We start from the raw sequence: 72,089 nt of genomic DNA on the forward strand, positions 1-72,089 counted from the left end.
AGCTGCAAGTGCTGCTGTACGGTATTGAGCAGTGTGCGATAAGCATTAGCCAAGGCCCAGCACAGTGCAATAAGCTGTCCCTCTCTTGAACTACCACTGCAATTTTCTTTCAAATATTCCGCTACCTTAGTGGGGTTCTGTATTTTTTCAGGGGATAACTTACAAACTAATGGAGCAGAGTACTTCTTCATAATCTGGCCCATATCCTCCCACATTCCATGCCACTTAGGATTTCCTACCCCTTGGTTAGATCTCTGGGCGACCTCCCTGGAAATCTCAGCCCTGACTCTAAACATGTTGTAGACTATGTGGAGGAGACATAGCAGAACTAGCAATAAGAATATGGAGTCAACATCCAGAGGGAAGTTAAATTTCTCAAAATGTGATGTATCAGACCTAAAAGGGGAGAAGGAGGTGAAAGGCTGGGAAAAATCATCCTCTCCTGTTCCCCCAACAGGCTAGGTATGATTATTAATAAACCCCTAGAAGTAGCAGCCCAGCCCAGGACAGGCAAACAGCAGCAAATACATATACCAAACACACTTCATTGTCTCTGATGGTATCTTTACATAAACTGATATCACAGAGTGTATCAACAAAGCAATCTTGGTTCCTCTGTCTGATCTGAAAAAGAGAACCATCATGGGCAAATGGTTGCACATATTTAGACACATATACAAGTTTAGGTGCCACACCTCCATGAATAGCTCAAGTAGCATGGTGACCAGGGATTTCTGTACCCAATATATAAATGTTTCAGTCAAAATTGTTATTTTTTCATTTTCTGTCTCAAGCCACTTTAGTTGGGCACTAAATTTGTCTTAGTTTAAGACAATTATAAGGGGCAGAGACTCCAAAATTAACTATCTTCCCTTTAGCTTTAACCACTCCCCTTTTACCAATAAGGAAAGACAAATGTAAGAAGATATAAATGAAAAAATAACAGTTTACTAAAAAGCAAAACACCAACAACCAAGATAACAGCAATAACCACTAGATACAAAGGTGCTGAATCCTGTGGACTCCCCAGAAACAAAGAAAACAAGATGGTGGAGAAGCCCCTCCTCCCAAGATGGCAGCTGCCATAGCCAACCACATGGAACAGAAGACAAAGACAATATGGCAGACGTGAGAAACTTTAAAAAATTTTGAAGGTTTATTAAATCTTAACAAAAAATACAACAAAATACTAAATAAGGAAAAATTACAGCACTGGGAGGCCCCTGCCCCATGGCTGCCAGCCACATGGCTCATCTTCAAGATGGATGCTTCACCTTTTATATCTCTAGCCCCTCCTAGAGCCTTGTCAGTCAACTCCTTCCTTGTTGTCCAGTGGTAGAAGTCACTTCCTTACATTCTGATTGGAGGTCAGGTGTTACCATAGTAACAAGCCAACCTTCCCAAATGCCCAGATTACCAAGACCATCCCATGATAAAAATACTGGGGGGGAACACATTGTAGTAACATAACTATACATTTATAAAACTTCTCTTAACATAGATATAACGTTCACCCCTTAATTGTGAGAGCCAACCATCTCACTACTCATCTATAACAGCAGAGAAGCCCTGCTTGGCTCAACCATCTCCCTGGAACAACAACAACAACAAAGTGAAGGTAGGAGCTTACAAAGCAGTTCTGGCGGGAGATAGGGGGTGCTGGCGTCAGCCTTCCTGCTCTCTTTCAGCCTGGCTGGACCCTGTTGGTGTTGGTGCCGCAGTTCCAAGTTGCTGCTGCATTGCAGGGGGAATAAATGGTCCTGCTGAGCACCAAAATATAGGGCCCTGGGTCAGTCTGTCCCAAGAAGCAGTACATGTGTGTGAGGTCACTTCTGCCACTTGCTGCCTCCTCCTGCCACCTGCTGGACTCGGTGTCAGTGCTACTGTCTTGGGTCACTGCCCCAATGGAGAGGGAAGAAAATGGACTCGCTGGGCACCAAAACCTGTGTCCCCTGCCCTGTCCATCCCATCCTGGTGTTGTGGCTGTGGAAAGGCACAGTGAAATTCACTCTGAAACACACCGGGATGGCAAAATGCTGCTTCTCAGGTCACCACTAGGAGACCTGCCCCAGGTAAACCCTCTCAGCAGCCCAGAGAGAATGAAAAACGACTTGCACGTGTTCATTCCCACTTTTTAAAGGGACTCAGCGCCCCTCCCCTCTGTGAACCTGGGGCAAAATGCACAAGTTCTGTTTCCCAGGTTGTCAGGTCTTAAAAAGACAGCCAGTAAAAATCTTGGGCAAGTTGGTGTAGAGAAGATATGAAATACCTGATGATTTTTTTGGGTCATTCAGGACAATCATGCTGGTTGCTCAAAGCCCCATCCAACCTGGCCTTGAACACTTCCAAGGGTGGGGCAGCCACAGCTTCTCTGGGAAACCTGAGCCAGCACCACACCATCCTGTCCTAGGGTGACCTTTTGATGCTTGTATCCCCATTTCTTGTTCTGTTTATGTTGGATATTATGTTCTGTGCCTTCAAGACTGGCTCTGAAGAGTGAATGTTTTGCTTTGGTTTCTTATCAGCTTGACCTGGTTTAGGACAAATTAGGGGAAATCTCCGAAAAGGAGTCCCCTAAAAACAAACCTCCAACCACCCCTCCCCCAATACCGGGTTCGGGAAGGAATTCCTCAGAGGAGCAAAGTGGAAAATAAAACCTATTTAATAACAAGTAACAAAGGAACACTCCCCAACACAAGAAAAGAAAAAGAAACCAGGCAGTGTTGTGGAGGGTGCTGATCTTCTTCTCGCAGACTCCGGGGGGTCCTGGACGTCCCAGGTCAGGTCCAGAGCCGGTACGGTATCTTCAGGGGAGGGTAAGAAAGAGGGAAAGGGGAAAAAAAAAGAAGAGCGCAAAAAAAAAACCAAGCAAGCCAAGCTAAGCAGCAGCAGCAAGCAAAAGCAAAAGCAGCCAGCAAGCCAGCCAGCCAAAAGCAAAAGCCGAGGTGCCCGGTCACCCTCACCCCCCCCTCCCCGCCCCGCTGCGGCAAGACGGCCGGGGTGGGGGGGACGGGACGAAAGGCCAGACACAACACACGATATTGGGATAAAGGATAAAGGCTGTCACCCCACGACACAGCTGCTCCCCCACGACTGGCGGGACACAGAGATGGGGCAGTACATAGTGCTGCTTTTGCTTTTTGCTTGGCTTTTTGCTTTGCTTTTGCTCTTGCTTCTGCTTTGCCCCTGCTTTGCTCTTGCTTTCTGCTTCTGCTGATTAGTTAGTTTAGCTAAGCAGTCCAAATTTTTTCCTGGACTGTTTTCCCTTTCCCTTTTTTGGACCTACTTGAACCTGCTCTAGACTGGGACCTGGGAAACACTGAGAGTTTGCACCCTGTGGCCTGCAGCAGCTACCCCAGCACCAGAGGGACCGATAACAGAGTGACCACCCCCAAGAGAGACTTTCTGAATCTGTCATCTTTTTCAGAGTGGTGAAAGAGTGGTGTCATCTGGTATTGTTCATTTTGTGTGCTGCGGGGTGCTGTGCCTGTTAAATAAACAGGTTCTTTCCACTTCTCTCCCAGGAATCCTTCCCAAACTGGTTGGGGGGAGGGGCCATGTGGGTTTGCTTTCTGGAGGGGCCCCCTTATGGAGGTTTTCTCCCAAATTTGCCCTAAACTAGGACAGAGCCTTTTACTATGTTCAGGAGCTGGAGTGCTACTGCCCAATCCCCACCTTACCTCCACCATTGCTCCATATTTGTGCTACACTAGCTTTTCACCCTCTGCCTGCCAGGAGGTTCTGCCATTCCAGCTTGCTGGTTCCTACAGTCCTGCTGGGGCACTGGGATCGACTGCCCCTGGAGGGTTTGTAAAGCAAGCCCTTAATCCATCCCTTCCCATCTTGGTCAAGCCGCCATTACCACATGGTCCCTGACCTTGCACCAGAGCACCCCCTGCAGCCGCAGGGGAATAATCACACCTGCCCTGCCCACCAGGAGCCTGCCAGAGCCCCTGCCAGCGGTGAATATAACTACACCAAAGGGGAAAGTGCCTGCAGCTGAGAATGCTGTTACTGGGTTTGTGGTTCTGTTGTCACTGCCATAGTTGTTGTTTGTTTGCCTTGTTATACATACTAGTAAAGAACTGTTATTCCTTTTCCCATATCTTTGCCTAAAATCCCCTTAATTTCAAAATTACAATAATTTGGAGGGGAGGGGATCATATTTTCCATTCCAAGGGAGGCTTCTAAGCAGACATCTGTCTTTCAAACCAAGACAACAAGACTGCACTTTGCCTCCCAAAGAACAGAAGGGGTCAATATGACTTCCCAGGCAAAGCACACAACAAAGTGTACTCTCCAGAGCTCTTCCAGACCTTGTCTGGTCCAACTAGTTAAACCTGAGGGAGTCATCCTAAGAGCCACAGTTTGACCATGTTTGACTTTACTAAGCTGTAGAACGGTAATAAGGGTAAGTAACATCAGTTGTCTAAACCCAAATGCAAATTTCACACACAAAATGTATGTGATCACGCTCAAACTGCTTTATGAGGATTTTTTATAAACTTGATTAAGTTGTTTCTCATTTTTTAAATCCTCTCCATAGCTCAATCAAAAGATTGGACCATAAGTATTTCAGTATTTTTTATTTTCTCATTATTAATTATTGTATCAGGTTTGTGTGGCAGGGTTTTGGTAGTGGTGGGGCTACAGGGGTGGCTTCTGTGAGAAGATGCAAGAAGCTTCCCCTATGTCTGATAGATCCTGTGCCAGTTGACTAGAAGACAGACCCCCTACTGGCCAAGGCATAAGTGATGGTGGTAGTGCCTCTGGGATAACATTTTTAAGAAGGGGGAAAAATCCCGCACAACAGCAACTTCAGCCAGAGAGAGGAGTAAGAATATGAAACACAACCCTGAAGACACCAAAGGCAGTGAAGAAGGAGGGGGAGGAGGTTCTTCCGGCACTGGAACAGAGATTCTGCTACTGCTTACGGTGCAGACTATGGTGAAACAGCTGTCCCCCTGCAGCCCATGGAGGTCTATGGGGATGCAGAGATCCACCTGCAGCCTGTGGAGGTGCCTACACTGGAGCAAGTGGATGCTCAAAGGAGGCTATGGCCCTGTGGAAAAGCTGCACTGGAGCAGGCTCCTGGCAGGACCTGTGGTCCCCATGGAAGGGACCCATGCAGAAGCAGTTAATGAAGAGCTCCAGCCCATAAGAACTCAAACTGGAGAAGTTTGTGTGGAACTGTCTCCTGTTGGAGGGACCCCATACTGGATCAGGGGGAGCATGTGAGGAGTGCTCCCCCTGAGGAGGAAGGAGAGGCAGAAACGTGTGGTGAACTGACCACAACCTCCATTCCCCATCACCCTGGGCCACTGGGGGAAGGAGGTAGAGAATTTGGGAGTGAAGTTAAGCCTGTGAAGAAGGGAGGGGTGAAGGGAATGTGATTTTAAGATTTTTAAAAATTTCTCATTATCCTACTCTGATTTGATTGTAATAAATTCAGTTATTTTCCCTAAGTTGGGTCTGTTTTGCCCATGACAGTAATTGGTGAGTGATGTCTCCCTGTCCTTATCTCCACCCAGAAACCTTCTGTTCTATTTTCTCTCCTTTGTCTGGCTGTGGAGGGGAGGGAGAGAGTGTCTTTGGTGGGTGCCTGGCATCTGGCCAGTGTGAACCCACTACAGTTTCCTAAAAGACAAAAGAAAGTTCATGTCTATTTGAAAAAATAAAATAAAAATCATAAAATAAGAACTGAGGAAATGAAAAGTTTAAAGTTTGCGTAAACATGCTCCTCACTACTATCTATTATCATCCTAAGCTGTCCTGGTTTTGTTTGGGATAGAGTTCATTTTCTTCCTAGTAGCTGGTACAGTGCTGTGGTTTAGATTCACTATGAAAATAATGTTGATAACACAGTGATGTTTTAGCTGTTGCTGAGCAGTGCTTACCCTAAGTCAAGGGCTTTTCAGTGTCCTATGCTCTGCAAGTGAGGAGCTGCACAAGGAGCTGGGAGGGAACTGTCAGAGATTGAAATAGTTCATGCCTCAAACACTGATATAAAGTTTTGCTCATTATAGCAAAACTGTATAAAGAAGCCATCAAAGCCCACCCCTCCATAAAGAATGCCTGACTGGAACTTTGGACTGAAACTCAAACTGCTGAGATTAGATTAAAAGAAATCTATTCTTCAATCATCTTAGGCCCAGGAAGAAGTAACCAAACAAGGAAAAGAATGCAAGTCAAACCCAGCAATTATACTAGGAATCATGTCTTGCCGGGGTCTCTCTCTCTAGCCGGTAAGAGTGACCACGAGAAAAGTTCAAAAGTCTCTTTTCCCAGCCCGGTGCTTGAAGAAGGAGTCAGGGCTCTTCATTTTTCAGTCTCAAGGTTGTTTATTGCATCTTATCTATAAAATTCTTTCTCCCTGTCCAGCCGAGATCTGTTCAGAAGGACAGTCAGAGGCACTCCGCCCACCCCCAGGGCGGTGTTATCTTTATATACTACAAACTACGTGTACAATATTTACAATTATTTTCCAATACCTATCATCTATATTAGACAGTGAGTTTCTACTTTAGACCAATCTAAAAGTGCCAACATCACCAGACAAGATGGAGGTAGAGAAGAAGAAGAAAGGCTAGACACACCCAAATCCCTCCATCTTGTCACCAGAAACCCGTATACCAAAAATCCTAAAACCTACATTTACACCCTGTGAGTACTTTATTTTTTATATTATCTAAACTGCCGTGGCTTTTATCTCTTCATGTAAAGGTGATAAGTTGTTCCGTGGTTCGTACTTGAACCCGCTGGTGTTCTGGGCTGTGTGCCAGGGTCTCTGAGCCCCCCCGGCAAGGGTCCCAGGAAACTCCAGACTCCCAGAGGTATGTCCTGAGTTCTGACAATGTCTGACTTGCTTTGGGGTATGGGAGGCCCTAACCCACAGATGCATTTTGCTGGGAGCAGGTTTGCACAGATTTCACCCTCAACTGAGGTGGCGGGGAAAAGTTTCAGTGTGTGGTAACCTCTGCCCAGGGACAGTGAACCTATCCTCACTTACACAAACTGGCTATGGAACCCCCAACCTTGGGAAGGCTGTATCCATGGGACATTCACATGAGAAACAACTGAGGGGGTGCCTTAATCCATCACATGCCCTCCAAAGTGCCCTCCAGAGTCATTCCTGAAGCCTTGTACCCCAGGACTGCACATGGTGCAACAAATCCAGAGTCTGTTGTAAGAGACAATGGCAAACTCCCCCCCACCCTCCCCCAGGGAAGGGCCTGGGTTTTCCTACCTGGCCTAAGCATATATTAACCCATCAGATTCTATGTTTTTCAGGAGGACCTTCCCCACCAAGAAAACCATCTGGAAAAGATCAGTGGAACATCATTGGGATCCACGGTGTTATAGATAAGGAATGTAATAGTTGGCTCTCACAATTAAGAGATAGATATTATGTGGATGTTAAAATGTATAGTGATGTTATTGTAATATGTCCTCCCGTAGTCCTCTTTCCCCTCCCCCTTGTAATAGCCTTAGTAGTCAGGACATTTGGAGAGGGCCAGCTGATTATCAAGAGGTGCAGTGTAACAACACCTGACCTCCAATCAAGATGTAAGAAAGTAATGTCCACCAATGGATGGCAGAGAAGAAGTTGACTGACAAAACTTTATGAGGAGCTAAGGGTATAAAAGGCAGAGCATCCATTTTGTAAATTGACCATGTGGCTGATAGTCACAGGGACTCCCAGCGCTGCAATTTTTCCTTATTCAGTCCTTTTGTTGTATTTTTGTTAAGTATGATAGATGAGTAATGCAATGATTGACTCTCACAATTAAAAGGCAAATATCATGTGTATATGTTAAGAGAAGTTTTATAGATTTATAGTTATGTTTTATCCCCCTTGCATTGTTATCAGGGGACAGCCTGGGTTTGGGACATTTGGGAGGGTTGACTTGTTACTATGGCAACATCTGACTGCCAATCAAGATTTAAGGAAGTAAACTCCACCACTGGACAGCGAAGAAGGAGTCGATGGACAGAACTTTGAAAGGGGCTAAAGAGTTAAAAGGCAAAACCTCCATTGTGTGGGTGAGCACAAGGTGTGAAAAATCCTTTGCTCCCCATGCCATAATATTTTCTCCATTCAGTCTTCTGTTGTATTTTTGATAAGGTTTTAATAAACCTTTCTAAATTTTTGGAAGTGGGTATCATTTCTTACAATATGGGGTCTCATCCAGTAGTAAACACTTCGCCCCAGTGGTGCTAGGAGTTCTCGAAAAGAGGCACGCCCCACCACATGTTTGGTGGATAGTCTCGGACTCTCCCAGGGCCACCAGTGGTGGCAGGCTGGAAGCCTGGAGACAACAGGAGGCTGGATAAAGAAAAGAAAAGAAAGGGGGGTGAGTAACATCCTCATAACTATTTTTTGACCAGATAATGACTCCATAATTCCTGTATAGGAAAGCGAACTTCATGCCATTACTGTATTAGAACCGTCCTGGTCCGTTGAATTTTAGGATATTGGATGGTAGTAGGGAATGGCGGGACATGTGATAAAAAGGAAAGCAGGGATTTCCCCCGTGGCTAGTGGGATGTATGAGATTGAAGGGCTTGTGAGGGGTTTTGCAGCACCAAGCCAGCACACACAAAAGGGGTCAGGGGGCCCATGTGGGGCACCACTGGACTCTGGTGCATGGCTGGTGCTGTGGTATCCCGGGCCAGCCGAGTAGCAGTAGCCAGTGGCAGTTTTGGGGGAAGCGCTGGCAAGCAAAGTAGTGGGCTTGTATCTGGATGGGAACCAGTGGTGGGCCCCCCTGTGGTGTGGGGGGTTCACGTTGAAGAGTCAGTCAGCTCCTGAGCCGCTCGGGTGGGAGCGGCTTCTGGGTGCAGCCAGCGCTCCAGAGCCCGCTGAGATCAGGCTGGGGTGTGGGGGCAAAGTCCCCAAGCCAAAGGAAATCAGGGGCAGGCTGGCCGCAGGACCAAATCTTGGAGGACCGGTCATGGAGCAGGGAGTGAGGTGGAGCTGCCACCCGCTGAGCTGGGGGTGAGCCAGGCAGGCTGCAGACTGGCTCCTCTGTAATACCCACTGGCATAAGGCTGTGGGGTCACAGTAACGAGCCAAGAAGGAGAGGAACGGCAGGGACCAATCCAGTGATACAGAAGTCCCTGGATTGTAGCCAGTTTTTTTAACTTTTCGGAAGAAAGGTAAAGCTTTATTTCTTTTTTTTATTTTCTTCTCCTCTCTCTCTCCCCCCTTTCATTCTCTTGTCTCCTAACTGGTTTCTATTTTTTCCTCCTTTCCTTTTCCCTTCTTAGGAAGGTGGGCCTTGCTGGGAGGGCTTGTGGTTAGCTGATTGGGGAAGGCAGGCTCTGTTGGGGGAAGACCTGTGATCTGCTGGTCAGGATGGGATCATGGGTGAGTAGTGAATCCCCAAAGGAAAAAGCAGAGATTGAAGAGGAACCAATGGGCATACCCCCAGATAGTCCACTGGGAAAGAAACTAGCCCGGTGGAACTATGACCCAAACACCAGAGATAAGAATGAGAGCAAAATGGTTCAGTACTGTGTGGTAGAATGGACCAGAAGGAAAATTAGGAGTGATCATGTATACAGGTTGAGATATGGATCAGAGGAGGAATGGATATGCCGGGCATTAAACTTGCATGTAAGAGCTAAGAAACCATTCAAACAGGAAGAGAGTGACTACGCTGCTTGCTGGGAAGGGGAAACCACACCCTTAAAGGTGAGCGTATTTAAGGTAGCAGAACATAAAGAATGGGACCCACTGGACCACTTACCCCCCCTCCCACTCCACTAGCTTTAACATCACCTCCCCTACCCCTGGATGGGCCTAGCCAAAACACCAGAAACAGGGTAGCACCACGGGAGGAAAGCAGATCAGAGGATGGGAGCCAAGCATCAGGATTATAATTATACCCCCTGAGGGAAGTACCACTGGCTGGGGTGCTGGGAGGAATTGGATTTGGAACCGTACCTCTCAGTTCCTCTGAGGTGAGAATGTTTAAAAAGGAATTAAAAGGACTATTAGAGGACCCTATTGGGTTAGCAGAGCAGTTAGACCAGTTTCTAGGGCCCAATATTTATACATGGGAAGAAATGCAGTCAGTAATGACCATGTCGTTCACACCAGAGGAAAGACAGATGATCCAGGCAGCTGGGATACGGATATGGGAAAGGGAGCATGTGCAAGGACCTCATGGGGATCTGAAAACGCCCAGTTCAGACCACAAGAGCAATAGGGGGAGGCAAGACATGGAGGAATATAGAACTTTGATTATAGGATGTATCAAAGAGGCAGCTCCACGTAATCAAAATGCCTGTAAGGCTTTGGATGAGCCGCAAAAGAGAGAAGAAACCCCAACAGAGTGGTTAGAAAGATTGAAGAAAAATATGAGGCAATATTCAGGGTTTGACCCTGACACAGTGGCCAGACAGATCTTACTAAAGATAAATTTCATTACTCATGCCTGGCCAGATATACAGAGAAAGAAAAATTAGATGGTTGGCAAGAAAAGAGGTTAGAGGATCTTTTAAGGGAAGCACAGAAGGTGTATGTAAAGAGGGAGGAAGAGAGGGCCAAGGCTGCGGTAATCTGTGGTTTTCCTGAGCCTTATATGAGTCCAATCCGGCCAGCTTAAGACTCTAGCCCACACGAACCCGCATAGACGAAGGTAAAAGATGAGAGGCGCTCTTCTCCACGTGGGTGCAAGTATCCTGTTTATTGGCTTGGGGCAGGACACAGGTGATGGGTCACCCAGGTAAAAAAGAGGAATTGGAACTCTCACACAGGAGGTTTTATACCCTAGGGGGTGAGGGGCGGGGGAGAGAGAACCGGAGCCAATGGAATGCCATTGGGGAGGGGCAAAGTACCTGTGAGACAGACCAGGTGTGTGTAATGGGGAGGGGTGTGTGAGGGGGAAACCATGTGATGAGGGAGGGGGAAAACCCATCACCAGTGCAACAACTAAAAAAACTATTTAGTGCAATACAACACAAGGCGAAAGCTAAGGTAATGGTAACTGCCATTAGGGAAGGAAAGCAGCACATAAAGAGCTACCTGGGTAAGGGAAGGGAACTCCAAATGTGGGAAGATAGATGGAGGGGAGATGCAGGGCCCTGGGGCTGGACACAAAATGGAGAGTTTGAGAGATGGGGGAACCTAGGACCAGTTTGCTTTTACTGTAAAGAGAATGGGCATGTCAGAAAGAATTGCCCCCAGAGGGAAAAGGACCTGAGGGTCTATGAGACTGAGCAGAAAGGAGAAGTGGAAGATTAGGGGTGTCAGGGGCTCTACCTCCTGGGGACACAATACCATCAGGAGCCTTTGATAACTTTAAAAATAGGTCCCCAGGAGGAAGAATTTGAATTCCTAGTAGACACGGGGGCTGAAAGAACTTGTGTTTCTAGAATCCCAAAGGGGTGCAAAAAAGGGTCAAGATACCGTGCAAGTAGTAGGAACAAAATGGGAGGGGTTCAAAGTCTCAGTTATGAAGGAAGTAAAGTTTGAAGGAGCAAATAAAGTAGGAATTGGGGATGTTCTATTAATTCCAGAAGCAGGGTGCAATCAGTTAGAAATGGATTTACTGGTGCAGCTAGACATTGGAGTACTCCCAGAGGAAAGAAAAATGGTGGTTATGCTTCTCCATGTGGAAAACCAGGGCACCGGGAATATTTCTCTGTCTGCTCTGGGGTGCCCTGACCCCCAGGGGGAGCACTGACTTTGACCCTCATTCATGGAGAAAGTTTCCTAGACTTCAAGATAGACTAGAATCCACAAAAGTGTGAAATCGATTATAGAGAGTAGTGTAGGTGTATCACTTGGTGAGAAATTTAGGTTTTGGGATTTTTGGTATGTTGTGGATGGAAGCAAGATGGAGGGCACAGGGTGTCATCCTGGGTTTCTTCTTCATGCTTCTTCTTCCTTCTTCTTCATGGGTTTGGGTGGCATTTTGTAATTGGGCAGAAAAGTCCGCATTGCAGGCCCTTTGGGATCAGTTATTGGGTTAAAAAGGAAAATAATCTAGGTGTCAGTTCTTAATTGGATAGTTTAGTCTTAAAAGACCTTGTAACAAGAGATAGTTAGCCATTTTGTGCCTTCTAATGAAAAGCTGCTGAACTCACAGTAGTGAGACTGTTTTACTGATAAGAAATAATAAACACTTGAGTCCGAACATGAACTACCGTCTCAAGTGCCTTCAATCCAGACCCAGAGAAACCGACGACCAGTACCCCAGCAACTGGGACCCCCACATCTCCAGTTAAGGGAAGATGATGAGGAGAAAATTCATGAGAAGGTGCCGGCAAAACTGAAAAATTAACATAAATTGAACATGAAACCAATAGTAATAAAAATAGTTGATGAGAGCCATCCAGTCCGGGCACAACAATATGTACTCTCCCTGGAAGGGAGATGAGGACTATGGCCGGTGATCCAGGACCTACTTGAAGAAGGGACCTTAGAACCATGTATGTCCCCCCATAATATACCCATATTACCAGTAAAGAAGTCAGATGGGACTTTCAGGCTTGTCCAAGATTTAAGAGAAATAAACAAAAGAACAGGGAATCAATACCCAGTAGTGCCTAACCCCTACACACTACTAAGTAATATCTCCCCATCACACCAGTGGTTTAGCGTGATAGACTTAAAGGATGTTTTTTTGGGCATGTCCACTGGAAGAGAAAAAGTAGGGATGTATTTGCCTTTGAATGGGAGGACCCCAATTATGGGAGGAAGCAACAGCTTTGGTGGACTAAGTTACCCCAAAGGTTTTCCAAATCCCCAAACCTATTTGGTCAAGCCCTGGGAGAAGTACTACAACTCTTCTCCATCAAACCTGGGATAAAGCTCATCCAATATGCAGATGATTTACTTCTCTCAGGACGGGAAGCAAACCAAGTATGGGAATCCACCATAGCATTGTTAAATTTGCTGGGGAACCAAGGACTTCAAGTGTCAAAAGGGAAACTCCAATTTGTAGAGAGTGAAGTAAAATACCTAGGACATGTCATTTGTCAAGGCAGCTGACAACTGAACCCTTAGAGAATTGCAGGGATAGTCTCACTTCCATGGCCAAAAACAAGGAGGGAAGTTAGATGGTTTCTAGGATTGTTGGGATATTGTAGGTGTCTTGTTTTGAAAAGACAAGTGTCTGCTAAGGAAAGCAGGAGACTCTCCTGAAATGGAAAATGTATACCCTCTCCCTCCAAATTGCTATAATTTTGAAATTAAAAGGCTCTCAGGCAAAGATATGGGAGCAGGAATAGCAGTTCTTTATTAGGGAAGAAAATTTAAAAAAATTAAATTAACAATGCAGTAATACAAAACAACACTGACAGAGTCAGAATACGACCTGACACCCTGTGCATCAAGGTGTTGGTAGCAGTCCAAATGAAATGGTGGTTGCAGTCCTCCTGGAGTGATAGATGTGATTCTGTTAAAGCAGTGATCCTGTAAAAGGGTGTAGTCTTCCTCTGAAAATCCAGTTGTAGTGTAGATGGGCCTGGTCTTCCTCTGGGAATCCAGTGGAGAAGAAAGAATTCAGAGGAAAAGGCTGCCCGTGGTCTTCAAATCTCTGTTTATATCCAGGTAGGAATGCTTGGCTCCTCCCTCTGGGCAGAGCTCTCACAATGGGATGAGGTAGTTTTATCAGTCATGCAGTAGGACTCAATGGCCCATTAACAGAAGATATCTCCCCTGGGGGCAGATGAGTTGTGGAAGACATAAAGAAAACTGCCCAATAAACAGAAGATAGATGCCCCATCAGATAGGAATAGAATACACACCCCCATTTCCAACCTAAGAGAGTGGGCTATGGATTGAAGGATACAAGCAGACTGTCAGGTTCTTGTATGAATAGTTAGTAGAAGAAGAGATTAAAGGGGAAGAAGACTATGACCATGTTTGAAACTTTAAAGCAAAAATTAGTCAGTGCACCAGCACAGAGTCTTCCTGCCTTAGACAAACCCTTCTATCTGCTTGTAGATATAGAAAGAGGGGTAGCTCATGGAGTACTAGCCCAGGACTGAGGAGGATCCAGGAAACCAGTGGCCTATTTATTACACCTACTAGACACTGTGAGCTGGGGGTTGGCCAACCTGCCTTCAGGTGGTGGCAGTGACTGCAGTACTCCTAGAGGAAAGTAAAAAATTAACCTTTGGGGGAAAATTGAAAGTACATACCCCGCACTGAGTGAGAAGTATCCTAAGCCAAAAGGCTAAGAAATGGCTCACTGATTCCCGAGTTCTAAAGTATGAAACCATCTTAATAAATAGTGACTTAGAGCTAATCATGAGTAACCAACTCAACCCTGCAGAGTTTTTGTATGGAGAACCAGGTGAGGAATTAATACATAATTGCCTAGAAGTTATAAACTATCAAACTAGAGTAAGAGAGGACCTAACAGATCAACCACTCATGGAAGGGAAACAATTGTACATTAATGGATCATTACGAGTAATCCAGGGGCACCAGGTATCAGGGTACACTATAGCGCATGAAAGGTTAGTAGCCATAGAAAAGGGAAAGTTACCTTCCAACTGGTCAGCCCAAGCGTGTGAGTTGTATGCCCTAAAGCGAGCTCTGGAAATATTAGCACAGAAAAGAGGAACAATATATACAGACTCAAAATATGCTTTTGGGGTAGTACATACCTTTAGAAAAATTTGGGAAGAGAGTGGCCTATTAAATTCAAAGGGAAAGGGACTGATTCACAAAAATCTTGTTTTAGAAGTGTTAGAAACCTTACAATTATCAGAAGAAGTAGCAGTGGTATATGTTGAAGGACATGAAAAAGGGGCAACTCAAGAGGCATGAGGAAACAATTTAGCTGATTTAGAAGGTAAAAATGCAGCTGAATCAGGGACAGAAAAACTAAAGATGGTGGTAACCCCCATGGGAGAAATGCAAGAAGTCACGGTATTTAGTGCGGCAGAAGAGGAAGAACTCCTTAAAACTGGAGCCAAGAAAGATAACAAAGGGAAGCAGAGATTAGCAGATGGGAAGCAAATGTTGAATAAACCCCTTGCCAGGAAAATGCTAGAAGGCATACATGGGACAACACATTGGGGTACATAAGCGCTAAGTGATCAATTTCTAAGGGACTGGGGCTGCATAAGAATTTTCATCATAGCTAAGTAGGTGACTGAATGGTGTGTGATATGTCAACAAGTAAAGAAGAACATCATGAGGAAAACACCCAGGGGAGGGCGAGAACTAGCCTTACAGCCCTTTCAAAACATGCTAGTATACTTTACTGAGCTTCCCCAAGTACAATGGTGGAAGTTTTTGCTGTCACTGTCATATTTTTTGAAAAATTCCTTTGCCAGGATTTCTTCTCCTGGCAAGATGAGAAGCCTCAGAGAAAAAACAATATTATCTCATTCGCTTCTTCCTATTTGCTGCTTTGGAATGTGGTCTGGAGATTGTTTACCAACTGGTCATTGTTTGATTGGTTTCATGTGAATTGTTTTTACTTAATGACCAATCACCATCAGCTGTGTCAGACTCTGAGGAGTCAGTCACGAGTTTTTCATTATCATTCTTGTTAAGCCTTTGATGTATCCTTTCTCTATTCTGTATTATAGTTTTAGTATAGCATAATATAATATAATATAATATAATATAATGATAATATAATATAAGATAAATAATATAATATAATATAATATAATATAATATAATATAATATAATATAATATAATATAAATATAATATAACATAACATAACATAACATAACATAACATAACATAACATCACATAACATAACATAATATATCAGCCTTCTGAGAACATGGAGTCAGATTCCTCATCTCTCACCTCATCCTGGGGACCTCACAAACTCGACAGTTTTTGCTAGTGATAGTAGATCACTTGCCTCATTGGGTAGAAGCAGTATCCACTGTGAAAACCAGTGTCAATGCTGTGAGTAAAACACTCCTAGAATCAATCATTCCCTGATATGGGATGGTAAACAAGATTGATGCAGACCAGGGAACTCATTTCACATCGAAGATACTGCAGAAAGTTATCCAAGCCCTGGGAGTAAAATGGGAATTACACAATTCATGGCGTCCACAGAGTTCTGCTCAGGTTGAGAGAATGAATCAAACTCTTAAAAGAGCTCTAGTTAAGCTAATGATTGAAACCCGAATGTCATGGATAAAATGTCTCCCTTTGGCCTTATTAAGAACTAGAACCCAGCTCCGGTCATATCTGGGGGTGTCACCCTATGCAATGATGTTTGTGTTACCCTTCCTGACCTCACCCCAGAAGGCTGCCACCTATGAGGAAGGGGAAACCAATGCCAAGAAATATGTTATGTCTACAGCACAAACCTTAGAAGGGCTAAGACATAAAGGGGCAATTCCTCAAACTACTACCCTGGATTTCAGAATCCATTATCTTAATCCTGGGGATTGGGTGATGATTAAGTCATGGAGAGATAAGCCTCTAACTCCTCAGTGGGAAGGTCCCTTTCAGGTACTGCTCACCACCAAATTGTCTGCGCAGACTGCAGAGGGTGGGTGGACTCCTGCCAACAGAATTAAAGGCCCAGTAGAAGAACCGAAAGAATGGACTATAACATCCAGGCTGGGGGAAAGGAGACTGATTTTCAAGCAGAGACCAAGAGATAACTAGAGAAACACCAAGATGCACAAAAAGTAGAGTCAAGCTTCCACCAACCAGGTGAGGAACTGTTTTAATGGAAAAGAATTACAAGCATCTGTTGAGGGGAAGTACACAAGGGAGCGTAAAAGGTAATGGGACAGCTTCCTTAAGAAAATAAGACAAAGGAAGGAGGGCAAGACCAGGTTGGCCTCTTTCTTTGCTACCAAGAAGACTCCATAGCCCTGTTGCGGGTAACAACCCCATAGGCATGGTAAGGTAGGGACAAATGGCCATACCGGACCTCAATATTTCCCCAACTGCCTTAATAGTAAAGAGACTGGAGGGCAAGACTGAGTTGGCCTCTGTACTCACCACTAAGAGACACCTGCTTTGAATAGCAACTCCATAGGCAGGGTAGATGGGGGTAAAAGCCATGCTGGACCTCTCTAATGTCCTTTTGTTCATTCTGGATAAGGGTGCCCAGGGAAAACCAGAGAGTTTTTTCTTTTCCCTTTGGTTCCCTCTGTCCTTGCCCACATCAACAGATGCTAGTATGACTCATTGAGTTAAATTGTTAGAGCCAAATAACTTGTGGAAAAGGAAAAGGGGGGATTGTGATAGATGAGTAATGCAGTGATTGACTCTCACAATTAAAAGCCAAATATCATGTATATATGTTAAGAAAAGTTTTATAGAGTTATAGGTATGTTTTACCCTCCTTGTGTTGTTATCAGTGGATGGCCTGGGTTTGGGGCATTTGGGAGGGTTGGCTTGTTACTATGGCAACCCTTGACCTCCAATCAAGATTTAAGGAAGCAAACTCCACCACTGGACAGCAAAGAAGGAGTTGATGGATGCCGGTTTTCAACTTCCTTTTTCTACCTCGGTTGAGGTTGGGATTGAAGGCACTTGAGATTATAGTTCATGTTCAGACTCAGGTGTTATTATTTCTTATCAATGTTACAGTCTCACTGCAGTGAGTTCCACAGTCTTTCATTAGCAAGGCACAAAATGTCTAACTATCTCTTGTTACAAGGTCTTTTAAGGGTTAACTATCCAATTAAGAAATGACGCCTGGATTATTTTCCCTTTTAACCCAATAACTAATCTCTCAAAGTCCGCACTGTGGACTTTTCTGTCGAATTACAAAACACCACCCAAACCCATGAAGAAGAAGGAAGAAGAAGGTAAAAAAGAACAACCTTCCTCTGCCTTAAAATCTCCATCATGCTTCATATTTATTACTGTATTCAAAAACCCCAAACTCTAAGTTTTCCACCCTGTGATATTACACACTTCTAACCAACTGAACACCCACAATCTCAGTGCTATCAATCAATTTTGGAAGCCAGTTCCACGACCTCAGGTCAAATGCAGTGCTCTCCGGGGAGTCAGAGACTGTCAGTTCAGAAAGTCTAAAATTCTCAGCATCTAGAACTCTAACAGATGGGCAGAACTTTGGGAGGGGCTAATGGGTAAAATGCGAAACCTCCATTGTTTGGGCGAGCACATGGTGCGAAAAATCCTTTGCTACCCGTGCCATATTATTTTCTCTATTCAGTCTTCTGTTGTATTTTTGATAAGGTTTTAATAAACCTTTCTAAATTTTTGGAAGTGAGTATCATTTCTCATATTAAGGTTTAATAAACCTTTGAAATTTTAAAAGTGAGCAGCTGTTCTTTACAATGGAGTTGTCATATTTTCCTTATTCTGCCTCTATCACTCTCTTTCTGTCCCCCCCCACCTATTTTCTATCTCTTTCTTTTCTCTCTCCCTCTGTCTTGCTCATATTTACTGTGAAAAATGCATAATATATGATTGGCTCTTTGCAAATATAAAATGAATACTATATGTGTTATGTTTGAAAGTTATGCTGTATTAATCTCTTTTAAGTAGTATGGTAAATATAGTTTTAAGCTACAGCTTAATATTAAAATAGAAACTATGTGATGTAAGATACTTTTGTAACTAGCTCAAGGAATGGACAAGATAACCAAGAAATTATCCGCACACAGATAACAGCAACAAGACACCAAAATACCCAAGAGAAGAATTACTGCATCCTTATCAGGACTATTCAGACTTCTTCCAGACTTCTAGGAGCCAAAGAAACTGATTTACAAGATGAAGGGGAGGGGCAGAAATTAGGCAGAAGACATCCTTTGTTTGAAAAGCAAGTTTGCATCATGTATGAGATATATGAATATGCAACAGGCTATTGCTTTTAAGGGTTAATCCTTTGTTAGCTGTGAAAAATCCGTATTATATGATTGGCTTTTCGCAAATATTAAAATGAATCCTATATATGTTATGTTAGAATGTTATACTGTATTAATCCTTTTCAGTAGTGTGTTAAATATAGTTTTAGGCTATAACATAATATTAAAATAGAAACTATGCGATGTAAGATACTTTTTCTAAGTAGCTCAAGAAATTCTTCACACAGAGAGAACAGCAACAAGACACCAAAATAACCAAGAGAAGATTTATTGCCTCCTTATCGGGAAAGACCACACTTGGTGGAGACTGAGACGACTGATTTACAAGATGAGGGGGGCAAGTTGACAATAACCAGAAAACACCCTTTGTTTGAAAAGAATTTTTGAATCATGTATGACATTTATGAATATGCAAGAGGCTATTGCTTTTAAGAGTTAATCCTTTGTTAGCGAGCATGCTTTCAGGAGGAAAGCATCCAAAGTTTAGTAATTCTTTGCTTTTATTGTCTTTTATTGTCCTTACTCTGATTGTCCAAATTTTTATTTGTCGGGGGACGATCTTGGGCAGTGGGACAGGTTTACAGTAAGCTGTAGGAACGTCCTCTCCTTGAACCTAAGTATGAGGAGGTGATAAGCAAGAAGCTGGCAAGCAAGAGATGTAAAACAGGATGCTGAAAACCGCAAGGCAAAAACAAAATGCTTAAGCTGCACAGATGTAACTAGCCAATTAGAAATTGATAAGGACGCGTGCATGCCTCGTGCACAAAGCGGGCCCTCCAATTATATTTTGCGTGATCGCGTGTACGGAAGAGGAAAACATTATAAGAATACGAGCTTTGTAAACAATAAACGGAGCTTTTTGGAATTCTACATCGTGTCGGTGTGTGCTCCCCTCTACCTGGCCGTGACATTTATTGCTCTAATTTTTATTACTATTTCTATACCTATTTTATTCCTATTAAACTTTTAAAATTTTAACACAAGTGATTGGCGTTTTTCACATTTACTATCAAATAAACCCATGCTATTGACTTTGGCATATGGTCTCTTTTGCACCTTAATTCGGGAAGGGACATTTCTAATAACTTTAATAACCAGATCTTAATAGGAGCATAACCAGGACAGCTCACTCAGACTGGCCAAAGGGATATACCACACCATAGAACGTCATGCCCAGTATATAAACTGAGGGGAATTGTCCGTGAGGGACTGCTTGCTGCTAGGAGATGGGCTGAGCAATTGTAGTGTGCATCACTTGTTTCTCTTGAGTGTTATTTCTTGTCTCCTTTTAATATTGTTAATATTATTATTAGAGAATCTGTTGGGGTTTTAGGAGTTCTCCTTTTGTTTTTTTCTCTTAAGGAATTTTCCCCCCTACGTGTTGCTAGGAAACAATAATGACTGGATACTTAAGGGAGACAAAAGAAGTGGCCACAGTTCAGAGGAGAGGTCCAGCTGGCTACTCTCTCTTTTTTTAACTGGGGGTTTCTTCTGGAGGGCAAAGATACTGTGAAATTTGGCTTGGGGGAAAGGGTTGGATACATCTCCAAGCTCTGTCTTTGATCTCAGCATTTGGAAGGGAAGAACATTGCGGTCACTGTGGGATGAATTCACCATCAGTGACGGGTTCTGTCTTCTGCTGCTTTCTACTGTGAGTGGAGCTCTGCTTGTAAGAGTGACCATTGCAGTGGGACAGCATTAACACCCTACCTCACTAAACAAAGGACCCTCCACCATGTGCTCCAGTGGCCCAAGGGAAACCCTGGCCTCCCCGAGCCCCTTTCCCCTCCCAGGGAGCCTGCCTTATTCGGGAGTCGGGCTGTTGCTGCCCAGCTGAGACAGAGTGGAAATTTTCCAGAGTAGAAATCCATTTTGATTTTGGTGAAATGTACATCTTTGAATTAGGTCTGTAGCTTGTAAACATAGCTGTTTGGTCTGAGTACCTGTTCTCGCAAAAAAACCTATGCTCTAAGAATCTGCTTCAGCCAAAGGACAGAGATAGGGGAGGGCCCCTTGAACTCTGAAACAGATGGAGAGGCTGCTGTAGGAGACAGGGCAGGATGACCCAGGAGTTCTTTCTGTACTTTCTGATAAAAAAAACTAGCTGCAAGTATAACGCAAAATCAGTAAAATGAATATTTATGAACCTGTTGTGAAATTCCATGCATATGGGTTAGTAAGGAAGATAAAAAAAGATCTGGAGTTCCCAGAGGTACGCATGTCATTTTAAGGGGAACAATCCCCACATGCATCCAGTGCTGTAATAAACATACTGGCTTTAAAACTTTCACAAAAGTTGTGCAGTTTGTTTGCTTCCACAAATCACAGCCCCCACCGTTTCCTCGGCACTGCTCTGGATTTTTGCTACAATGTAACCAGCACCCCCTGCCCTGCTGGGACAACCAGCGGTTTCAGATACAGTTGCCAAGTTTTTGACAGAATCACAGGATCACTAGGTTGGAAGTGACCTTCAAGATCATTGAGTCCAACCCATGCCCTAACACCTCAACTAAACCATTTTTATAGGTGGATAATGAGATGATTGTGTCTCACAATTAAGAGATGACTATTGTGTGAATATTAAGAAAAGCTTTAGTGATGTCTAGTTAGCAACACCTGACCTCCAATCAAGTTACAAGAAAGCAGTCTTCACCAATAAATGGCAAAGAAGAGCTGACTGACAGACTTTAAGAGGGGCCAGGGTTGGCTGATGCAACCCCCAGGGGTATAAAAGACTGAACACCCATCTTGAAGACGAACCGGCTATGTGGTACTCACGAAGGCAGTTCCCAGTGCTGCAAATTTTTCCTTATGTAGTCCTTTTGTTGCATTTTTGTAAAGGTTATATAAACCTTTTAAAATTTTTAAAGTGAGCAGTTGTGTCTCACACCATGGCACCAAGTGCCACATCCTGTCATTTTAAAACACAACCAGGAAAGGTCACTCTACCACCTCCCCGGGCAGACAATTCCAAAACTTTATCACTCTTTCCATAAAAAACTTTTTCCTAATATCCAACCAATATTTCCCTTGGCACAGCTTAAGACTGTGTCCTCTCATACTGTCAGTTGCTGCCTGGAGAAAGAGACCAACCCCCACCTGACTACAACCACCTTTCAGGAAGTTGTAGAGAGTGTAGAGAATGATAAGGTCGCTATTACGGCCGGGTTTTCAGGGTCTGTCTGACCCAGCTGCCATAAGTGTCCCAGATAGCGAAGTACCGCTAAGCACAACCTGTCTTGGTGTCTCTGGCAGGCTCCCAGCCACAGGCAAACTTAGCAAGCAGCTCGGCTCTTTAAGTGAGATCAGCTTGTTGGTGAATTCAGCTCTTTAGTGATTTCAGCTCTTTGCTTGCTAAGTGCCTCAGCAGACGCAGGGATGAGAGAGGAGAAGAGCTGTGTGAGGTTCCACAGATGTGTCTTTATTGGCAGCCTCTGTGAAGGGTGACAGTGACAGCTCTTCTGCCAAACTGGGCAGAGGCAGGGGTTTAAATAGGGTATGTGGGTTTTGGGAAACAGTCCAATAGTAAGGGTCAAGGTGAATATGACCTATGGTCTTACAGAGAGATAATGAGGGTCTGAGGGGGAAGAGGGGTCTCTTGGTCCAGTCATCATGACTAGGCATTATCTTATCTTAGGCAACAGACCCCCCTTGCAGGCCCTTGTAGCAGGCACAGGGCATGCAAGGCCTCCATGGCATTCAGCAGCATAAGATAAGAAATGCCTAGTCATGATGACTGGACCTAAGAAGCCCCTCTTCTGCCTTCAGACCCTTGCTTATCTCTATGTAAGACTACAGGTCGCATTTGCCTCAACCCTTACTATTGGACAATTTCTAAAACTCCTGTACCCTATGTAAAGCCCTACTTCTGCCCAGTTTGGCAGAAGAGCTGTCCCTGAGAACCTTTGCAGAAGACTCCAATAAAGACATCTCTGTGGAACCTCACACAGACTTCTCTTCTCTCTCCCGGCATCTACCAAAGGCACTTAGCAAGCTAAAGAGCTGAAATCACAAATGAGCTGATAATCACAAAGGGCTGAACTGCTTGCTAAGACTGCCTGCGGCTCTGGAGCCTGCCTGAGGGGGCCAGACAGGTCATGCTTAATTGGACTTCTCTGTCTTGGACACCCACGGCAGCCGGTGTCGGGGAGACCCCAAAACGCCAGAGTTGCCTCAGGCCCTGTGGCTGCTACAGGTCGCCTCTGAGTCTCCTTTTCTTCAGGCTAAAGAACCCCATCTCCCTCAATCATTCCTCATAGGACTTGTGTTTCAAGCCCCTCACCAGCCTTGTTGCCCTCCTCAGGACACGTTCAAGCGTCTCAAAGTCCCTTCCTAAACGGAGGGGCCCAGGACTGGACAGAGTACTCCAGTGTGGCCTCACAGTTATAACTACAGGGGAAGAATGACTTCCCTGGTCCTGCTGGTCACACTATTCCTGATACAGGCCAAGATGCTGTTGGCCTTCTTGGCCACCAGGGCACACTGCTGGCTCATGTTCAGTTGTCTGTCAACCAGTACCCCCAGGTCCCTTTCTGCCTGGGCACTGTCCAGCCACACTGTCTCCAGCCTATAATGTTGCAGGAGGTTAATGTGGCCAAAATGCAGGGCTCGGCACTTGGACTTCATCTTATTGGACTCTGCCCATCCATCCAACTGTTCCAGGTCTCTCTGCAGAGCCCTCAAACAGATCAACACATGCTCCCTGCTTCGTGTCATCTGCAAATTTACTAATGCAAGACTCAATACCCTCATCCATTATCACAGCATACAGACGGTCTGTATGCCTCATGAAAAGAGGAGGGGTTTGGCTGCAGAGAGCCAGTCCCTGATATGAACGCAAGCAGGTGGCTATTGGTCAGTGGGTTGGGTTGTGACCAATCAGAGTTGAATGCAGAGTCTTTTGAAGATCTGATAAAAGGAGCTGGGTACATGAATAAACTCTCTCTGCTGCATGAAACCTGGTTGTCATGTCATCTCTCCACCCCACAACAATCCATGTCATCAATAAAAATATTGAACAGAACTGGCCCCAGCACAGACCCCTGAGGGATGCCACTAGTGACTGGCCTCCAGCTGGATGCAGCACCATTCACCACCACTCTCTGGGCCCAGCCATCCAGCCAGTTCTTAACCCAGCAAAGAGGGTTTCTGTCCAAGCCGTGGGCTGCCAGCCTTTCCAGGAGTATATAGTGGGAGACAGTGTCAAAGGCCTTGCTGAAGTCGAAATAGAAAACATACACAGCTATTCCCGTATCCACCAGACGGGTCACCTGGTCATAAAGGGAGGCCCATGCGTGCTGGGTCTGATACCTCAGCCATCTTGTAAGTGCTGCATGATTACACTCAATATAACCTGTTCCATTACCTTACTGGGTACTGATGTAAGATTAACTGGCCTATAATTACCAGGATCCTCCTTCCCACCCTTTTTGCGAATGGGGGTCACATTGGCCAGCTTCCAGTCATCTGGAACCTCACCAGTGAGCCAGGACTGTTGGTAAATGATGGAGAGTGGCTTCCCAAGCTCATCTGCCCGCTCTCTCATTACCCTGGGATGGATCCCATCTGGTCCTATAGGTTTATGAACATCCAAGCAGCTCAGCAGTTCTCTGACTGCCTCCTCCTGGATAACAGGGGGATCGTTCTGCTCCCTAACACTATCTACCAACCCAGGAGGACAGTTGTTCTGAGGAGAAGCTGTCTTCCTACTAAAGGCTGAGGCAAAGAAGGTGTTAAACACTTCTGCTTTCTCCCCATCTGCAATTACTAAATTCCCTCCCGCATCCAGTAGAGAATGACAGTTGGTCTTACCCGTCCTTTAGCTGTTAATATACTTGTAAGAACATTTTTTATTATCCTTTACAAATGTCACCAAATTAGGTTCAAACTGAGCCTTGGCCTCCTTAATTTCTTTCCTACACACCCTAGCAGCCCCCTAAAATACTTCCTGGGAGACCTGACCATCCTTCCAAAGATGATACATCCTCTTTTTATTCCTCAGTTCCTTTGAAACCTCGTTGCCCATCCAGGCTGGACGTTTGCCTCATTGACTCATCTTTTGGCACACAAGGACAATCTGTTCCTGTGGCCTCAAGATAGCTGATTTGAAGCAGGCCCACCTTTCCTGGACTATTTTGTTTTTAAGGGCTGCTTCCCAAGGAACTCTCTGAATAGGTCTCCTAAATAGGCCAAAGTCTGCCTGTGGGATTCACATTCTCTGAACCTAAGAGAAGCAGTGAGAGAAGCAGACAATGATGAAAATAATTATTATCTCATTTGCTGCTCCTGTGTTGTGCCAAAGAATAATGCAATATGGAGATTGTTTACCCAAAGTGATGGTGTTTTGTTTCCTTGGCCTATCAGGGCCAAGCACGCGTCCAGACTGTAGATCAGGAGACAGTCACGAGATTTTGTTCAGTTTAGTGATTGTGCAGTTTCAGTTTAGATGTAGTGTAATATAGCGTAATATAGTGTAATATAGTATAGAATAATATAGTATAATAAAGTAATTAATTAGCCTTCTGATATCATGGAGTGTGACGCATCATTCCTTCCGCCAATCGGGTGAAATATCACCACTATCTGCCCCCCTGAAGTCCAATGTAAAAGTCTTATTGATGTTCCTCCTCATTTCACCAAATATTGAGAACTATAATTTCATGATCACTGTGCCCCCAGAGACCTCCAACCACTACATCTCCCACCAGCCCATCTCTATTTGCAAACAACAGGTCTAACATAGTCCCTACCCTGGTGGGCCCACCCACCACCTGCAACAAAATGTTGTCCTCCACACACTCTAAAAACTTCCTGGACTGTCTCTTTTCTGCTGTATTAAGTTCCCAGCAGATGTCTGGCAGGTTAAAGTCACCCATAAGAACAAGGGCTGGTGATCTTAAAACATTCTCCAGCTGCTTATAGAATAAGGAGTTCACCTCTTCTTCCTGGTTGGATGGACGATAACAGACTCCCAGTAAGTAGGATGCCAGGCTTGTTGGCCTTCCCCTTAATTCTTACCCAAAGGCATTCAACTTCATTGTCATTAATTTCAATATCCATGGCATCAAAAGCCTCCCTAATATAAGGCGCCACCCCTCTGCCTCTTCTCCCTTTCCCATCTCTTCTGAAGAGCTTGTAGCTGTCCAGTGCAGCGCTCCAGCTATGTGAGTTGTCCCACTACATTTCTGTGATGGCAACTGCATCATATCTTTGCCGTTGACCCACAGCTTCCAGCTCTTCTAGTTTGTTATCCCTGTTGCATGCATTAGTATGCATATACCTCAGCTGGGCTACTGATTTCACCCCTGACTCAGGCTTACCATCCTTGGGCCTGCTTCCAGAGAGCCCAGTTGCATTCCCTTCCCCCTTCCAACCTAGTTTAAAGTTTAAAGTTTTGATACATCTCATCTACCACTCCGGGACTTTGCTCATCCCTGCCTTCTCGGCTTGCTACTCCAAGGTTCCCTGGTACAGCTCCTTTTGCTATTCAATGGGGGCACCAGGATCAGCTGCTCCTGGGGATTTCTAAAGGAAGCCCCATTATATCCCTTTTGCCAAGCCTGTCCACCATTGTTCACGCGAGAAAGACAGCCGAAACGCACGCCACAGTGCCCCCTGCAGCTGAGGGGGAGACATGGCACCTGTCCTGCCCTGCTGGGAGCCTGCCAGCACCCCTGCCAGCTGCAACCGTAACTACACAAAAAGGGGGAATTGCTTAAAGATCAGGAAGAGACTGTATATTGGGTTTTCTATTCTTTGTTGTTGTTACCATTGTTATTGTTTGTTTGCCTTGTTATACATGCACACACTAGTAAAGAACTGTTATTCATTTTCTCACATCTTTGCCTGAAAGCCACTTAATTTCAAAATTATAATAATTCAGAGGGAGGGGGGTAATATTTTTCATTCCAAGGGAGGCTCCTGTCACTGTCATATTTTCTGAAAAATCCCTTTGCCAGGATTTTTTCTCCTGGGAAGCTGGGAAGCTTCAGCTTCTCCATATTTTGCTTCTCTGGAATGTGATTTGGAGAATTGTTTACCCAACATGTGAATTGTTTTTAATTAATTGCCAATCACAGCCAGCTGTGTCGGACTCTCTGAGTCTGTCACAGGTTTTTATTATTCATTCTTGTCTAGCCTTCTGATGTCTCCTTTTCTGTTTCTTTAGTATAGTTTTAGTATATAATTTTCTTTTAATATAATATAATATAATATCATAAAATAATAAATCAGCCTTCTGAGAACTTGGAGTCAGATTCTCATCTCTCACCTCTTCTTGGGACCCACAATACCGCAACAATCAATGACCACAGGCTCCTGCCTTCCTTAGCAGACACCTGTCTTTCAAATTGTGACAGAATCATATCATAGAATGGTTTGAGTTGGAAGGGACTTTCAAAGGTCATCTAGTTCCAACCTTCCTGACATGGGCTGGGATACCACCCATTATATCAGGTTGCTCACTGCTCCATCCAACCAGGCCTTCAACACTTCCAGGGACAGGGCATCCATAACCTCTCTGAGAAACCTCTACCAGTGCCTCACCACCCTCACAGTTAAGAATTATCCAAGATCTAATTTAAATCTCTCCTCTTTTAATTTAAAACAATTCCCCCTTGTTCTATCACTATCTGCCTGTGTAAAAACTCTCTACCTCTTTTTTATAAAGCCCCCTTTAAGTTCAAGAATACCACAATGCGGTCTCCCCAGAGCCTTCTCTTCTCCAGGCTGAACAATCCCAGCTCTCTCTGCCTGTCTTCATAGCAGAGGTGCTCCAGCTCTGATCATCTTTGTGGCCCTCTTCTAGACTCATTCCAAGCAGTCCACGTCTTTCTTGTGCTGAGGACGGGACACAGTACTCCAGGCAGGGTCTCATGAGATCAGAGTAGAAGGGGAGAGAATAGTTTCACTTGACCTGCTGGCCACAACTCTTTTGATGCAGCCAAGGATGCAGTGGGCCTGGGCTGCAAGCACACACTGTTGGCTCATGTCCAACTTTTTATCCACCAGCACCCCCAAGTCCTTCTCTCCAGGGATACTCTCAATGAGTTTATCTCCCAGTCTGGACTCATGCCTGCGGTTGCTGCAACCCAGGTGCAGCACCTTGCACTTGGACTGGTTGAACCTCATGCGGTTCTCGTGGGCCCACTTCTCACGTTTCTCCAGGTCCCTCTGGATGGCATCCCATCCTTCCATTGTGTTACTTGCACCACTCAGCTTTGTGTTACCAGCAAACTTTCTGAGGGTGCACTCGATCCCTTTGTCACTGATGAAGATATTAAAGAGCACCGGTCACTAGTTGTCACTGATTTCCATCCAGACACTGAGCCATTGACCACAACTCTATGGCTGCATCCATCCAGCCAACTCCTTGTCCACTGAATAGTCCACCCTTCAAATCCATAGCTCTCCAGTTTAGAGATGATGATGTTGTGTGGAATTGTGTCAAAGGCCTTGCAGGATTCTAGGTAGGTGGCATTGGTTGGTCTTCCCTTGTCAACCATTGCAGTCATTCCATCATAGAAGGCCACCAGACTGGTCGGGCACAGTTTGCCCTTAGTGAAGCTGTGCTGGCTGTCTTGGAAAACCTCCTTGTTTTGTTGAGCTTTAACATTGCTTTCATGACATTCTGCTCTATGATCTTCCCAGGCACAGAGGTGAGACTCACTGGTCTGTAGTCCCCCAGGTCTTCCTTTCTCTGCTTTTTAAAAATAGGAGTGATTTTTCCCTTTTTTCTATCACCAGGGACTTTTCCCATATGATGGAAAGTCGCTTGGCAACAACATCAGCGAGTTCCCATAAGCATGCAGGTCATCAGGCCCTGTAGACTTGTGCCTATTCAGTGTTATCAGGTGGTCTTTAACCTGCTCTTCACTTACAGTGTGAGGGACTCTCCTCCCCCAACCCCCACCTGGAAGTCCAGGGACTTGAAAGACTTGGGAATCCTGACTGACAGTGAAAACTGAGATGAAGAACTTGTTAAGTACTTCAGCCTTCTTTGTATCTGTTGTTACCAGTGCCCCCTTCTCATTTATCCAGGGAGTTGTGAGAGACTGGAGGAGACTCCTGGCTCAAAACATTCTGTGTGTGTGTGGGGGGGAAAGGGGCAGGTCGGGCCTTGCCTTTGGTGAGGCAATGCATTGTCTTGTACACCCGACCTTCTCCAGGCCTGTATCCCAGCCCCACAGTGGCTGCCAATCACTGGCACACTGGAGTCAGTGCTCTACGCCTCACCCCTGAAGCCCCAATCTAGCCCCAGAGTGGCCAGGTGACCAGAAGTCCCACCTGGGGAGAGGGCCCAGAAAAGCCAAAGGGTATTTAACCCAGAACACAAGGCAAGCACATCTTGACCCTACCTCCTTTTGGAATTTCTATCAGCTGAACACCACTGGAACCAAGAGCAGTAGCTATGTTTGTTCATTTTTATATCTTCTCTTTCTTCTTCTAATTCCCTCTTCTCATAATTTTTAGTAACCTAAAATCAGATGGGCTAAGTTAAGGATTTGTGAAAGGTTTTATATTGATTGAATGTTGCTCTAAACTTTTGCCAAAGTTCTCTGATTTTCTGAAGTTGCCAGTAAAGTTTTTTGTTGTTTTGACCTCTTGAGAATACCTTGTCAGTATTTCTCCCGTGTGTCTAAGAGTACATGAAAAACAGTAAGCCCTTTTAAGTGTCTTGTTAAGCAAGATTTTGGGGCCTCACAAGGGTACACTTTCCTTGGCCTTTTTACTCTGACCCAATGTACCTCTAGAATTGCTTTTCATTTTTCTTCACATCCCTTGCCAATTCCCATTCCATCTATGCCTTGGCTTTCCTGATGTTGGAGACTGAAATGTTATAATTTATGGCTTAAACATCATCATGCAGGGCTTTCTTTTCTCTTTCTCTTTGCCTTTTGTACTATTAAATAAATGATATCAAATTTTTTTGGCACCAACATGTAAACCTCCCTTGGTTTTAATCAAGTTTTGGGGTATATTTTGAGCCTTTCTGGGTTTGATCTGTTTTATTCACAGAGACTTAGTTTTCTTTGCTCTTCTGCACAGATGCCCAAAACTAGGCAACAAAATAAAACTCTATAGTCAGACAGCTACAGAGCCGGTATTTGTTTATTCAGTGCTGGGAGTGAGGGGGATCTCTCTGCCAAAAAACTCACTCCATCTTATTTAGCTTTCAGTTACAATTTAGAAGTCCTTCTGTGCAACGTCATGATTACAACATACCATTAGCATACTTATATTTGCTTAAAGCTGTCATCAGTTTGTTGCTTTTGCTCATGCATCAGTTCCTTCTGTGGTGGTTATCATTCTTCTGGTGGTCTTTTGATGAAGACTTCTGTAGTCTTCCTCATGTTTGAATTTTTTACCTCTATTTTCAGCGCATGCCTGGTGCTTCTTGTTTTTCAGTCGAACCTGTTTTTAGCTAATTTTGCAGTTTGCAATTTCTGTTAAAACTTGCTATCTTGCTTTTGCTGGGACTTGTAATCTCACTTGCCCTGCTATCTTGTTAGCTCTGCTATCTTGCTTGCTTTACCTGCACATCTTGTTGCAATATTACTTGTGGTTAACCTTTTGTAACATACCACTTAGGTTTCAGTACTTAAATTAAATCGTAACACTGTAGCAGTGTGATGTCATAGTTTATCTCAGGTACCTTGTCCTTTCCCAGGTGTCAATCACTTCCCCCGTTCCCCGCCCTCACCCCTGCTGGGTGCTGTCTGTCAATCCTGGCATTCCAGTGGGGCATCAAGTTGACTGGCAGAGTTCAAATGATGCCCTGCATTCCTGGGGGTCCATTGGCCCACCCAGGTGTCCCTTGCACCTGAGACCTGCCCACCCTGTACCTAGTTGGTGGGTTCCTTACCCCTCCCCTCCCTCTCTCCCGGGGGTTAAAAGAGCCAGTGACCACGCGGTTTGGTATTCTGTTAGTAGTTGTTATGGGATTCAGAAGACTGCCATCTGAATAAACTCTGGATCGAAACTCTAGCAGAATCCACTCCTTCCTTCACCATTCGCCTTAAAGCATCTGCGACCGAGGCTTCTGTGTCTATGAACTTGTCTCCAGGCCAGCTGCAGCATCCAGCATAGCCAGAGGTGTCTCTTAGGAGAAACCACTGCAGTGCCGCCTTTCCGTCAAGCAGCAAAGGCTAGACAAGCCCGGGCAAGCTCCATCCGGACACATATTAGATATAATTTCAATGTATTGGTGCCCAACGGGAGGCTGCTCGACCTTGCAGCCCGAGAAGATGCAGATACTTCAAGGCAGTTTAACGTCCCTGGAGGAGCTTTCACTGCAAGAGCACTCCAGCAGAGACTTTGGGACTCATTCTCACAGAAGCCTCGTGGCCGTTCTGCGCCTCTCGAAAGTGCAGCTCCTTTTTGGTAAGCGGTTTTTGAGGGGGAGAATAGGGCAGCCCCTATTGCCTGAGGGGTCCTATTCAGGTGAAGAGAAAAACCCTGCCTGACCAGCACCGACAGCACCGTTTTTTGGGTGAGTATATCTGCTCCATAGGGGGGCAGAAGCTCAAAACCAGTCTCTGCTGTGAGATCTGTTCTTTTTCTCTCTTATTCAGAGCACATATAGGCTGCGTAGCCCCGCGTTGCGAGAGTGATAGCGTGTTAGGCATAGCCCAGCGGCACGGCACCGCTGTTTTTAGAATCCGCGCGGTACCGGCTTGGAGGCGCAGGCAGGCTCTCCCTTCCCCTCCTCTTCGTGGCGGCGCGGCGCAGGCTCGGCGTTCGGGTTTTCCGGCGCCGGCGGGGGGGGGGGGGGTCTGTGCTCGGCTTGCGGGATTTTTCGGCGCGGAGCGGCTCTAGCCTCAGTCTGCCGCGCGCTGGGGGGGGCTCTGTCTATCCTCTAGCGCCTTGTGGCTGGTTCCGATTCCCTGCTGCTGCCGGCGGCACTTTAAAAATCTGCTAGGACTGCTGCGCTGTTTAGGGCTAAAGGTCTGCGTGTTTCCGCTTCTTAACCGCGGGGTTTTTTTGGTTTTTTTTTAAATTGGTAGCTATTTGGTTTTGTTTTCGGTCAGCGGGAGTTGTGTTTTGCCTTTTACATCTAAAATGGGCTCTAAGTTAAGCACAGCACAAAAAGGAGTGTATTATCAAATTATTGGAATTTTAGTTAATGGAAATGTAAAGTTTTCAAAGAGAAAATTGAAACGGTTTATACACTGGCTTCTTCTACACTTCCCACAAATTTCTCCTGAACAAGTCCACAATATCCAATTCTGAGACAAAGTTGGGCTTGAATTGATAACCTTGGGAAAGTCTGGAGACACGTCCTCAGCTAAATTTGTGGTTTGGAGTTTACAAGTCCGATCAGCCTTACTCAAGCAAAGGGAAGTGGAGGAAAAGCCACATAATAAGAAATGCACCACTGCTCTCCCTGTTTCTGCCCCCCCAACTCTGAACCCTCTACCCCAAAACTTAGTATTTTAAAGAGAGCAGACTCTGATCATGCCTAAGGAAGCCGGCTCCCTGAGCACTTTAAAATGCCTGAGTTCCCTTGTCCACAGAGTCCTGGCCAGACCGCGTGGAATTGTCCCCAAACCCCTGTGTCCCCTGCTCTGAAACCCAGAGCACATGTTAGCTTTTCAGAGAGCAGTGACCCAAAAAATGGCTCCCAAACACCAGGGAGCCAAAAAAATGGAGGATGCCACGTGGCACCATGCCATGCCTGGTCTCCTTCTTCCCATGATTCCCTTAAGCATCCCAAAAATCTTTCCCCATCCCCCAGCCCTCCTGATCTCGTGATACCGTCCCTCCCCCCACCTTACCTGCCATACCCTCAGCTCCACCCCTCTACCCCTCCCTGGGGGCGTCTGCCAACGTGATGTCACCAGGCATCCCCGCCCCCTGTTCCCACGGTATCTCCGCCCCTTGCCACCCCCTTTTCCCCGCCCCCTGTTCCCACAGTGTCCCCGCCCCCTCCCCCGGTTCCCACGGTGGGGACACGCCCACTGCTTGTCCCCATAGCTGCACCTGTGATCCCAATGCTTCCGAATCAAAGGATACAGAGCAGGGAACTGCAGACCCAATAAAGGGTCCCACTTTCTCATTTGCCCCTGTTACATATCAGCATGCAGGACAAGGCGGAGGACCTCCAACTGCTGATTGGAAAGCTTTTGGACATGAAATGATGAGAGAAATAAAGCTCACCGAGATTATGGTTTATATAGCCCATATTTCCGTGGCCTTTTAAATGCTGAACTGAGTAGCACTGTAGTGGTCCAGAATGATTTAAAAAAGCTATTTTCGTGCCTCATGACCTCTACAGAATTCAAATTGTGGGAAGTAGTGAGACAGAGTAGAAATTTTCCAGGTTCCAGGGTAGAAATCCATTTTGATTTAAGTTAAATGTACATCTTTAGTTAAGCCTTGGAATCTTAGCAGTTTAGTCTGAGCTCAGAGAAATTGCTTCAGTGAAAGACAGAGATAAGGGGGGGGAGACAGGTCAACTTGGCCTAGGAATTCTTTCTGATAACAAAAGAACTAGCGCTAAATGTCATGCGAAGTCTGTAAAATGAATATGTATGAACCTATTGTGAAATTGTATGCATATGTATTTGGAGAGAAGGATAAAAAGGGACCTGAAGATCCCAGAGGCACGCATGCCTTTTAAGGGGAGTAAACCCCACATGCATCCAGCGCTGCAATAAACATACCGGCTTTACAACTTTTACAAAGTTGTGGAGTTTTTTATTTTCTCCGCAAAACAGTAGCATGGAAACAACTGCTAAAAGATGCTCTCCCAGACTTGCATGCTGATCCAAACACAGCAAAAGATGCCAATGGCTTGCCAATTACCATTCAGCATCTCCCTGGTGAGGGTCAATGGTCTTTAGCCCCAACCCAAGCTGCTGTAATTCCTGTAAAAGTACTTGACAGAGTCAAAGGTGCTGCTGAAAAAGCCTTCTTTACCCTCCAGCCTGAAGGCCCTTTTGAGCCATATAGTAAGATCAAGCAGCTACCATCAGAGCCTTTTTTGAAATTTGTAGAAAGGTTAACTAGAGCTATTGAAATCCAAGTTAAAAAAGAGAATGCAAGGGAAGAGGTTATAGAGGAAATGGCATTTACAAATGCAAATTAACAGTGTCGTGCAGCAATTTTAAGCTTACCTCTAGAACCCCCCCCTACACTAAAAGATATGCTTCCAGTTTGTAACAGGAAAGTGCCTCTGATGAGTGTAGCTGAAGACACCAGATCAAAGCTGCTGCCAAGACCACCACAGCGAATCGCCGTTGCCAGCCCTGCAGCCATTTCTTCAGCACAGCAGCACACTGGGCAGCAGCGAAGACCAGCAATGCTTGTCCCCACAAAGCCATGCCTACTTTGTAACAATCTTGGGCACTGGAGTAACCAGTGTCCCCTGAAAAAGCAATTTGATGAATTTAGAAATGGCAGGGGAGGAGAGCTACAAGCTCTCACAGGGGGTCAACAACAAAAAAACTGACTGGGGAGCACTGGCCTGCCAGGCGCACAGACACAAAAAGAGCAGGCCAAGGGAATGAGGGAAGCAAAAAAGACCAAGCGTGCGGTAACATCCCTAGTTCTCTAAGTGAAACAGATGCTTCAAAGATCACTTTTGCTGGTCCAGTACCAGATGTAACACCAAATAACCTTTGTTGTGACTTAAATGAATCTGTTCTAACCCCTGTTTCTGTCAATGAGCCTTTCAGATTGCAGCTGACAGAGCCACTACACCTGAAAGATACTGACTGGCATTTTGTCTCTGTCAACCCACAACAGCAGGGTATTTTGCACCAAAATCACTGTAAGTGCATCCTCATTGGGGACACTGAACACACATCACAAGAGATAGAAATTGCTCCAAGAATGACAACATCAGATCCTGAACAATTCTTTCTCGGGCTGCACTGTTTCCACCCGCCCCTGTTTCTTCCCTGTCAACCACAACATTCCCAAAGAACAAATCGTTGCACAAGCCATCCCAGTGCCGAGTGTACCTGAAAGCAACCCAAGTTGCCTTGAAACACAAGGGCCCACAGTTGCCCGGGTCCAACCTATTGGGAAAGACAAACCCAAAATCTAGTGTAATGTCAGTGGGGGTGGGGAGTCAAAAAGCTTTGAGATGCTTGTAGACACGGGTGCAGTCTGCACAGTGATCTCAGCATGGGACTGGCCAGCACATTGGCCTTTGCAAGATGTGGCTTGTCACGTTCGAGGTGTAAGGGGCATGCAATTGGCAAGACAATCCAAAAGCATCGTCCAAATTGAAGGGCCAAATGGACAATTTGCAAATATACGTCTGTCTGTGTTAGATTATTCTGAACCATTACTTGGGAGAGATTTAATGTCTCAGTGGGAAGTCACAATTGATATTCCAGACTCTCCACAGGATTTTTGTACAGCGGTCACTCAACAGCGCCTTCCCGTAAAACTGAATTGGAGGACAGACCAACCAGTTTCAGTGCGACAGTGGCCACTTAGTAAACAAAAAATTAGGGTGCTCAAGGAGCTAGTGGAAGAGCAACTAAAAAAGGGTCACATTGTGGAGACCATGTCCCCATGGAACTCTCCAGTGTTTGTCATCCAGAAGGCTGACAAACAGAGATAGCAGCTCCTCCATGACCTCTGACAAATTAATAATGTCATTGAAGATATGGGTTCTCTCCAACCTGGTATGCCATCCCCAGCGATGCTTCCCCAAGATTGGAAATTAACTATTATTGATGTTAAAGATTGTTTTTTCCAAGTCCCCCTACACCCGGACGACGCACTGCATTTTGCTTTCTCGGTCCCTACCATCAACATGGAAGCCCTGATGAAAAGGTACCATTGGAAAGTTCTTCCTCAGAGACTAAAGGTCTCGCCAGTGACCTGCCAGTGGTATGTCTCTTCCCTGCTGTCCCCAGTGCGTGCAGCCGCAGAAAAGGCCATCATCTATCATTATATAGATGATATCCTTGTGTGCGCCCCCAATGATGATTTACTCACCCACGCGCTTGACCTAATGATCGATGCATTGATTGTTGCAGAGTTCGAGCTCCAAGAAAAGAAAATTCAAAAGATTCCACCTTAGAAGTGTTTGAGCTTAGAAATTAGAAATAGGACCATTGTTCCTCAAAAATTACAAATCAGTCCAAAGATCAAGACCCTTGCTGATGTCCACAAGTTGTGTGAGTCTTTAAATTGAGTAAAGCCGTAGCTAGGTCTAACTAACCAAGACCTTGCCCCTCTTTTCAATTTATTGAAAGGGGGAGACAATCTGAGTTCTCCTAGGGCTATTACCCCAGAGGGTCAGAAAGCTCTAGAAAACGTTCAGACAGCAATGTCTACAAGACAGGCCATTCAGTTTTATCATCTCAGGTAAGTTGCCACACCTCCATGGAATCATTTTCCAGTGGGAGGAAAAACAAACACATAAGGCAGAGGAATCACCTAAAAAGGACCGGGATCACAAGGACCCTCTCTTGATTATAGAGTGGGTTTTCCTTAGTCACCAAAGGTCCAAGAGAATGAAAATGCCCCAAGAGCTGGTAGCAGAACTGATCCGGAAAGCCAGGACACGGATCAGGGAGCTAGCAGTATGTGACTTCACGTGCATTTACATTCCAATAGAGTTAAAATTGGGCCAAAATACTAAGAAAATATTAGAACAATTGCTTCGGGAAAATGAAGCGTTGCAGTTTGCTATAGATTCCTACTCAGGACAAATTTCCGGCGATTGGCCTGCCCACAAAATTTTCAAACAAGATGTTCAATTTACTGTGAAATTGAGAAGTGTTCAAAGTAAGAGACCTTTAAAAAAGGCTCTGACCATCTTTACAGATGGGTCTGGGAGATCCCACAAGTCCGTTATCACTTGGAAGGACCCTCAAACCCAGCAGTGGGAGTCAGACATTGCTGAGGTGGATGGTTCACCTCAGGTTGCTGAATTAGCTGCAGTTGTTAGGGCCTTTGAAAGATTCTCAGAACTATTCAATCTGATTACAGACTCTGCATAAGTAGCAGGAGTGGTATCCAGAGCAGATCAAGCAATACTGCAAGAAGTGTCTAACACTGCACTTTTCAAATTGCTCTCAAAACTTGTTAAGTTAGTTTCCAACCGAGAACAACCATTTTATGTGATGCATGTCAGGTCACACACTGACTTGCCAGGGTTTATCGCTGAAGGCAACAGAAGGGCAGATGCTCTTGCTGCGTCTGCAGAGATGGCCACTCTCTCAAACATTTTTAAACAGGCAAAAATCAGCCACCAGCTTTTCCACCAAAATGCTCCTGGCCTAGTTCATCAGTTTAATATCACTCGAGAACAGGCCAATGCGATTGTGGCCACATGCCTCAATTGCCAACAACATGCACTCTCTACAATGAGTGCAGGAGCAAACCCAAGGGGGCTGAACAGTTGTGAACCGTGGCAAACAGATGTAACACACATACAGTCATTCGGATGGCAGAAATATGTTCATGTTAGTGTAGATACTTTTTCTGGAGCTGTCTATGCCTCTTCCCACACAGGAGAAATGTCTTCTGATGCCATAAAGCACCTCCTACAGGCTTTTTCTTTCATGGGCATCCCCAAGGAGTTAAAAACTGATAATGGACCTGTTTACAAATCCAAGGAATTTGAGAGCTTCCTGCAGCAATGGGGAGTAGGTCACAAGACTGGCATCCCCTACTCCCCTACTGGTCAAGCCATAGTAGAAAGGACTCACCGTGATATCAAAAGAGTCCTAGACCAGCAACATCAGGTTCTGAGAGTGGAACCTCCCCACATCCGGTTGTCCAGGGCACTGTTTATAACAAATTTTCTAAACTGTTCTTTTGACAGTCTGAATCCACCCATTGTACGCCACTTTGGGGAGAGCAGTCTGATGTCAATGAAAGAAAAGCCTCCAGTCCTAGTAAAGGACCCTGAGACTTGGAAGACGGTGGGACCTTACAAATTGGTTACATGGGGACGTGGATATGCCTGTGTATCCACCCCCTCGGGTGTAAAGTGGATTCCTTCCAAATGGGTAAGGCCCTATGTCCCCAAGGTCTCAGAGAAGTCTACAGAAGTGCCCCAGGTTGCTGCCTGGAGAAAAAAACGCTGCACGCGTTCCCATGAAGAAATTCCATTTAAGCGTCCTATCTAGAATAGTTTGTAATATATTTCTATCTTAAGTTTCCTTGTACCAGTTTAGATCCCATTGTTTGTGTGCAGTCTCAAGACACCATGACACCGAGTCTGCTCCTCGCCCTACTCATGTTCATTCCACCAGCGATCTCCAAGATAGGCCCTCAGTCCAAAACAAACATACAGACTATCTGCTCCTTCTGCACAACCATTGCTGTGAAGAATTTGAAGGTCTCTGCTGCCTCAGCTTGTCATCGAAAGCAGAGAATGTCCATGCCAAGATCGAGAAAATACAAACCATGGTGAACGACATCAAGAGAGAAACGGATGACTGGCTGAGTGGACTGTTCAAAGGCTGGGGACTCTCGGGCTGGTTGGGATCTATTCCAAAAACTGTGGTTTTAGTGCTGTTTATTTTAGTTATTGTTATTGTAGTTATTAGTATTGTTTTTAGGCTGATCAAGCGCATAGTTTACAAGTTCATTTCAAGCTCATCTTCCCGTCCTGAAGTCTACCATTTGGAAGCTTTTAGTGTTCTAATGGAAGACAGAAACCTCAGTGGAAAACACTGACCCTCCTGAAGAGGAGGAACCAATTTACCAACCATGGTTTGGCAAGCATTCTGGGCCCCAAACCCAGTCCTCTTCATTTTAAGCAAAACAAGAGGGAGATGTAGCAGTGTGATGTCGTAGTTTTTCTCAGGTACCCTGTCCTTTCCCAGGTGTCAATCACTTCCCCCGTTCCCCACCCTCACCCCTGCTGGGTGCTGTCTGTCAATCCTGGCATTCCAGTGGGGCATCAAGTTGACTGGCAGAGTTCAAATGATGCCCTGCATTCCTGGGGGTCCATTGGCCCACCCAGGTGTCCCTTGCACCTGAGACCTGCCCACCCTGTACCTAGTTGGTGGGTTCCTTACCCCTCCCCTCCCTCTCTCCCGGGGGTTAAAAGAGCCAGTGACCACGCGGTTTGGTATTCTGTTAGTAGTTGTTATGGGATTCAGAAGACTGCCATCTGAATAAACTCTGGATCGAAACTCTAGCAGAATCCACTCCTTCCTTCACCATTCGCCTTAAAGCATCTGCGACAGAGGTAAACTGAGGCTTGTGCGTGTTTGAACTTCTCTCCAGGCCAGCTGCAGCATCCAGCATAGCCAGAGGTGTCTCTTAGGAGAAACCACCGGAGTGCTGCCTTTCAGTCAAACAGCAAAGGCTAGACAAGCCCGAGCAAGCTCCATCCGGACATATATTGGATTTTTTTTCAATATAACACCTGATCCCATCCCTACACATCTGAACCATATTCCTGTACCCTTCCCAGGTCACATGGCCCTTCTTCTGATTGCAGTGCATTTCCTTTTTACTCCTCAGTGTGAAGATGAGAATACGACCACCTTACAGACTAGTTGACAGGCTTGCTCTTGTCTCCTCCCAAAAGCAGGGGAGATTGTTAAGACTGTTAAGATTCTCTTAAATCTCTTTGTTAAGGTTTGGACCTCCGACTGTGTTGGAGTATCTCTGGGGACACTTGTACATAGCCCTATATACTTATATTTTGCAGGTCTAGTGAATTTATCACCAGCAATCTAAAATATTATGTAATCTGCTGCTACAATAAACCACTCTACTTGTGAATCTGTTTTCATCAAAGTTCTTATTGAATTTGAGCAGATTTATAGTGTTGAAATGGTGAACTACACTATTCATGAATCTGCAATTGCGAATCAGCTGTACTCAGAAATAGACATTCTCTAAAAGTCTATGGTACTTAAGAAAGTTTGCATTTCCTTTTTGTTGGTTGGTGGAGACATTGCTGTGATCTTATTGATGACATCAGTGGGAATCTGACACCATCCATTTTGTCATGTTATTCCCAGGAACTGGATCTCTTGGGCAGGTCCCTTAACTTTGCTTTTGTTGATGGTAAAACTGGCTTTCAGGAGGATTTGGATGATTTTCTCTCCTTTCTTAAAGATTTCTCCTGCCATGTTTTCCCACACAATGATGTTATCGATGCATTACAAATGTTCTGGAGCTTCACCCTTTTCTAGTGCAGTCTGGATCAGTCCATGGCAGATGGTAGGACTGTGCTTCCACCCTTGGGGCAGTTGGTTCTAGGTGTAGTGCACTCCCCTTAAAGTGAAGGTAAACTGAGACCTGCATTTTGCTGCCAAAGGAATGGAGGAAAATGCATTGGCAATGTCAGTAGTGGTATACCACTTCACTGCTTTGGACTCCAGCTCATACTGGAGCTCCAACATGTTTGGCACAGCAGCTCTCAATGTTAGAGGCACTTCATTCAAGGCACAATAGTCTATAGTCAATTTCTATTTTCTTTCAGATTTATGCACTGGCCAAATGGGGCTGTTGAAGGGTGAGTGGGTTTTGGTGACCACCCCTTGGCTCTCCAGCTCACAAATCATTTTATGGATGGGAATCTCAGCATCTTGAGTTGTTCTGTACTGTCAGCAGGGCACTGTTGAAGGGACAACTGGTACTTGTTGCTCTTCCCCCTCCAGAAGTCCTACTGAAGATGGGTTCTCTCATGGTCTAGGCAAGGTGTTCAGTTGTTTAAAGTGCTCTGTCTCCACAGCAGCTATCCCAAACCTGAGTCTTTTTGGGTGTCCTGGATTGTAAGACAAGTGTGTATTCCATTTGCCATTTGTCAGAGGTAGGGCAGTTATCTTCTGTTAATCGGGCAGTTTTCTTTATCTCTCCCACAAACCAATCCTCCCTCCAGGAAATATCTTCTATTAATGGGCCATTGAGTCTTACTGCATGACTGATAAAATTACATCATCCCATTGTGAGATGCTTTGCCCAGGGGGAGGAGCCAAGCATTCCTAACTAGATATAATCTGAGATTTTGGGATACCAGAGCAGCCTTTTTCCCAATGGATTCCCAGAGAAGCAGCTGTCTTCTCCACTGGATTCACAGAGGAAGACCAGGCTGATCTACACCATTACCAGATCTTCAGAGGAAAATTACACCCTTCTACAGGACCACTGCTTCAACAGAATCACATCTGTCACTCCAGGAGGACTGCAGCCACCATTCAATTGGACTGATACCAACATCCTGACCCACAGTGTGTCAGGTCGTATTCTGACTCTGTCAGTAGGGGTTTTTTTGTTGTTTGTACTATTACATTTGTATTTTTAATTTTCCTAGTAAAGAACTGTTATTCCTATTCCCATATCTTTGCCTAAGAGCCTTTTAATTTCAAAATTATAATAATTCAGAGGGAGGGGGTTTACATTTTCCATTTCAGGGGAGGCTTCTGCCTTCCTTAGTAGACACCTGTCTTTTCAAACCAAGACATTGAGTCATTGACATACCCACTTTGGAGGAACCCTATGCTCAAAATGCACAGGGCCTCTGGGCCAGTCACAATGGGATGTTTCTTCCTCTCATTTCCAATCAGGCTCACATCAGCTTCCACCAAAGTCAAATCCTGTGATCCCCCTGTCACGCAAGTAATAGAAACAAATTCTGCCCCCATATGTCTTGATGGGATTAGTGTGCACTGTGCACCAGTGTCAACCAAGGCCTCATATTTTTGTGGTTCTGATGTGTCAGACCAATGAATGTACACAGTCTAAAAGACACAATTTTCCCTTGCCTCTACCTGGCTACAGGCAGGGCCCCTCTAAGACTGGTTATTTTTCTTTCCCTGGGTGTACATTTTAGAGGTTCTTTCAAGGGGATTGGACACGTCATCATCATACCTGGCAGTTCAGCTACGGGCTACTGGAGCTGCTTCCTTTCCAGTGGAACTTCCTCTCTGAGTCTTGCCCTCTTTCAACTTATGCCCCCATTGTGCCATTGCAGCAGTGTGTCTTCTATCCCACCTCCTCACGCCTTCCCCACTATCACACAGGAAGAACCACAGTTCAGCTCGAGGGGTGTACCTTCTTTCCCTATTTGGGGGACATCTGTGTTTGGTACCAGAACCTCTGAGCTGTACTGCCGAGATTTGGAGAAGGCCCTCTTTAATCTCCTCTCTGAGTTTCTTCTGATTCTCTTCTATGTTATCTTCTAATTTCTGCAGACATGTTTCTAGAGCTGCAATTCTTGCATGTGTTGGGCCATGCACGGCATCTGTATTTGCTCAGAGCTTCTTTGCCATATCAGGAACAGTCTCATTCCTTTTATCCCACTTCATCATTGCTAAAGCAGAAGTGTATTCTTGGGGCCTAAGTCATACAAGTTTTTGCCACATTATGGGTGTACATGTTACCAAGTCTGGATTCTTAGGCCTTGTTGGGTCTTCTGAGAAAACAATCTCTGCCACTGCCATTTCTGTCAAGGGTTGATTCCCTTGTTGTATGGTGCTCCACTGGGTTTCCTGCATATAGAGATTGTCTCCATACAGATATCTTTGCTCCACACTTCCCAAGATCCATACCCAGAGACTGAGATTGTCAACCCACCCCTCACCATTCCTTGATCAATAACTGGATCATGTGACAAGGATCCTAAAATGCCTTGTTTCAGTACCATCCAGAATTTTTGCCTTGCCTGCAGCGTCCCAAAGATGGACTAACCAACTAATTATAGATTCATCTGGTCGAGTGTATTTTTTTTTTAGGCCACGAAGATCCTTTAGGTAAAAGGACTCAATAGTGACTTCTGATTTTGAGTCAATTGCTGGAGCTGGCTTTGAGGGTCCTTCCTCTGGATCATCATTGTCCACTGGTCAGTCGGTTTTGGTTTTGTACTTCTTTCTCGTGGTAGCAACTGCCAGTGTCTTAGACTCACAGTCCAGTTTATTTGTTGGCTTAGGCTCACTGTTTGGTTTACCTACTGTCACCGACATGTGTTATGAAAAATCCTTCCCTTAGGATTTTTCCCTCCTGAGAAGCTGAGAGGCCTCAGGAACAAACTGTAAACAATTCTTATCTGCTGCTGTGGAATGCAACAGGGGGAATCTGTGATTGGTCTCATCTGGTTGTTTCTAATTAATGGCCAATCACAGTTCACCTGCCCAGACTGTCTTGGATAGAGACAAGCCTTTGTTATTAATTCCTTTTCTATTCTTAGCTTAGCCTTCTAATGAAATCCTTTCTTCTTTTCTTTTACTATAGTTTTAATATATTATATATCATAACATAATAAATCAAGCCTTCTGATACATGGAGTCAACTTTCTCATCTCTTCCCTCATCCTGGGACCCTTGTGGACAAAACCACAAATGGTGATCCCCGAGTGAAAAAAGGAGCACCACTACAAAAGGTGAACACCGAGGACAGAACTGACAGATGGTGCCTCGAGTGAAGAAATCACCACAATTGGACCCTGAGTGAAGAAGAATTCTTCATTTGGTAAACCCAGAGGAGCATTGCTACATTTGGGTAAACCCCGAGTGTGTGGCATTGATGGTCACTTACACAAGTGACCACAGAAGTGGCTTCTAGCCAGGAGCTGAAGAACTGAAGATCCTGAAATTGGACAGAGTTCACAGCCGAGGCTGGCCACAGAGAGAACCTTTTGAAAAGTCTCCCAGACAAGATGTCCGGAAGTCTTCGCAGCACAGAGCAGCCTGCTGAAGCCCAGAGGACACTGTCACAAGCTACTGTCAACGCTTCCCTTCCTGAAAATGCTTCCCTTCTTGCAAGGCAGATTCAGATGTGGGCAAGGGTGCCTACAGAGGCGAAGGTTCCATTCTCTCCCTCAGAGGAGAAACTTATTGGCCTCTGGCAAAAATGGGGTCACGAGGACAGAATTCCTATGCTGAAGATATATTTCAATGAGTTTTTCAGGTGGGCAAAGCACCATGGCTTTTTCACTGATGTGCTGTATGCCCTTGATTCATACATTTGGGAATGCATGAAAGTAATTATCCGAGACCTTTGTTACCGGGGACTTGGATTTCCTCGGGTTTATCCGTCATTTAGAACTCTCTTCCCAGTTTTGAAACGGAAAGCATCTGCATATCAGTGGATTGCGGATTGCCGAGGTATGGCTCCCTTCTCGCTGGAGCTGGCAAGAGAGGAACCTGTGCAAAACCACGGCCTGCAGGTTCCCAGCCCCCCCCCGAATTGCGGCAGGGGGGGCGAAGCTTTGCCCGCAGCAGGTTTTTTTCGGCTCCTTTGGAACATGCTCCGATGGAACTGCTTCCCCCCCCCCTTGTTGCTCTGAGGGGGGAGGTGAGTTGTCTCCGCTGCCCGAAGCGGAGCCGCAGGCCCCACCCCAGCCTGCCCCGCGGGAGGCGCCAGACCCCGTTGCCCCTCCCGCAGCCCCGACGCAGGCCAGACCGGCCCCGCCGCCTCCAGCAGAGTTTGTCGGCGTTCCCGTGGCAGAAGCACCACCTCCTGCGGCTTCGCCCAAGTTGCTAGGCGGCACACTCGACAGCAATCGCCAAGAGCTCGCGCCTGCACTGCCACTAGCGGAGCAAAGTGAGACAACAGTGCAGGCGGCACTGGTGGGCGCCGGCCCCTCGCCCCTGCCGCCCCCAGCGGCTGTCCCGCCGCCTCTCGTGTCGGCTCCGCCGGCTTTGCTGTCTGCGCCTGCGCTGCAGCTTCCGGTACCCGGAGAAGACGCGGCTGCTGTCCTCAGCCTGGCGGGGGATGCACTACCTCCGGCTTTGCAGCCCCCACCTCTGACCGTGGCGTCCCCGCCTTTGCCTGCCACGCCGGTAGAGGAGGCTGAGGTTGAGAACCACCAAGCAGAACCATCATCGGAGCCACCCGTGGCCCCGCTGCCCCTCGCGGCGGCTGCCGCGGTGCCTGCGATCAGCCTGGATTCCCCCCCGAGCTTGTCGGGCCTTCCCGAGGCTGCCCCTGCGGGGGAGCTGGGACAGGGGAAGGGGACGCTGGCCTGCCCCTCCGTGGGGGGGTTGTGGCTTGACAGCTGATTGCGGGCTCAGCCCGTCTGCCTGCTTTCAAACTCAGCGCTTTTCGCGGGCCGGTTCGGGTTTGGTTCGGAGGTTCCCGCTGGGGGTTGGAATGCCTGACTCCCCCTGCGTGCCCCAGCGGCGTTTGGGAGGTGGCTCCTGAGCATTCTGCCTCTCGTCCCCAGCCCTCAGGGGGTGGGGGTGGTACCGAGGGGCAGAAAGGAGGAACGCCTTTTGCATTTGCGTTGCAGAGGCAGGAGAAACAGTGGAAAGTGAGCATCGCGTGCTGGCTGTGGGGAAAGAACATCCCCCGACCTGAGATGAAGTTTCTTGGGAAAGCTTCTCTTCCCCAGCTGCTGGTCTGCACCGGTTCAGAGGGGATGAAGCGTTCGGTCACTCGTGCTGCCCAGGCATTGGTAGCAGGGTGCCAGGTTGTGAGACCACGGAGCTTGCTCCGTGGGCCGGGTCTGGGCTGATTGGCTCGGTTCCCTGGGCTAGGGCCTCCGCCCGGCCAGTGGCTGTTGTTTGGTTTAGGGGCATTGCTTCCCCCGTCAGGACCTGTGCCACCATTCTGTGAGCCAGGTCTGGGATCCCTGTTCCTTCCACGAGGGCCAGGGCCCCCGCAGGGCCTCAGTGGCTCCTCTCTGCTGCTGCTCTTTCAGACCAAAAAAAAAAAAAAAAAAAAAGAGTTGAGCGAGCTAGCGGCTCAAAAAGCATTGCAGAGCCAAAATTTTGCAAGCCTCTTTCAGGACCAAAAGGGACTTTCAGTGATGTCAAAGAGGAACATCTTCAGTTTGGACTTTTTCCTGAAACTCAGCTGTTTGGACTTGAAGCAATGAACTTTCTTTGCACTGTTTTTGCATTTTCTTCTGTCTTAAGATTGTTTTGGTGATGTGATGGAATTTGGTGTTTTGCAGTTGAAGAATTTCCCTGATGGTTCCACACAAGCATTTGATTGATGTTTTGATTGGCAACACTAAGCCTCTCAGATGCTTGTTCTTTCCTCTGCATGGCCCAGCAGATGAAATTGCAAACACTTTTCTTTTTAATTTATTTAAAATAAAAAGGGTGAGATGTCACCGACATGTTTTATGAAAAATCCTTTCCTTAGGATTTTTCCCTCCTGAGAAACTGAGAGGCCTCAGGAACAAACTGTAAACAATTCTTATCTGCTGCTGTGGAATGCAACAGGGGGAATCTGTGATTGGCCTCATCTGGTTGTTTCTAATTAATGGCCAATCACAGTTCACCTGCCCAGACTGTCTTGGATAGAGACAAGCCTTTGTTATTCTTCCTATTCTATTCTTAACTTAGCCTTCTAATGAAATCTATTCTTCTAATCTTTTAGTATAGTTTTAATATATTATATATCATAAAATAATAAATCAAGCCTTCTGATACATGGAGTCAACTTTCTCATCTCTTCCATCATCCTGGGACCCTTGTGGACAATACCACAACCTACTACCTTAGCAACTGGGGTGTTGGCTGCAGCCTGAGTGACTGCGGTAGCTGCTGATTTATCTCCCTAACCCCCTGCCTCTATCTGCTGCCCTACAGTATCTAGCACAGTGCTATAAGCATATGCCGGGGCCCAGCTTATTGCAATGACTTTTCGCTCCTTAGAGTCATTGTGGCACTTGTCTTTCATGTATTTCCCCACTTCAGCTGAGTTCTGTATTTGTTCATGAGAAAATTCCCAGGCTAGGAAATCAGAAAATTCCTTCAGGGTTCAGCCCATTCTTTCCCATTCTCCATACTGCTCAGGATTTTCTATACCTGGGCCTGCTCCTGGGTCAGGGGTCTCATCAGCCCCTCTGGACATCTCACCCCTCAATTTAGACAAGCTGCAAACCATACAGAGGAAGTTTACCAGATAAAATATCAGGAAAATGGTCTTTTTAACATTCAGGGGAAACTGAACTTTCTCAAAAAGTGATGTAACAGATTCAAAGGAGAAGAAGGAAAGGAAAGGCTGAAAGCTTCATCCCCTGCTCCTCCTCTAATAAACTGGGTGCATTTACTAATAAACCCCCAAAACATGCTACTGGAACTAGGACACAGGGTAGGATGAAGAAACAATAAACCATACATATCTTGAACAAACCTCTATACCTTTGTTAATTCCCTATAAATCATTATCACCATGGCCAACAAAATGAAAATCTGGACTCGTGCCCTTCTTCTGTAAAAACTACGTGTTAGGTACAATACTAGAGCTATCCATGGATAAGAAAACAAACCTAGGGACTAGAAGGATATTATTACTTCAAAAAAGCTTAGCGACCAGAGAGACATGAAAAGCTTAATCCAGACAGACAGTATAAATTTAAGCAATATGGCTACTTACTTCTTTATCTCACTACAGAATAAATAAAACCAAAATGCAGCAACAGGTTTTTTCCACTTTCTCAAACCCCGTGCTGGGGGCCAAAAAGTATTTGCCTTGGTTTAGGGCAAAGTTTAGGAGGAGACCTCTGAAGTGGTCTCCTCTAGAAATTAAATTTAACCGGCCCTTTCCCCATTCGGTTTGGGAGGTAAATTTTTTTCAAGAAAAGTGGAAAAAACTGTTTATTTACCAAGCAAAGTATTCACAAACATGAAAAAATTAATAATTTTAAACAATGAAAGTGTCGCTATCGGACACGAAAGAACCAGACGCACACTTTTGCTCTGAGGTGAAGAGCAAAAGAGAAAGTTTATTTTCTGACCCCAATATTTATAGTTTTCCAAAAGTGACAGTGGATTGGAGGGTGACAGTGCCACCTCTCCAATGCCACTGGACAAACTACCAGTCCATCAAGTTTCTCCTCCTCCATAAAGAAATGCAAAACAATGTGTTATCTACAGAAAGTGTGTGAGAAAGTTCTCCACAAGGAGGTAAACATCAGAAGGCTTAGAAAATATTAGAAAATCAGGGCGACATGAAAGCTCTCGTTGTTTTGAAGAGATGGCAAATTCAGAAAGTCCTGTGGATCAGAGAGACAGAGAGACTCCTTTTTGTGGGTGTGTCTTCAGCTTTCTCTCCATCTCTTCGGGGCTCAGATCTCTCTCTCCAGGGCTCGGGTCTGGTGCCCCGGCCCTGGGCTAAACAGATGAATGGGGATATCAGCATCATAAAGTCACCCCTGGACACCCTCTTACTATGCTGGCCTTTGTGTCCATGACATTCGTGACAGCAATCCCCACCTTCTGGATCCCCATCTTCTGAATCTATATTTGGATATACCTTCCAAGGGATGTCTACCAATTTACCTAGGTCCTCCTTCACTTCCAACTTTTGCAGTGTGGGAACTGTGCCAAACACCTGGCATCCTGACCAAGGTTAGAACAAGAAAATGTTAACCTAAAGGCCCTGCTAATTGTGCATGGCTGAAGGATGCTGTGGAATCTCATTTCTGGGTGGAAAACCACCATATGAGTATGACCGTGTGGCTTATCATGACTGAAAACAATCACATGCATGGAATGCTTGAGACATGTTTTGTGTGTTGCAAAATTAGCAAGATTCAGTAGGGACCAATTAGAAGGCAGCGGTTTATCTGTAACAAGATTAAATAAAAGGGAGCTTGTAGCATTGGAGTCCCTGGGTGGTGATTTGTGGAAAAAAATAATTCCAAGACTTGTAAAAGTTGCAAAGCTGGTGTGTTTATTACAGTGCTGGACGCATGTGGGGATCGTTCCCCCTAAAGGACATGTGCACCCCTGAGAATTCTCGATCTTTTTTTATCCCCCCTTACTGGTACATATGCATAGAGTTTCACAATAGGTTCATGCATATTCATTTTACTGGTTTCGGGTAACAACTTGCAATTAGTCCTTGTACAGAGACCTCTCTGGTCACTTTGTCTGTCTCTTGCAGACTCAGCTTTGGCTCTTCACCTTTGTTTCAAAGTTCAAGGGGCCCCTCTTATCTCTTTAGCTTGGAGTGTAGCAGAGCTAACAGACGAAACAAATTAAAACAGCATATTTCACCTATGCTAGCAAGCTACAGACTTAATAATTCAAAGCATCACATTTCACCTAAATCTGAAATGGATTTCTACCCTGTAAAATTTCCACTCTGTTTCAGTGGGCAAGGATAGGTTGGATTCAATCTACACGGGGACCCTCAGCCAATGTCATTCAGCCCTAAATGCAGATGTGTGTCATTGGCCAGAGAACTGGATGGGGCTAAGACCTCAGTGAATCACATCTGTAATTTGAGCTCCTATAAGAGGAGCTGTGGGAATAAACTCTAGGCTGTTTGTCACAAGAACTCTGGAGTGTGAGTTGTCTCTGTCTCCGACCCACACTCCCCATTTATGTTACATGCAACCCCATCACGTTGGGATTGTTAGCGCTCAGGAACACATAATCACGGAATGATTATATGCAGATGCTTTTATTGAAGAGCTCTGGGTGTCAGGGGTGCAGACCTAAATCTGACTCCAACATGGGTTGGGGATGAACATGTTCTTATACCCTTATCATTATATAACTACATATTAATTATTAAACTTATATTGTTCTATTGTATACATTGATTTCATCCAAACATGGACTTCTGTAATTTCCATCAAACCCCCCAACATAGTTTCTGATGATTTTTGTTACGATTAAACAACAATTATATCTAATTACCAAACCATCCTCGCATCTAACAATCATATAATTTATCATAGTCATTAAATGATTATACAGGTGCAGTTTTGCATGATCCAGTAAAGCCTAACATTTCCCAGGGCCTGCCAGGCCCAACCTTTCCTTCCAACCCCCCCTGAATATCCCATGATTTTAGAAACATTTTATCCCTATACTATCAGGATCACCCCATATTAAGTGAGGGGCCATGTGTTTTGTGGGGTTGGTGGTCAGAGACAGGGACAACACACACCCCAATGTCCATGTGGCAATAGCAAGAGTTTATTGTATGAACCCCTCTTTATAATGGGAGATTGAAAAACCCAGTCTGGATAGATCATTGGTCTGATCTTTGACACCGCCCAGCTCCCGGAGCAGTCAGATGTCTGCAGGTTAGTATGGAATGCAATTGGTTGAGGTTCCTGTCTGTCAGCCATGTGGCCGCTTTATGGAACTGGGTGGGTTTCTTTTTTATAGCCAAATTAATTGCTGAGTACAAGCCAGCTTGTACTGTGACATACTGGGACATCTAGACTGCATCAGTGTGTTATTTCCATTGCTGATATATCTATTTTTATTTTTAGATTTTCCTTTGCATTTTAACTCATCACCAATATTTAGAATGGATTTTTTTACGAAATACACCTAAGAAACTATCACTACCCTGACAGAGCTTTATGCATCTTTTCAAAGGGCAGAACCCACATTGTGCAGTTGATGGGACGTGATCTGGAAGTGTTGGGGAAGATGAAACAAGAAAGCCTTATAAATATGATTGCCTGGCAAAAGATTTCGAGAATATGGAAACTATAAGCGAGATTGAAATGAAAGCAAGCTTTGAGATACCTTAGTTACTGAACAACTGGAAAACAATGGTGTGGCCAGCTGAAGGTAATCCCCTTTTGATTAAACAATACCCTCTGCTTGCAGACAGGTCCAAGGGTCAGAGAAGACCCTACTAACTTGGCAGAAGGGGCCCAAAGAGTAGTTTTTAGGATTTAAAATGTAACACAGTATGGTAATGTAATGATTCTTATAGGCTGTATGTAAATGCTATAGGATTTGTGTCTTGCACTAGATTGGTTAGTGAAAATTAGAATATTCAGCACAGAAGAAGATTTATTGTATTGTAATGGGAACTTTGCTCTCTTTTCCTTTTGCTCTTATTCTTCGCCCTCTCTCTCTCTCTTTTGGGCCTGCTCCGAGCTGCGGCTGGCGGTTCCAAGCAGGGTCCCTGCACCCACGCCCTTTGCAATAAACCACAAGTTCCAAGACCTGGCTTCAGAGATCTCTCATCTCTGTCTGTCCCGACCGTCCTACCCACCATTGCTACTACAGGAAGTTTTTAATTTATCACTGTTTCTTGACAGTTAATGAATATTTGTTACGAAGTTCAGATATTTTTCATATAGCATTGGCAGATTTTGTAGGACAGATTTCTTTCTCTTTACCTTCACACAAACTATTGCAAAATGTTGTTCACTTGCCTTTAACACTACAAGCTATTGTGTACTGAAACCCTATTCCTAGTGCATGTAATGTTTTTATTGACTGATTAGGAAACACAGAAAAGACAGTCGTTACATGGCAAGAAGATTGTGAACAGAAATACCGAAAAAATCAAAAAAGTGGTTCCACTCAACTATTTTTAGGCAAGAAGTAGTCAATATAAATATTGATTCTGAATATGATGTTAATGTCATAACATTAATACATGGCACTTTTATAAAGAAAATTAGCTGTAAGATATTGTTTAATGTTATCCATATACATTCCTTTGGTCGTTAGTGGTTTGATTATGTTACCATTGGTTATTTAGCTAAAAATAGATGACAAAGCCAAACAGTCTGCTTTGCAACTTTTAGATAACCTTCTGTATTTATCTGCAAGAAATGTACCATTTAAAGAAACTTTCACAACTGAAATTAATCGAGGTTTGTTTGTAGGATATTTTAGGGACAACCCTCCCAGTCAAGGCCTAGGCTCTGGTCAAGCCCTGGCCCTGGCTGGTCAGGGGGCATGCGATCAGATCCAGGTGTTTCTCCACTAAAAATATAATTGAGTCACTTTGACTTTCTGATTTGGGCTTAAGGAAGCTGGACCCACTTTCAGGGTAAACTTGGAAATTGTACCTGAGAAGGGTTCTCCAGGTCCTTGCTGTGAAATGAGGCTCCCTAGCGATTGCAGACTCTGGATGATGGTAAAGCATTTAGGCAATTGGTGATATATCTTTCTAAATGACTATCCTTTCTCTCATGTAATAATGATTACATGTATTACCTTGCTTATTTTGGCTTGGTGCTAAAGCTGAGCACATAATAAGCTTATTGTTTTATTACATGTATTGTTTTACTTTTGTGTTGCTTTAATATTCATAGTAAAATAAGAAGCACATGTTGTTAAAACAAAAAAGCTGGAATATGGCTCCTCAAGAACAATTAGAGAATGTAATAGTTACACTATTTTTTTGAATGCAGATCATGAGTCTCAATCCCCAGCAGAGCAATACACAATTGGGTGTGCAATGGCAAGGTCCAGATGATTTATTAACCTGAGGGTCAGGGTACGCATGTGTACTATGGCCGACAGGTCTGAAGTGGTTACCCGCTCCTCTGGTAAAACCATACCATGAGCTAGAAAGACCAGTCCAACAACCCAATACCCCAGCTGAAGACACTGTCAGTAGTGATGAAGAGGCAATTCACAACACCAGCCCCCAGCAAACAGATGAACCCTGAGATAACATGGGGGACACTGAAGCAACTACAAGAAAGAGCTGAAATCCTGACGCATGGTGTAGGAGTGGCACCAACCCCAGAGAACACCTTCCTGGCCCACCTAGCAATAGTAGCTAGAAGAAGTTTATTCTGTTTTCTTTTTTCATGCCTTTGGCAACTGCAGAACAGGTATTTTTGGCATACATTGTTGACCCTCCCATTTTTAGATCGCTTACATAGTGAGATGCTGAACTACCCATAGCAAGTAAAGATACAAACTGGACAGGAGGCATTTGGCTTCCACCACTGGGACCCTTGAAAGAAAATATAAAATGGATCTAAATTAATGGTTCCCAAGCATTTTACACTGAGTTGCCCCCAATTTGCATTGCTAAAAACCCTATCCCGAGCTGCCTTGATTTTACAGGAAAGTTTCACTTACACTATCAAGACAGTGAGAACACCCAAAAACACTCAGCATATCTTACTTTTGTGTCTATATCAGGCATTAATAGAAGCAATAGAAGCAACATGATGAGCATGTTGGCCACAGCAGCTTGTAGTATCCCATGAACTCCCTCCCCGCCCCCCGCCCCCCGCCAATTCCCAAGGGCATTGCACCATAGAGTTCATTCCTCCTGGGGGAAAAGACAAGACTTCCCCATGGACTTTGTCTCACTGATCCCTATATTTTGTAACCTACTCTGCTTTCTCCTTTCACTGTTCCCTCATTGGTTGGATACTCCTGGTGGCTGCGCCCTCTCCCCTGGAGACCAATCCCCTTTGCCCTGCCCTTAGCTCTGCCCCCCACCCCTTCCCCTTTTTAAGCTGCCTACACCATGTGGTTGCTCTCTCTTTCTTGCCAGGTTCCCATCAGCCACCACATGTAATATCTCGTTGAAATGAAACCTTGCAAAAAGGAGCCTTCTGCCTCTCTCACTGAGCCAGCTGTGGTGAGTGTTGTTTAGGGATCTGACTGCATTGCCTGAATAATAACCCAACCTGCTTTTCTACAGGAGAGGTTTGTTGGGAACAGATAATAGGCAGCAGCACCCACAATTCAAGTCCCACATTTTTACCAGTTCATCTTCCCATTTGAAAAATTCGTTGGTGTGTCAAAGGTTAATTGGCTTTCAAGTAGGCTACGTACTTGTAGTAGTTTTGCTTTGCCAATTTAAGATTTCACTAATTTTGAGATTTCCCAACCAATGCACTTATGAGTGTGATGGGTTTCAGTGCCAGCCAATCACCTACGCACTCACTTCCTGCTGTGAGATGGGAAGATAGGATTAGGAGAAAGGCAAAGCAGGCTCAAAACCTTTAAAAGGGTATAAAGAAAATTTTATATATAGAAACTAAAAAAGAAAAAAAAGTAGTAAGAATTAAAACAAACCCTGTAGAACAATTCTCTTCCCCCCACAACCTTTTCTTTCCCACTGACAATGTAAAGAAACAAATCCTAAAATTTCTAGTCAGTTTACTACTTCTAAAATAGTCTTTCTTCAGTTCACTTCGGGAGACAAGTCCCTCTTGTTAATGTTATGGAGACTTCTCCACAAAAGAGAAAAAAACAGTTCTCTAGTGGCTCTCAATTTCCTCACCGATAACAGCTGCCTGGGGAACCCTGCCATTGTGAAGCCCCTCCCATTTTCCACAAGCCATCTCACAGCTTGTCGATGGGTCATGTCAACTTATGGGGTATTGTTTTAAAGATGAGTTTTTCAAAGGCAAAAGTTCTTATTATCTATCTCTAAAATCATCTTCATCCCTGGAAACAGAGATCTGGGAATACAGGACTACACTTCTCTCTTTCTCTCCCAAGGTGTGTTGCAGACTGGTAAAAGGTGTAATAAAAGAAAAGTCTTACAAAATATGGATTGGGTCCTGCTACTTTTGCTAAGCTAACAATAGCTTGCAAGTTCCCATGCAAAACAATCTTATGTATGAAAAGTTCCTTAACACAACAACCTATTACTGGGGAGAAAAACAAGTCTGCACCTGCATAAACAGTGGCTCTGTTCAGTGAGAACCCACAAAGGAAAAAATGTAAATATCTGAATCTTAGCACGAACACACAAATCACCTTCTGACCAATTAATGAAGTAGTAAAAAAACTACTAGCCAATTGGTGTTGCACACGAGGTCTGTGAAAACTGTATAAAATGAGTTATGTGAATAAAGAATTTGGTTTTTTTGCATGAAGAAAATGGAGTCACAGTTGATTTGTTGCAACATCTGGTGACAGCCGGACATGATCACGAACAAACAGCCTGCCACAAAAGAGACCTGATAACAAACTAACAGCCTGCTGCAAAAAAGTATGTGAAACGACCAGCTGACAAAGAGGAGACAAGCCAAGTCGGCCACCGGACCAGGCAAATACACAAATTGTGAAAGGAAGACTGCAGCCAGCTGTGGGACCAGCTAAGATATAGTGAGCTGCAGCCCGTAGCGAGATGGAACTCAGAAACAGAATACGCAAAGTCTTGAAAACACAGCCACAGCCCAGGCTGTGGAAGAAACACAAAAAGAAGCAACCCAACTGTGAGAAACGACCCTCACTTTTATAATTTTAAAGGGTTTATTAAACTTTAACAAAAATACAACAAAAGGACCGAATAAGGAAAAATCGCAGCGCTGGGAGTCCCTGTGGCTATCAGCCACATGCTCCTCTACAAAATGGATGCTCTGCCTTTTATATCGTTAGCCCCCTCCCAAAGTTTTGTCAGTCAACTTCTTCTCTGCTGTCCATTGGTGGACTTTACTTTCTTACATCTTGATTGGAGGTCAGGTGTTGTTACACCGCGCCTCCTGGTAACAAGCTGGCCTTCCCCAAATGTCCTGACTACTAAGACTATTACAAGGGGGAGAAGAAAGAGGACTATGGGAGGACATAATACAATAACTTTACTATACATTTTAACATCCACATAATATCTATCTCTTAATTGTGAGAGCCAACTATTACATTACTCATCTATAAGAAACCCCCCTTTTCTATAAGTCATTCGGTTCGAACAATTAATTCTCATTTTTGATTCTGATAATCTACTGTTACTTCTCAAAAAAAAAGATATAATAAAAGAACTATTTTTACTAGCATCTGTTGATGTGGGTGAGGACAGTGGGAACAGAAAAGAAATCTTAGATTTTCTTTAGACATACTTATTTAGAATGGACAAAATGGGATCTCAGAGTTACAGTATAGCCTTTTTACTCCCATCTACTGTGCCTATGGGGTTGCTACTCATAGCACATGTATCTTAGTGGTGAGTACAGAGGCCAACTCAGTCTTGCCCTTTAGTCTCTGTTGAATTAAGAGACGACTGAGGAATGACAGAGGTCTGGTATGGCTTTCTTGTTCCCACCTTACCATGCCTACGGAATTGCTGCCCGCAGCAGGGGCATAATCTTCTCAGTGGCAAACACAGGGGCCAACTTGGTCTTGCCTTCTATTTCCTGTTTTACTTTACTTGTTGGTTCTTAAAGAAACTGCCCCAATACCTCTTACAGTTCCCTGTATACGTCCCCTCAACAGATGCTTGTAATTCTTATCTATTAAAATAGAACAATTACATAAATAAATGATACTGTTTAAACTCCCTGCCCAAAGTATTAGTTAAAACAATCTTCAAGCTGGTTGGTGGAAGCTTGACTTTACTTTTCAAATGTCTTTGAGCTTCTTTGGCTATTTCTCACCTGGTCTGGATGTTACAGTCTATTCTTTGGGTTCTTTTACTGGGCCTTTAATTCTGTTGACACGAGTCCACTCCTGCTCTGCGGTTCATACAGTTGATTCAGTGGTTAGCAGTACCTGAAAGGGACTTCTCCACTGAGGGGTTAAACTGAAGATAATATACATAGCACTGCTTCATATGTTTGAGTCTTTAAGTAGTTACTTACTACTGCTGATACAAGGGAACTGTGCGGCCTCAGAAGCATTACAATCACAGAGAGATTTAGCACATAGCCTAGCATCCTGTTTTGATGGTAGCAGTTTTTAGGGAACCTGGGCTAGAACAGCAGTGGGTTACAGTGATTGTAGATATCCCTGTTTATAGGGATTTAATGGAAACTAAAACACTATTGAATCTGATGGAAATCACTGTATACAACTTTACATAAACTTTTGGTAAACTTATGTATAGAGGCAAATTCCTCTCCTTACAAGAACAAGGTGTACACAGAGAGCGAGGTAGTGATACATACATATATATATATACGCATACATCTGTTTTTCCAGGTGGGACAGCAGTCGGATGCATGGAGCTGTGTATCTAGAGCTATGTCTCTGGGCGTGCCCAGCCCGTGTGTGCACACAGGGACATGTGCAGAGTTAGTGAACATACACACTGGTACCTGCTCACCTGCACAGAGCTCTTGTGTATTACGGTACTTGATAACAGCAAACACTTGTGTACACCCAACCTGCCATAGCAGCACACTTATAACACAGACACTTACTTATGTGCAGTCTTTACTAATGCACACGTGCCAACAAGCACAAGACTTGCTTCCACGTAGAGCTTGAGCACACCAATGTGTGCAGTGTCATACACATTAATATACATGGCTCACACTTGTCATGCTCACACTTGCAGAACCTGTGCATACTCACAAGCACAGAGCTGTGCACAGGTTCACTCACACTTGAGAGTGTGCAACTTAACATACATGTAAACAGCAGTGTACACATCACATGTACACGTCAGCACATCTATGTGAATAGTATTGTGTACACTGACACACATGTACACTGTGTAAAGCAGGATATGTACACTCACATTTGGGCACACTAGAAAACACGTGCACACAGAGTTGCACACACTGGCACACACTTGTACATCATTCTGTCAGAGCTCTCCTGGCCCCAATGCCCCCGTGGATTTCTCTTCGTGGGATTATATCACAGTGGGGATGGGGAAAGGAGGGGGGAGTATGGGTAGGACATTGTGGTACAGTTAAAAGAGCACTCTCTGTCCCTTTGGGGTGGGAATAGACAGGCCTGTCTTAAAGGAAAAGTCAGAGACTATGCTGGATTTTTGCTTTTTGCTTCTCACTTTAAAAGAGCAAAACTGAGCACTTCTCGCTGTCTTGTTTTCCTCAGGAGCTTGACTAGCACAAAGGAGAGGATTAGAAGGATTTATTGAGGATCACTGCTAGTGCATAGCACTCATGGTGTTTCTCGACTCTTATATTATTCATGGGATGTTGGGGTAGGAACTAACAACACTCTTACCCCACTGCCTTGGAAGTTTGTATTTTGTTAAGGGATACTTTTTACTTCTTAACTGAGGAGGGGTACTTGAGGTTTTTATTACTGTGGAGGGTAGCTCACAGTCTTCTAGGAATATGGTAAGGAAGGCTTCAGGCATCTCTGTAGGGGTGAAAGTGACTTTGAGACAAAGTTTTTATTAAGATGTTATCTTGGACTGAAAGAGGGAAAGGTATCTGTGTCATGTATGGAAAAATATCTAAGTTTTTGACACTTAAGCTCTTCTCTTAACCTGAAAGAGAAGTATCACTTTCCCAGTGTTAAAGTTGTGTGGGGGCAGCTCAAAACTTTTAGCTAAAGGAGTTCAAAGCATGATAAATATGTTCTACCAGGACTCTCTGAAATTGTGCTCATTTCACTATTTTAATCTATGATCTCATGTAGTTCTGCTATTCTTAAGAGTGTTTGTTCTTGGCTGTCGGAGTAGAGCCTGGAAGGAGAAGTAGAGTGAAGCTTTCAGGACGCAGCCCTCAGCTGAAGAAAAACTCTTAGGAGCTGATCAAGAGAGGAAATCACTAGATATGGGCGCAGAGTTGGGCCCAGGGAGTAAAGTAGGGTAGGTAGTCTGGTTTGGGCATTTCACACTCTAAGCCCTACAGAAATGGGGTTGCACTAGTTTAGAGCAATGGGGAGGTAAACATAAAGAGGAAGCTAGTTTTTTTACTCTCTCAGTGTCTGCCCAACTTAGGGAGCTTGTGCAGTGCTTCCCAGTAGCCCCAACCATAAGGTGGTCAGTGGCTTTGAGAGGCAACAGGGATCTAAACCATGGTAGGAAATGACACACACTCTAGTCTGTAAAACTCATCTGCCAGTGTACCTCTTTTTAATTTACTTGGCAATTACTAAATGAAAAGCTTAAAGATTAAGGAAGAAGAAAAGCTCAGAGGTTTGGCAGCCCAGAGGAGGGCAAGGGAAGAGGGGAGAGGATCCTCCTTCTCCTTTTGGGGACTTCTTACTTGTTTTCGGTCTTATCTTAATTAGCTAACCACAGGCCCCCTCAGCAAGACCCTCCTTCCTAATTAGCTAGAAGGACAAAGATAGAAAACAAGTGAGGAAAGAAAAAGAGGAAGAAAGGAAAACAAGAACTTTACTTTCTTCCCGAAAAGCAAAAACAGAAAAAAACCACTTGCTTGTGATTACTACTGGGTCAGCTCTGCTGCTCTTTCAGCAGCAGTGTTTCGGCTCTCTGCTGCCTCTCAGTTTACTAGTGCAGAGCAACCACTGAAAGCCACCCACGCTGGCCCCCAAGACCCCTGCATAACAGAGATTGTTCTTGACTCCCAGCAGTGCTGAGTGCAAACCACGCCCCGTGTGCCCTGAAGCGCTGCACCCAGTAGCAGCCCCTCGCTGCCCATGGCCCATGTTGTCTGCAGCTCCCGCTGCTAGCAGTCCCGCACCTTCAAACCACCTCCCCCCCACCCCGCCCTGAGTCCACAAGCGCAATTCTCGCCACCAGCAGCCCGCACCAGCAGACCAGCAGCTCTGGGCTCTGGTGCTTCTGACTGTCACAGTCACCCTCAGTCGGGTCGGTACTGCTGAAAGTTAACACCCAGGGTGCCCCCGGTCCCCTACCACCCATGCATGCCGGTGTGGTCCCTGGCCTGGAGATCTCCCACAACCGAGTGTCACCGACATGTTCTATGAAAAATCCTTTCCTTAGGATTTTTTCCTCCTGAGAAGCTGAGAAGCCTCAGGAACAAACTGTAAACAATTCTTATCTGCTGCTGTGGAATGCAACAGGTGGATCTGTGATTGGTCTCATCTGGTTGTTTCTAAGTAATGGCCAATCACAGTCCATGTGTCCAGACTGTCTCGGTCAGAGACAAGCCTTTGTTATTCATTCCTTTTCTACTCTTAGCTAAGCCTTCTGATGAAATCTTTTCTTCTATTCTTTTAGTATAGTTTTAAAATAATATATATCATAAAATAATAAACCAAGCCTTCTGAACATGGAGTCAACTTTCTCATCTCTTCCCTCATCCTGGGACCCTTGTGAACCATGCATCAACCGGGCCCACTCTGCTGGGCACCTCTGCACTCAGTGAAATCTGCCCAGTCACTGCTGGCAGCCCTCTTGCTGCCCACAGCCCTCAGTCGCCTTAGGGTGCCACCCCCTATGCAGTGCCCTGGTCTCACGGCTTTATGCTGGCGGGTTTTATAGGGGAGTCACTGCGCTGCTGTACCTCAGTATAGGGACACTCGTACCGCTTGGCTGGTACCCAACCACCAGTAGTGCCATGTCTAACCTTGGTCAGCGCTCTGGGCCTCTGCCACCGCCCCCTACCCTTGTTGGGTCGGCTCGTGCTGGAAGCCTGCCGCGCCAAGTGTGGCAGCGCGTGCCACTCCATGTGGACCCGTCCCCCGGCTTCCTTTGTGCCAGCGGGTCAGGGAAACCACTGCGGCTCTGCTCTGGGAAACCCCGCGCCACTGGGTACCCTGGACGTCCCCGTGCTCAGCATTTTTTAGTTGCTTCTACCAGCAACACCACCCCTTCCCAAGCTTTATCTGGTAAGCTCTGGAAGCTGACTGCGCACCAGAAGCTAACAGCAACTCCTCACCCCAACCGATGGGCGACCCCCACCGCAAACCTGGAGACTCTCCACACAGGGCGCCCCGATGCTCCTGAGTCCCTGCAAATCCTTCAGTCTCACACTTCCTGCCAGCCACAGGTTCCTCACTTTCCACGGGGCACCCGCTTTCCTCCTCCATGTGTCCCACCTTTTTTTTATTTCCAACCATCCACTATACTGAAACTTCAACAGACCAGGACAGGTCCCATGTATTACTTGTCTGAAGCTGACATTTATACATGCAGATTATGGAATTACAATCTGGCCAGAAAAATTATGAGGATCTTCTAAGTTTCATACCTACCCCAAGCACACTCCCGGAACTACCCCACTCACACTTCAAGCATACTCTCCGCTCTTACACTGACTAATGCTCACAATCCTCTAGATCTGAAGTTTTCAAGGGCTTTTTCTCTTCTTCCCCTTCCTCTTTTTTGTTATCCAGTCTTTGTTTTCTTTGGGGTGTCGACCTGCAATCACCGATGGTCCCAGGAGATGTTGTTTGAGCTACCAAATTCAGCAGGGGTGTGCCATTGGTCCAAAATCTTCTAGGGCCAAGGAGATGAGGTTTTATATCCGGAACGATTCCCCAAATCAAAATTATTTGGTGAGAAATGACCCTTGTTTTATCATTTTAAAGGGTTTATTAAACCTTAACAACAATACAACAAAAGGACTGAATAAGGAAAAATCACAGTGCTGGGAGTCCCTGTGATTATCAGCCACGTGCTCCTCAACAAAATGGACGCTCTGCCTTTTATATCATTAGCCCCCTCCCAAAGTTTTGTCAGTCAACTTCTTCTCTGCCATCCATCAGTGGACATTACTTTCCTACATCTTGATTGGAGGTCAGGTGTTGTTAACCTGGAACAGGGAAACCCTGTTAACAGGGAAAGAGGACTATGGGAGGACATATTACAATAACTTTACTATACATTTAACATCCACATAATATCTATATCTTGATTGTGAGAGCCAAATATTACGGAATGTCCTAGGTTGACTATATGATGCTTTTATCCCCAATCGTCTTGTTCCGTTTATGCTGAATAGTAAGTTTTGCACCTTTAAGACTTGCTCCAAGGATTGAGGGGGGGAGAGGAGGCCCACAGTTTGTGCTCAGACACTGAACTCACTCCTACACATTCCTGCTCCTGGACTGCGTTGTCTGCGGATGGACAGACGGCGGGACAGGGCTCTCTTTTTTTTGCTTTTAGTTAGTTTAGCTAGCTGAGGCAAAGAAGTTCCCTGGACTGTGGTTTTTTTCCTTCTTTCCCCTTCTTTGGACCTGTTCACACCTGCTCTGGACTGAACAACCATAAGAGCACCAGCAGCTCGCATCGGTGGCCACCAGGCCGGGCTTGGGCCACGGCATTTCCAGCGTCGGAGGGACTGATAAGGGACTGAGTGAGCTGAACTGGAATCTGGGGTGGGGACCTTCTGGGTTTGTCATCTCTTTTGGAGCAGCAAGGGGTTTTATTGTTTAATATTGTTTAGGTTTTCTTGTGTAATAAACAGTTTTTTTCCACTTTTTCTCCACTGAGGTATTTTCTCTTGGACTGGTTGGGGGGGAGGGGTGGTAGAATCTGATTTCCTAGAGGAGCCCTTTGGGGGGGTTCTCTCCCAAATTTGCCCTGAACCAGGACAATTCCTTATCTCTAACACCAGCTTTGCAAGACACAGGAAGAGAGCACAACCACCAACATAACTGCTGGCCACAGAATCAGCACAAAACTAAATTCAAGCAGCGAATATACAAAGTAGTGAAAGGCTATGGCTACAGCCAGCCATGGGATGGTGCAGAACAAGCAAAGACAAGAGTCAGCTGGCAGAGCAGGACATGAGCGGCAATTGCACGGGGCTGCCCACGGCATGGAACACATAGAAGCTAACAGATCTCCTGGGGGAAAGCACTCACCTAGGGAGACAAAACTCGAGGGCAGAAGGCACACTCGAGGAAGGGTGCCTCACGTGGATAGGGCATGTCATGAGCAAACTCCCTGAAGTGGGGTAGCACGGCTGAGCGAGTTGTGGGGAATGGTCAAGAACTGGAAAATACATTGCGTCCATTTGAGGTGTGGGGCACTTGTCAGAGAATTGTGGGAAAACGACGCAGAATAAATCTGTGCCATGGAGAAGACTCGCGGAGCTGCAACAAATGTAAACGTTCATGTCACAGAAAGAAAGTCTGAAATGTGAGTTAAAAAAGGGTAAAATATGGGGAATCTGAGATTATGAATCTCAACATATGAAAAAGCGATAGTATATGTAGTGGCACTTATATTGGGCAAACGGGACAAAACATGATAAAAAGAAATTGCAAACTTTGTTGCTATGGTGTAGAAAGCATAACGTGAGAATCAACTTGCAAAATGCCTTTTCAGTCTAAAGTTGAGATGAGTTGGGGCAGTTTTTGTGGGCAGCGGCCATAGGGGAGGACATGGCAGCCACAAAATCGCTACCTACATGGTATCTAATTAGAAATTCATTGAAAAAATTACAATCCACAGAAGGGACCACAGCTGCCGTGGCAACCGCCACTCTGAGGATGCCGTAAACCTTTAGATCGGTACCCCCCATGTCTGAAGGACCTTTTCTGTTCCCTCTGCCTACAGGCGATGGAAAAATTACCTTTTGAATCCATTTTTCAGGTTGAAAAGACTGTTAGAAAATGTTGTAGCCAATATGAAATTGCTTTTGGTCCAGACCATGCCAGCCGCATGAGAAACGAACAAAGAACCCGGACAAGGAACCAGAACTTAGTTGCATGGGCCTGCAAAAATAACGGACAGCATTTCTGTAGCACAGCTTTCTTCCAGAGCTGGTGGCCCAGACCACATTTTCTCCCGGTGCCGCTGTGTGATCTCTTTGAGGGAGTCCAGCAGCTCCACTGGACGCTTTTGTCTGGGCTGCATGGAGCTGTGAAAAATGTATAATATATGATTGTCTCTTTGCAAATATTAAAATGAATACTATATGCGTTATGTTGGAAAGTTATGCTGTATTAATCTCTTTTAAGTAGTGTGGTAAATATAGTTTTTAGGCTATAGCATAATATGAAAATAGAAACAATGTGATGTAAGATACTATTTGTAACTGACTTGAGGAATGGAAAAGATAACCAAGAAATTCTTCTCATTATCCTAACTGGATAAAGATAACAGCAGCAAGACACCAAGATTCCAAGAGAAGAATTATTGCCTCCTTATCGGGAAAACTCAGACTTTGAAGAACATAGATAGTTGATTTACAAGATGAGGGGGGGAAGCTGACATTAAGCAGAAACACCCTTAGTTTGAGAGGAATTTTTGAATCATGTATGAGATACATGAAAATGCAACAGCCTATTGCTTTTAAGCGTTAATCCTTTGTTAGCAAAACGTGCTTTGTGGCAGAGCAAAGCACCTGGACGTCTGTAATTATTTGCTTTTTATTGTCTTTTATTGTCCTAACTTTGATTGTCCAAATTTTTATTGTCCTAATTTTTATTACTATTTTTATTATTATTTTCATTCCTATTAAATCTCTAAAATTTTAACACAAGTGAATGGCGTTTTTCACAGAGCTTTTCCAGGTGGACATAGAAACCCTTTCCCGTTCTTGCAGATGAGCTGCTTACATCGACAATGCTTGGTAACATCAGCGGGGTGGGTGCTGTGCTAGGCTGCCTGCACCTCGCAGGGAGAGAAGGTGTCCAGGGAAGCCCATTGTCATCGTTTCAGCCTGGCGCAATGCCAGTGCCCCCACGAGAATACCTCCTTCCCTGGTATCTACTGTGAGATGTGATCAGAGACAGAGCAGAGCAGGCTCCAACTTTAGATTGAAAGAAAAAAAAAGAACTTTATTAACCTGAAACTACAAGGAAAAACACACAGAACAGAGGATGAAAACCTTCCAAATTTCTTCTTCCTTCCCCCCCACCAAATCTCCTAATTCTGTTACCACCCTTTAAATCATTGCTCTCAGTCCATCACCACCGTTTAGATAATCAATTCTCAATTCCTAGAGGAGACAGGAGTCCCTCCTGCACCACAGACTTCCCCAGGAAACAAATGAAACTTCTCGTGTTTCCGTGTCACGTGTGGCACCACCCGGAGAACATTTTGCCATCGTGACCTCTTCCTTCCATATCCAGTGCTCTCACCACTGCACATGGACCAGAGCTGCTTCTAGGGTTTTTCCCTTTAAGGATGCTTTGTCCCTTTCCAAAAAAAGAGCACAGTCCCTCTCCTTTTGGGACACCTGTCCCCCCCAAATTTCACCCCCTGGGGCTGAGGGGTCTCTTGAACAGAGATCATCTTCCTCTTCTTCTTCTTCGAAGATGGAGGGCACCACCACCACCCCCCTCCTCACCCGTCATCTCTGTTCACACACTTTCACATCACCGCACTCTCCTGGCTCTGAGCCATATCCTCCCCCTAGAATGCAGTCTCTGTGTCACAGGAACTCAAGGGTTCTGTCATGGCTATCCAAGAAAAGTCCAGCCAAAGGCCACTCCATCATCTCCTCCCACCTAGGATTCTTCTCAACTTCTCTCAATCTCATCAACTTCAAGAGGAATCAGCATTTGCAAGGTTTCCATCATCCCAAGAAGGGTTAAAAGTCCCAGGCTCTGCCGGTTTGGTTCATGAACTCCCACGGCTGGCTGCCCTGCTGGGCACCCCCCCCCTTCTCCTTCACGCCGGCCGCGCTATCACAGGCACAGGCTGCTCACTCTCTCTCTCCCTCCGGGGGGGGGGGGGGGGGAATGGGGGATAGCTGCCTGAAGCCCTCTCAATGTTCTCCTCCACCCTTCGACCCAGGCCTGGCCTACCTCCCCTGCCCAGCTCGGAGCTGGGCAGGGGAGGGTCTGCTCTCTTCCAAACCAGAATCCAAAAGGAAATTCCCCTGGGAGTACACAGCTTTTAACCCCCTGTGTTCTCAGAGGCGTATCCATGCCCTCAGTGGACAAACCAGGTGCCAATATTAAAATCTGAATACCGATTGGCGTGACCACACCATCACAAAAAACTTCATTTCCTCTCAAACCACGACAACCATTCACTGTTACATAACTCAGTCTGTATCTGTTTTTCTTCGTAAAATACTTGGTTAAAACCAAAAGATCGGCTTTCCCCCCAGGCAGCCGGTTTCCTACTGGAGGAGCTGGGGAGGTTCCTGGGCAGTGGAGGTGTCTGGGGGAGGGAAGCCCAAGAGCTTTGAGCTCCCTCAGTTTTTTCTGCCTTTGTTTTTTCATGTTTTTCTTTACCTTTGCTGTACACGGTTTTTTGGGTTTTTTCCTTCTTCGGGCAGCGACAGCGACATCATGGTGACCTGAGTTTTCTTCCTCCCCCCACCCCCCCACTGTGGCACAGTGTGGCACGCCCTCCCTCCCCCCCCTTCCCTCTGCACAGCGGCGGTACAGAACCCCCGCTTCCCCCTGCTCTGGCGTACAGCTAAGTTTTCCTTCCCATGGCGCAGCGGGCCGGCCCCCTCCACCTCCCCTTTTGTGCGGCTTCACTCCCCCTGCTGTGGCTCGGGTTTCCCCCACAGTGGCACGAAACCCCCACCCCACCCCCCCCCGGCATTTGTAGGGACGGTCTCTGGCTACCTCTGTTTAATGAAGTTTTACATACTGTTTTTTGTATGCCTTGAAAACGTGTTGATATTTTTTTAATTAATTTTGTGTTCTTAAGTGCTTTACTGATTTTTTACAGTTTTACGGTTGCTGGAGAGATGGGAAGTGGTAAATGCAGTACCTTATTATTTGTCACAGATCATGACATGATCTGATTTCTTTACCACAAATGCTGATAAATTTACCATATGGAATCACACCGAATCCAATATCAAGATGCTACTGGTTTGCTGAGCAAATTTGCCAAATTCTGCATTGTTATTGTTTCTTTCAGTACAGCTGCACTTTAAAAATTCTTAGTAAGTTTATGCTTACATGAAATTTCTAGCTACTATGAGTTTTTCTCAAAACTGAATCACATAATCCCATAACACACTTATTGCCCCCATTAATCCCTCCAGTATACCATCATGCTGTTATTTCACTTATAGGTTGTTCACTTTTTCATTGTCTTTTTGTGTTAATAACTTTAGACTAAGTTACATCTTGTTATATCGATAACTTTTAAGGATGTTAATTTTAATTGTTAAGGTACAATATGTTAGATTTAGGTAATTCTCCGTTACGTTTTGTTGAGCAAGGCTAAGTTCTATTAAGTTAATTTTATTAGATTTCATTTCTGTTAAGTTTAAGTATTACTAAGTTTGGACAATGTTCTGTGCCAGTTTTATTTACATTATGTTGTCCTAGGTTGACTATATGATGCTTTTATCCCCAATCGTCTTGTTCCGTTTATGCTGAATAGTAAGTTTTGCACCTTTTAGACTTGCTGCAAGGATTGAGGGGGGGAGAGGAGGCGCGCAGTTTGTTTTCAGACACTGAACTCTCTCCTACACATTCCTGCTCCTGGACTGCGTTGTCTGCGGATGAACAGACAGTGGGACAGGGCTCTCTTCTTTTTGCTTTTAGTTAGTTTAGCTAGCTGAGGCAAAGAAGTTCCCTGGACTGTGATTTTTCTTCCTTTTTTCCCCTTTCTTTGGACCTGTTCACACCTGCTCTGGACTGAACTACCATAAGAGCACCAGCAGCTCACATCGGTGGCCACCGAGCCAGGGCTTGGGCCATGGCATTTCCAGCGCCGGAGGGACTGATAAGGGACTGAGTGAGCTGAACTGGAATCTGGGGAGGGGACTTTCTGGGTTTGTCATCTCTTTTGGAGCAGCAAGGGGTTTTATTGTTTAATATTGTTTAGGTTTTCTTGTTTAATAAACAGTTTTTTTCCACTTTTCTCCAAGGAGGTATTTTCTCCCAGACCGGTTGGGGGAGGGGTGGTAGAATCCGATTTCCTAGAGGAGCCCTTTGGGGGTTCTCTGCCAAATTTGCCCTGAACCAGGACATCTTCGTTATTAACAATGATTAACTTTGAGTTCTCTTAAGCGTGCTTTTTGTTCTACTGAGGTGATAATTGAGCTACATTCTATTGATTTGAAATTCTTTTAGGGTTGAGCTCTACTGAGTTTATTTTGTTAAACTTTATTTCTGTCAAATTAATTTCTACCAGGTTTGAGTGTTATTTAATCAGAGTTATTTTAGATTTTACTAGTAAGCTCTTCGGTGTTTTGCTTTGTTTCATTTTACCGTCAGAGATACATGAATGTTTGGAAAATATTATCTCAACTTCTTCAGATAGTTACAGCTGATATATTTGTAGGAGAAGGGATTACAGATGACCTCGCCCCTGATAAGTCACAGCTGTGTTATGAGCATGATAAAAGAATAGGTTGGCTAGTCAGGGGAGGATCCTGAGGGAGAAGAAACTGAGGATGCTGGAGGACTGATTCAGAATGGCTGGAGGACTGACCAAATGGGAGAGAGACTTGCTGCTGTGAGGAACCTGCTGTGAGGTCAGTCTGGGTCTGCAGTTGGACCCTGCAGTTGGAGCTTGCAGTCAGAGTTGAGCTAGGTAAAATCCTGCAGTCAGGGGCTGCAAGGAATGCTTGCAGTGATAGTCTAGCAGGAAATAACCTCCAGTCAGAGTCTGCAAAGGAAACCTACAGTGGGAGTTTGCTGTAGTCAAAATCAGTGAGTAGTTAGTCAGGATGACTGAGTAATGAGAAAGAATAAACCAGGATCTTTTCACAATATTGAACAAGAGTCTGTGTCTTGACCCATTTCTATCTTAAATGTGAGGTCTGCTGCAACAATATTGATTACATAGTGTGAATTTACTTATTTTATAATAGGCATTATTCATAAGTTAATATTACTGTATTTATAGCTGGCTTTTCATATGCTTTACCATTTCTTTGTGTAGCTATCTACAAGACACGTGTCATTTCAGGATCCTTCTTTTTGGTTCTCTAGCTGCATATGTCTCCTTTGTCCAGGCTACGTTTCTGGCTAGTCTCTGCACTGGCTCTATGGTTTGATCCAGTGCTGTCTCATGATTTTAAAGTATTTTTCAGAGTTCCAAGAAACGATATCTGAGCTTTGTTAGAAGCCTCCTCTGAACTGATGGTATTGTGACCTTTACTCTTAGTAATCGGATGCAGTTCCAGTTATTATTACACAAGTACTCCAGCAATTTGCTGTGTTTGAAGTATCTCTATCCTGAGGGAAACGTCAGAGGAAACCAGCTATTGGATGGTTTGATTAGTCTTTAACCTCAAGACCTTTACTCATAATTGCTATTCTTAAGAGCCTTCTTTTAAAATATTTTAGGGAATTCCCTCCCAGTTAGAGTTTAGGCAGTGGCCAGGCCTTGGCTCTACGTGGAATGGGGAATTTTGTCGCAGTCTGGCTCGCTGCGACCCTGAGCTTGGTTCAGCTGGGGGGAGTGTGGCAAAAATAGAGGGACAGGAATGATGGAGTTGCCCGAAAAATAAAGAACTTTAATAGCAAAATAACAAACACAGAAACTGCACGATCTGAGGGGCAAGATCCAAAGATGAAGGGGTGTGGTGAATGTAACAATATATAGGGGTATTCTTAGGGCAGGGATCCAATCACAAATGTGCACTAGGAATATGACCTTATATGTGACAAATTCCAAACCAACTGAGAACAAGAACCAGAAACATGACCCATTATAGAATAATTCCATTAACAGACCATTAACATATCAACTCCCATGGCTACACTCTTCTTGCCATGACCTGACCAGATATCTACCTTTCAGTATCCTGCTTCCTATGGTCTCAGGTTGATGCCTCCTGTATATACCACCAAGGCTAAACCACTGTTCATCCCAGCCGGTTCCATTCCCACAGAATTTGCCAACAAACCTAGATGCTTTCTGCATCAAAACTAGATTCAAGTCATTTTGACTTGGCAATTTGACCCTCTATATATATGACAGCTGGACCTATTTTTAAAGTGAGCTTGGGAATTATTATCCGGAAATAATTATCCAAGTCCTCACTGAATCGAGGTCTGTCAGCTGTTTGCAGACTCTGGGGTGATGGTACAGTACTTCAGAGATTGCTATCTACCCAATTTCACATGTGTTAATAATTATGTCTATTATCTGAAATAGTCCTGATTGTTGTATCTGAATTATTTCTAATTGCTGTAAGTTTCTGGTTTCACTACATATATTGTTTTATTTTGTTGTTACCTTCATGTTCATAGCAAGAGTGATGCATGCTGTTTTTTAAAAAAAAAGAAAGGGGAATTAGCTCCTAAAGAAGTCTGAAAAATGCAATATTTATACAAAAAATTTTAAAGGTTTTTAGGTGAGAGTCCTCAACTGAATGTCCAATGGCAAGGCCTAACTGATTCACTAACTTAAAGAGAAGATATGCATATGTTTTTATCATCAACAAGTTCAAAGTAGTCATCTATTCATTTCATCAGACATCAATTGCCTTTGAAAAAATGAGGCCCAGTGAGAAGAGAAATGACCTAACCACCACTCAGTCTTCGTGGCCAGAACAGGAACAAAAGTAGGACTGTCAGAGCATAGCTGTGTCTGGAGACTTAGAGAGGCAACCTGCCAACAGAGGCCTCATGTCATCATCGTGGTATTGTGTTCCTACTAACCTTCTTCAGCTATTCCCTGTTCAAGGCTCCTAAAAAGAACATTCAGTGATGTCAAGGTCAACATTTCCAGCTAATGAACTTAATCCTACCTAAACAACATGATTCCTGAGTCCCAACAATTTGGACTTTAGAACAATGGTCAATTATTTCTATTTCCGTAAGAGACATTGGACATTATGTTTTGTTTTCCCATGCTGTGAGACCCTGTGTCAGTGACATAATTGGATTTAATAAGTTTTGTTGATTGTAATTGGTTTTTTATGTATCTTACCCTGTATATAATAGATAACCAGTGAAAACCTTAATGAGATAACACCCTCACAAGAGTGAGCTGTTTTAACACCAGAACACATGAGCCTTTTTTAAAACAATGAAAGGGGGAGATGTTGCAGACAAGTAAAAGATGTTACAAAAGAAGGGTCTTACAAAATATAGGTTAGGCCCTGCTACTTTTGCTAAGCTAACAATAGCTTGCAAGTTCCCATGCAAAACAATCTTATGTATGAAAAGTTCCTTAACACAACAATCTATTATTGGGGAGAAAAACAAGTCTGCACCTTCATAAACAGTGGCTCTGTTCAGTGAGAACCCACAAAGGAAAAATGTAAATATCTGAATCTTAGCACGAACACACAAATCACCATCTGACCAATGAATGAAGTAGTAAAAAATCTACTAGCCAATTGGTGTTGCACACAAGGTCTGTGAAAACTGTATAAAATGAGTTACGTGAATAAAGAATTTGTTTTTTCTCCATGAAGAAAATGGAGTCACAGCTGATTTATTGTAACAAAGGTGTATCCTTTTATAGCCTTTTAATAAATACCTACTTTATTCCTTTAACTCTGTCCAGCCTTTGTTCTAGGTCAGCCTCTCAAGGCATCAAATTGGCATAACAACTCTGTAATGATATGTACTACACATCCATATGTCTTCATGGCAGCAACTGTTGTTAAGGTCAAGGTAGAGAATCACACATTTAACATGACTATTACTAATCCCTGTTATTTCAGTTGCATTACTAATCAGAATGTGTCCCAATTAAATTTCTCTGTTATTGTACTTATGCAAAGACGAGCAGAATTATGGCTTCTGGTGAATTTGACCCAAGAATGGGAAGGAGAATTAGGATTAGGACAAGTGGCAAGACTACTTAAAACACCCAAGAACAAATCAGACATTCATTGGATGGCTAATTGCCTTTATCATCTCTTTAATAATAATAGCATCTATGGCTGCTATCACAACAATAGCACTTAAAAAAGCCGTGCAAACTGCTCATGCTGTCAGCATGTTGCTCTCAGTCATTTGGGTGAGGGAAGGAGCTATCTCTGGGCCATTACCAGTGATTTAAAAGAGGCTCTGTGGAGCGAGGTGACCAGGTGCACAGCGACCAGAAGCAGGCAAACAGGGGCATGACACATTTGTGAAGGTGTGGCACAGCAGTTTGTGCAACAGTTCGCACCGGCAGGACAAGCAGGCAGGGTTGCAGCCACACCTTTTGTCGTGAGTTGCGTTCTGGTGGTAGTGTTCCTTGTCTTGTTATTTTAGCAATGGTTTCCAAACAGTCAAAACCTACTGTTAGTAAAAGTATAGCAATACAAACAGAGCCCTCAAAGAAGTACAAAGCTGTCCAAGCTACTGGCTGCAGGGAATGCCTGAGGCTGCTGGCAGTACCAGAGGATAGCGCAAAAGACTGCTGCATGCAGTGTGAATAGGGGAATGATCTCCTCTGCCTGATGGCAGAGCTTAAGGAGGAAGTAGAAAGATTAAGAAGTATTAAGGAGAGTGAAAGATAAATAGACCAGTGGAGTCACCAATGGACCCTTCCATCCCTGAGAGAAGCCAGCCAGGACTCAGAGTAGTTCCACACCTCTGACCATTAAACAGAAGGAGGAGATGAAGGGGAATGGAAACAAGTCCCTATTTGGGGTGTCCTGGTTTGAAAGACAGGTATCTGCCAAGGAAGGCAGGAACCTCCCTTGGAATAGAAAATATGACCCCCTTCTCTCCAAATTATTATAACTTTGAAATTATGGGGCATACAGGCAAAGATATGGGAAAAGGAATATGTATATATAAAATGAGGCAAACAAACAACAACAATGGCAGCAACAACAAACACCACCAGAAACCTAATAACAGCCTTCTCTCGGCTGTCAGGCACTTTCCCTTTTGGTGTAGTTCTGGTCACAGCTGGCAGGGCGCTATTAGCTCCCTGCTGGGCAGAGCAGGGCAGGTATGATGATTCCCCTGAAGCCGCAAGGGGGCACTATGGGGCAAGATCAGCCATCCCTCTACTCAGTTATTGGTGGGTGAGCTGGCAGAAGAGATACCAAAGGGGCTTCCTTTACAACCTCACAGGGGCAGCTGATCCAGGTGCCCCTCCGTATGCTGAAATGGGCTGTGGCAGTGTCCTGGTTTAGGGCAAATTTTGGGAGGCATCCTGGATTGCCAAGCAAATTGTATTCTATTTGCCATCTGTATGGCAGTTGTCTTCTGTTAAGTGGGCAGTTTTCCTTATCTCTTCTACAACCACTTCTCCCTCTGGGGAGACATCTGCTGATAATAGGCTATTGAATGTCACT

The sequence above is a fragment of the Serinus canaria genome, chromosome W, assembly GCF_022539315.1.
Source record: "Serinus canaria isolate serCan28SL12 chromosome W, serCan2020, whole genome shotgun sequence".
In the NCBI taxonomy this organism is placed as follows: domain Eukaryota; kingdom Metazoa; phylum Chordata; class Aves; order Passeriformes; family Fringillidae; genus Serinus; species Serinus canaria.